Here is a 71801-nt window from a genome sequence, read left to right on the forward strand (position 1 = left end):
CACTCCACCACCCCACTCTCACTCTCCCACTCCACCCCCCCACTCTCACTCTCCCACTCCACCCCCCACTCTCACTCTCCCACTCCACCCCCCACTCTCACTCTCCCACTCCACCCCCCACTCTCACTCTCCCACTCCACCCCCCCACCTCCCACTCCCCCACTCTCACTCTCCCACTCCACCCCCCACTCTCACTCTCCCACTCCACCCCCCACTCTCACTCTCCCACTCCACCCCCACTCTCACTCTCCCACTCCACCCCCACTCTCACTCTCCCACTCCACCCCCCACTCTCACTCTCCCCACCTCCACCCCCCACTCTCACTCTCCCACTCCACCCACCACTCTCACTCTCCCACTCCACCCCCCCACTCTCACCACCCACCCACCCCCACTCTCACCCCACCCACCCACCCCCACTCTCACCCACCACCACCCACCCACCCACCCCCACTCTCACCCACCCACCCACCCACCCCCACTCTCACCCACCCACCCAACCCCACCCCACCCCCACTCTCACCCACCCACCCACCCCCACTCTCACCCACCCACCCCCACTCTCACCCACCCACCACTCACCCACTCACCCAATCACCCAATCACTCAATCATTCAAATACCCAATTACCCACGTACGTATTCACCCACTAGTTCAATTACCCACTCAACTACTCACTCCACCCACTCACCCACTCACCCACTCAAGTATTAACTCGGTCACCTACTCACCCACTAATTCAATGATTCACCGACTCATTCACCTGCTCACCCACCCACTCACCCATCCATTCACCCACCTACTAACTTACCCACCTACTAACTCACCCCACCCACTCATCACCACCCACTCGCCCACTTACTAACTCACCCATCCACTCACCCACCCTCCCACGCACGCACCACTCATTTACCTACTCACCCATCCAACCACTCACTCAAATATCCACTAATTTACCCATTCACTCATCCAACCACTCAATTATCCCCCTCACACACAGACTCATGAACTCACCCAATCACTCATTCAAAAATCCACTCACCCCACGTTTTCATTCCCCGCTCGCTCAATTCCCCACTGACCCACCCAAGCACCAAATCATGTATCCACCTCCCCATTCATTTAATTACCCATTCAACCACTCATTCATTTAAACTAACTCACTGACCCGCCCACTCACTCATCCACCCACCTAATCATTCACCAACCACCAACTTACTCATTAACACATTCACACATCCACCAATCTACACACTGAATTACCCCACTCATCTATCCACCTACCACACCCCCAGCCACCCACTCATTCACACACCGACCCACTCATTCAATTACCCATCCACCCATTCAACCACCTACCATCCACTTACCCAGGTACCAACTCATCCAATTACCCACACACCGATGCACTCATTCATCCAGCACCTACCCACCCAACTTGCCACTCGATTTTGGTGTACCCAGTTGTACTGTTTGGCGGACAGAGGCAGGGGAACTTAAGATACTCGACCATTTTGGGACCTCCTTTGCCAGTACCAAAATATACTAATAGGGATTTTCCCCCTTTTTTCTGGCAACATTTGACTGCAAGTATTGTGGTTAATGTAAACATGATGCCTTGCAAAAGGTGTCAGTTTTGTTGCCAGAAAAAATGGGAAACCCCTATTAGTACTCGACCATTTGTTTCAACTGCTGTGCCAGAAGGTGGAACCAGCAATCTCTCTATTGCCAGTTAATTTTACGAGCCATTGCATCACAGCAGCCCCCTCCAGTATTTAATGTTTAACGAGGGTCTCTCTCTCTCTGCGTGTACATCAGGGGTAATATTTAATGAGGTGGTGTGGACGTCTCGCTGCTTCGTGATGGATGTGATGGCAGTGGGAAAGTGGGGCAATGGAAACAGCGGGGCATTAGGGGCAGAGTAGCACCAGCGCAGTGGAGCAGCGGAGCATAGGGGCATTGAGGCAGTGGGGCAGAGGGGCAGTGGGGCAGAGGGGCAGTGGGGCAGAGGGCATTGGGGCAGCAGGACAGCGGAGCAGCTTGGCAGAGGGGCAGTGGGGCAGTTAGGGGGCGGATGTGTCAGACGAATCGCCTTGATTATCTTTTCCCACCACTGCCTGTACACGTTCTGAAGAAGGGCCATTGCCGGAAACTTCTCTCATGACATCGTTGTCATTGTACCGCCGCACCACACAGCCGGGACACTGCACACGAGCCAAGGCACATTTAACAAACCCTGGCAGCACTCACAAGCAATGCAAAGTTACATTGTTTCCTCATAGGTTCATGTCATGACGTTAATAATAAAAACAACAATGATAAGTAATACTCATTGGATTGATCCTATCTCTGAACAGAGTTAGTCTGTTGGCAGCAGTCATTGTCCAGTCCAGTCCTGGCATCTGCTGCTCAGTTTCCTTCCCCGGCTGCGGTCCCAGTGGCACCGTCTTTCCGGGGAACCGTGTGGTGTGTGTGGTGTGAGTGGTGTGTGTGGTGTGTGTGGTGTGAGTGGTGTGTGTGGTGTGTGTGTGGTGTGTGCGGTGGTGTGCGGTGTGTGTGGTGTGTGTGGTGTGAGTGGTGTGTGTGGTTTGTGTGGTTGTGTGTGGTGTGAGTGGTGTGTGTGGTGTGTGTGGTGTATATGGTGTATATGGTGTGTGTGGTGTGTGTGGTGTGAGTGGTGTGTGTGTGTGTGAGTGGTGTGTGTGGTGTGTGTGAGTGTGTGTGGTGGTGTGAGTGGTGTGTGTGGTGTTTGTGGTGTGTGTGGTGTGTATGGTGTTTGTGGTGTGTGTGGTGTGTGTGTGGTTTGAGTGGGGTGTGTGTGGTGTTTGTGGTGTGTGTGGTGTGAGTGGTGTGTGTGTGTGGTGTTTGTCGTGTGTGTGGTGTGAGTGGTGTGTGTGGGTGTTTGTGGTGTGTGTGGTGTGAGTGGTGTTTGTGGTGTGGTGTGTGTGGTGTGTGTGGTGTGTGTGGTGTGAGTGGTGTGTGTGGTGTGAGTGGTGTGTATCACGGGGTGGGTGGGTAGATGGTGTGGTGCATGTGGTGATAGCGGTCATGGTAAGCACCGCACCACCTCCATCACCCCAACTGTGCGGTCGACCGGTCGCAACAAAACAGCATCATGCTGCGGAGGAGCGCACGGATCGCGTTCGCCACACGAGCCAGGCTCTTTCGTTCCTGCACTACTACCTCCTCCTGCGTGTAGGTGTGTGTACGTGTATAGAGGTGTGTGTAGGTGTTTAGGTGTATAGAGGTGTGTGTGTGTAAGTGTATAGAGGCGTGTGTGTAGGTGTGTGTACGTGTATAGAGGTGTGTGTGTAGGTGTTTAGGTGTATAGAGGTGTGTGTGTAAGTGTATAGAGGTGTGTGTAGGTGTGTGTACGTGTATAGAGGTGTGTGTGTAGGTGTGAGTAAGGGTATAGAGGTGTGTGTGTGGGTGTTTAGGTGTAGAGAGGTGTGTGTTTAAGTGTATAGAGGTGTGTGTGAAAGTGTATAGAGGTGTGTGTGTAGTAAGTGTATAGAGGTGTGTGTGTAGGTGTGTGTACGTGTATAGAGGTGTGTGTGTGTAGGTGTTTAGGTGTATAGAGGTTTGTGTGTAGGTGTTTAGGTGTATAGAGGTGTGTGTAGGTGTTTAGGTGTATAGAGGTGTGTGTAGGTGTAAGTGTATAGAGGTGTGTGTGTAGGTGTGTGTAAGTATATAGAGGTGTGTGTATAGGTGTGTATAGGTGTGTGTAGGTGTGTAGAGGTGTGTGTGTAGGTGTGTGTAAGTGTATAGAGGTGTGTGTCAGTGTGTGTGAGTGTATAGAGGTGTGTGTAGGTGTGTGTGAGTGTATAGAGGTGTGTGTAGGTGTGTGTGAGTGTATACAGGTGTGTATAGAGGTGTGTGTATAGGTGTGTGTAAGTGTCTAGAGGTGTGTGTGTAGGTGTGTGTGAGTGTATAGAAGTGTGTGTGTGTAGGTGTGTGTGAGTGTATAGAGGTGTCTGTGTAGGTGTGTAGGTGTATAGAGGTACTTGTGTGTAGGTGTGTGTAAGTGTATAGAGGTGTGTGTGTAGGTGTGTGTAGGTGTGTAGAGGTGTGTGTAAGTGTATATAGGTGTGTGTATGTGTGTGTGTAAGTGTATAGAGGTGTGTATGTAGGTGTGTAGAGGTGTGTGTATGTGTGTGTAAGTGTATAGAGGTGTGTGTGTGTAAGTGTATATAGGTGTGTGTGAGGTCCTGGGGGAGGGAAAATCTCTCAGCCAGGAAAACATCATGGCACAAAGTGGGGATAACCCTGCTGTGGCTGCGGTGCCTCAAATATTGGAGGAGGTCACCCCCTGTGAGTGGCTGGCTGAGGTGCCATCTATTGAGGAAGTACTGAAGGCGATCCGGAGTCTGAGACCAGGAAAGGCACAGGGCAGAGATGATCTCCCAAGCGAAATGCTGAGGGAGGGTGGCGCTTGTGCATAGACTGCCCTATATGACATCATAACAACAGTCTGGACCGCTGGACGGGTACCACAGGATTGGAAGGATGCCCTGGTGGTCCCCCTCTTTAAGAAGGGGGACCGCACAGACTGTAACAACTACAGAGGCATCTCACTCCTAAGTGTGCCGGGAAAGGTCCTGGCAAGGATTATTCAACATCGCCTTGCTAGGCACGCTGAGGAGAGGCTTGCAGAACCCCAATGCGGTTTCAGGAAAGGGCGGTCCTGTACAGATGCCATATTTTCTGTCCGTCTGCTACAGCAGAGGTATAGGGAATTCCAACAAGACCTTCATCTCTGCTTTATTGACCTGGTCAAGGCCTATGATACCATCAGTAGGCATGGGCTCTGGGTTGTTCTTCGTGCTTTCGGAGTCCCTGACCCTCTGCTCACGATCATTAAGGACCTTCATGATGGTGAGCGGGCCCGGGTAAAACTACGTGGCCGGGAATCAGAGCCTTCCCCTGTACACCTTGGGGTATGACACGGATGTCCTCAGGCTCCCACATTATTTAACATCTATTTCGACTGCGTAGTTCATAGGTGCTTGCTAACAGCACTTGCCCCTACAGTCTGTTAAGGCTATACGGGGATCTTTGTCTTTGTAAGTGTGTAGGTGTGTGTGAGTGTATAGAGGTGTATAGAGGTGTGTGTAGGTGTGTGTAAGTGTATGGAGGTGTTCGGGTGAGTAACCCTGGCAGCGCAACACTGCTGGCGTCTCGTGCTGCCGCCTGTACCGCGCCTTGTCCACCAGAGGGCATCGCCTACCCACGGGTTGTGTGGCGTCAGGGTGAGAAGTGGAGGGTGGGGGGAGGGTGGGGGATGGGGGGAGGGTGGGGGGTGGGGGGGAGGGTGGGGGGTGGGGGGAGGGGTCCGGGGATGGGGGGGGGCTGCTGCTTCAGCGCTCAGCAAGGGGTCGTGCTTGGTGCACCACTGCCAATTCTTTATTGCATCGATCTATCTCATTCTTTGTCTCTGCTTCTATTTCCTTGCGCCCGAGTATGCACCGCTACTTGTGGTACCCTCTCTGTACTCATTGGAGAGCCACGTACAAACCACAAAATCTTCTTGTTTCTTGTGTGAAGCCCTCTCCAATATTTTATTTTATTTCTGCAAAAGGGCTGCTGCCATGACTGTGGGATGGTTGTCACGATTGACTTCAAATGTCGCGGTTCGATCTCCCAGCCTGGCCTTGAAAACATTGACCAGGGTTCTTACAATTCCCTGTTTTGTCCACCCACAGTCCATCGGTGGGTCGCGTGCAGTGGGCTAAATGGCGAGTACTCCCACCTCTTTCAAGACGAATGGTCAGTGTGGAAAAGTTGGCCAAAACATACCCACCGGATCGGCACTCTAGACCTCCCTCTAGTGGGGGTTCTTTCACCAGCAGTTGCATGAGCAAGTAATTGCAGGGCTGCACCATTAACCTCACGTGTACAACAATCATCTGGTTTACGTGCATTTCAGAACTCCTTGATCCAGACCCCAGCATCCCAGTGCTGCAGGCTCAGTGCTCTGCATCGGTGTTACCATTGCGCCGTTGCTCCTCTGCAACCCCGTGCCACCCGTTGCCGCGTGTGACGTCGCTGCGCCCTGTGCACCGCACGTGTCCCCAGCCCCTGCCGCTGCTCCGCCGGGACACCGGCTTGATGCTGACGATGTCTCAGGAGCAGGCCGCCTGCCTCCTGGCCAACGCCTTCTTCTGCACGTTCCCCCGGAGCAACGCCACCGGGACCCGGAGCGAGGACTCTGCCTGCCCCGACATCAACGTCAACAGGTGCAGCATCAGCAGCCCATCACTGTGCATTACACACCGTACACCGTGTGTCATGCAGTACACACACGCAGATGCAATGCTCTCTCTATGTAGAGTATTTCTTGCTGTATATGTAGCGTCGGAAATGCAAAGCACACACCACACTGTATGCTTACCTGTAGTTGCGGGCACGAGTCGACAGGGGGTGCCACCCTGAGTTAGAGAGAGAACCGGGACCGTTGTGAGGCCGAGTTGCCCCCCGACCCCAGGTGAGGGGTTGGGGGGTTATTCCAGAGCCACCTGGAAGGTTCCAGAAAGGGGGCGGTACCGGGGGTGGAGAGTCCCCGAGGTGGGTATAAAAGACGGACCCCAGGATGGCCCGAGGCAGTGCTCTGAAGACGAAGACTGAAGACCGGCTAGGCTAGAACCCTGGGACCCTGGGACCCTGGGACCCTGGGACCCTGGGACCCTGGGACCCTGGGACCCTGGGACCCTGGGACCCGACGTCCTTTTATGGGCCGGGGCCGAGCACGGACCAGTGGTCGAAACCCGCACCTTGGCTGGGTCGGGTCAGCATAGCCTCCCCTAGGCCACCCTTAGTCGGAGGACTCAGAGCCCGTAGCCCCAGTGATAGGGCACGTTAGCCCGGAGGCCATACCTCCCCAAGTAGTGGGAGTAAAAGGGGCTTCTGTTATAAGATTTAAATAAACCGTGTTGCCTCTAAGCAACGTCTCCAGTCTCTGTGGAAACCCACTACATATACACAAGAAATGCTGTTCTACACATAACGGCCATGCCACGTTTCAGTTCAAAGTAACGCTGCAGTACGTGCACAGGCTATGCTCCTTTACACATACTCTGTATTATACAGCACACACTTTCATGGTGCTGTGTTCACGGTATATGATGCGTTACACATAGGCCATGCTGTATTATAAACTCCGTTCAAAGTATCAGTTTATACGTAGCCAATGCCACTGTACAAAGACAAAGATCCCCCTCATAGCCTTAACAGATTTTTGAGGCAAGTGGTGTTAGTGAGGACCTACAGAGGACGGGCACAGTACACAGGGGAGTGGGTAGCCAACACCACGCATTTGTCTCCCTCGTGGTGATGTGTACACACTGTATCAGGTACTCATTTGAGGTTGAGTCGATCAAGGGGAGGCCCAGGACCGGTTCAGATATTTCCCACTGTTATACCGGTAGGAACAACAGGTTCCACACTGCCCACCAGGGATTATTTGTCTGTCGTGCATATGGGGAGGGGAGGGTGGGGGTGGGAGGGGTGGGGCTGGGTGGAGATGGGAGGGTGGGGAGGGGCTGAGGGAGGGGAGGGTGGGGAGGGGCTGGGGGAGGAGGGGAGGGGCTGGGTGGGGAGGGTGGGGCTGGGTGGGGGGTGGGAGGGGTGGGGCTGGGTGGGGAGGGGCTGGTCACCCCGTGGTGCCCTTATAAAACTCAACGTTTAACCTACACACTACACTATACACGACACGATACACTACACGATACACTACACGATACACTACACTTATACAAGTGTAGTGAGTTCTCAGGGAGACAGACGACGTAGTTGAGGCACACTCTTTTATTTAACCAAAAGGCGGTAACATTACTTGAAGGGGTAACGGCCCCTTCACCCGTACTCAATGGGAAACACCCCTAGCACTATCCCCTGACTTCTCCTATTCCCAGTCCTCCGCTATGAGTGCTAGGGGAGGCTATCTGATCCGGCCCTGGTCAAGCACGGATCCCGGCACCCAGCTAACCAGGCCGTGCTCTTACAAGAGCAGCGGTCCTGGAGCTCTTGGGGCCGCGCCACTGGCTTGCCCTGCTCGGCCCTGACAAGGACAGCGAGCCAGGGGTGTTCCAGGGCCTATTCTGCCGGTCTTCAGTCTTCCCTGGTAAGCTTCTCACACACTGGACCCGAGCTCTCTGGCTCCCCGCCTTTTATAAGAATCCTCTCCGAGGGGTGGGGCTATGGGGGATCACAACGCCCCCATGCCCCCCCAGGGTTAACCGATGCGGACGTGGATGTAGACACCCGTGTGTGGGTCCAAACACCCTTGTGTTTGTCCGCCTTTCTTCCCGTAACAACCCCTAAATTTGTATTTAGTGTTGAAAAACTGGCAGGATTTTACGTACTTTGTGCTTATATGCTCAGTTATTTTGTGACTTGCTTACATTTTTACACTTTGCACTCATTTTCTTTTGTTTGTTGTTGTAACTTGCTGACCCTGTGCCTCGACTGCATATCTGTGAAAGAAGAGCTTCATAGCTTATTGGATTCTTCTTCATCCAGTCTAAATAATTTATTCTGATTTTGGAAACCAATGCAGGATAAAACGGGGGGGGGGGGGGTAGAACATACTCCACATTCCACACGGAGAAAGTGGCCCAAGTTTGGGCATCAAACCCAGGTCCCTCTGTGAGTTCCAGCCCTGCCGCCTGCAAACGAACACATGTACAGTTCAAACCCCACGTGTACATTCGGTTATATACGGATGTATTTTTATAATTGGTTTCTGGGTGAGGACAAATAATGAAGCAGCCATATCTTTGCCATGTAGCCTTTCATCCAGTGTGATATCGCAAGACTAATGCACATTTTGTAACCAGACCCACGATGGGCAAAGGTATGCTTTGTTACTGCAGCATCGTTATTAACCTGGTTAATCTATCTCCGCACGATGGTGGGGGGGGGGGGAGTGCGATCTCTGCTGTAGCAGGAAGTTGGAACGGTGTTGTGCGCATCTCTTAACAGAGCGGAGCCGGCGCTGCCCCCATCCTCCGCGCTCGCCCAGGCCTCTAAATGGCTGACGGTTGTTGTGGAGGAAGAGGAGACTCCGGTGGAGGAGCTGGTGGTGCAGGAGGAGGAGACCCTGGTGGAGGAGCTGGTGGTGCAGGAGGAGGAGACCCTGGTGGAGGAGCTGGTGGTGCAGGAGGAGGAGACCCTGGTGGAGGAGCTGGTGGTGCAGGAGGAGGAGACCCTGGTGGAGGAGCTGTTGGTGCAGGAGGAGGAGACCCTGGTGGAGGAGCTGTTGGTGCAGGAGGAGGAGACCCTGGTGGAGGAGCTGGTGGTGCAGGAGGAGGAGACCCTGGTGGAGGAGCTGGTGGTGCAGGAGGAGGAGACCCTGGTTGAGGAGCTGGTGGTGCAGGAAGAGGAGACCCTGGTGGAGGAGCTGTTGGTGCAGGAGGAGGAGACCCTGGTGGAGGAGCTGTTGGTGCAGGAAGAGGAGACCCTGGTAGAGGAGCTGGTGGTGCAGAAGGAGGAGACCCTGATGGAAGAGCTGTTGGTGCAGGAGGAGGAGACCCTGGTGGAGGAGCTGTTGGTGCAGGAGGAGGAGACCCTGGTGGAGGAGCTGGTGGTGCAGGAGGAGGAGACCCTGGTGGAGGAGCTGTTGGTGCAGGAGGAGGAGACCCTGGTGGAGGAACTGTTGGTGCAGGAGGAGGAGACCCTGGTGGAGGAGCTGGTGGTGCAGGAGGAGGATACCCTGGTGGAGGAGCTGGTGGTGCAGGAGGAGGAGACCCTGGTGGAGGAGCTGGTGGTGCAGGAGGAGGAGACCCTGGTGGAGGAGCTGTTGGTGCAGGAGGAGGAGACCCTGGTGGAGGAGCTGTTGGTGCAGGAGGAGGAGACCCTGGTGGAGGAGCTGTTGGTGCAAGAGGAGGATACCCTGGTGGAGGAGCTGTTGGTGCAGGAGGAGGACACTCTGGTGGAGGAGCTGTTGGTGCAGGAGGAGGAGACCCTGGTGGAGGAGCTGTTGGTGCAGGAGGAGGAGACCCTGGTAGAGGAGCTGGTGGTGCAGGAGGAGGAGACCCTGGTGGAGGAGCTGTTGGTGCAGGAGGAGGAGACCCTGGTGGAGGAGCTGGTGGTGCAGGAGGAGGAGACCCTGGTGGAGGAGCTGTTGGTGCAGGAGGAGGAGACCCTGGTGGAGGAGCTGTTGGTGCAGGAGGAGGAGACCCTGGTGGAGGAGCTGGTGGTGCTGGAGGTGAAGACCCTGGTGGAGGAGCTGGTGGTGCAGGAAGAAGAGATGAGGGGGGAGACAGAGGAGGTATGGACGAAGGAGCAGGAGATGGTGGTGCAGGTGGAGGAGACATTGGTGGAGAAGATGGTGGAGAAGGAGATGACAAGGAAAGAGGATCAGGTGATGGTGATGCAGGAGGAGAAGAGGAAGCGAGGGAGTCTGGCCCGCATAGGGGGAACCATCCGTTCACTCCTCCGACGCGTGCTGCTGTGTGGTGGCCGGTCCACCACACAGTAGAGGTGGTGGTGGTGGTCACGGATCGTTGTGAACCATGACCACTATCACCATACCCACCACACACACCCTGCACCCATTCACCCCCCTGTGATACCCACCACCCAACGCACACCACATACACCCTGCACCCACCCACCCCATGATCCCACCCCCACCACATTCCACACAAAGGGTTAGGGGTTTAGAGGGTTAGGGATTTATAAAGTTAAGGGTTTAGAGGTTTTGGGTTATTTCAGGGATAAGGGGTTTAGAGGTTTAGGGATTTCGAGGGTTATAGGGTTTAGGGGTTGAGGGGATTCGAGAGTTAGGGGTTTAGAGGGTTGGGGTTTAGAGGGTTAGGTGTTTAGAGGATTAAGCTATTTGGGGTATAGGGTTTAGAGGGTTAGGGTTTTCAGGGTAAAGGGGTTTAAGGGTAAAGGAGTTTAGAGGGTAAAGGGGTTTAGAGGGTTAGGAGTTTATAGGGTTTTGGGTTTACAGTGAGGGAAAAAAGTATTTGATCCCCTGCTGATTTTGTACGTTTGCCCACTGACAAAGAAATGATCAGTCTATAATTATAATGGTAGGTTTATTTGAACAGTGAAAGACAGAATAACAACAAAATCCAGAAAAACGCACGTCAAAAATGTTATAACTTGATTTGCATTTTAATGAGGGAAATAAGTATTTGACCCCCTCTCAATCAGAAAAATTTCTGGCTCCCAGGTGTCTTTTATACAGGTAACGAGCTGAGATTAGGAGCACACTCTTAAAGGGAGTGCTCCTAATCTCGGCTTGTTACCTGTGTAGTAATTACTCAGGAGGCTTGACGACGGGATCGGAGGCACACTTATTTATTAACACAACTTGTATACAGTTAGCGAGTATACACAGGACCTAAGGGGTAACGTCCCCTTACTCGGCTAACAGGGAGACACAACATCTAAGCCCCGCTAACCTAAGCCCAAGTCCTCCACTAGGGAGCTAGGGGAGGCTACCTGTCCCAGCCCTGGTCAAGCTGGGATCCGACCCCCTGAGTTCCCAGACCTGCTCGTCAGTCTGGGCTCTCGGGGCCACGCCACCGGCTTGCCCTGGTCGGCCCTTATAAGGACAGCGAGCCAGGGGAGCTCCGGGGCCTATTCTAGCTGGTCTTCCGTCTTCGCTGGTTAAAGCTGATACCTCTACCTCGAGCCCTCCGGCTCACCCCCTCTTATAGTCCGCGGCCCCCCCGGGAGGGGCCCGTGGGGGATGCAGGTGCGGACGTCGGTGTGGCCACCTCCTATGTGTACGGCCCTAACCACGCCCCTTGTGTTTGTTTGCCATCCGCTCCCATACACAATTACACCTCTACATCACCCCCCCCTGTACAGCTCGCAGCCGTCCCCGGCTGCAACAAAACCAGAATAAAGGTGCATGCCTCCCCAAAACCGTGTGTGCCTCGCGTAAATTTAACAAGAACGATAACAGTCATAACAACAACAACAACAGGAACAGGTAGAAGAAGAAAGAGAAAAAAATAACCCGGCGCACCCTCCCGAATAAATACCCCATTCCGCAAACCCAACATATATACACGCGCTCCGGATGTCCCTCCCCCACTGTCCGCAAGGGCCCCCCAACGGCCGACCTCACAATAGTCTGCGCGTTTTGGCGCGCGTTCTCGCGGCGGGCCCGTCACAAGGGCTCGACCCGGCACGCTCAGTGGTGGTTGGTGACGGTCCGGGTGCAAGAGAGTCTGGCGTCGCTGCCGAGTGACCCCCGACCCCTCCGGGAGGGGTTGGCGGGCGTGGACCCGTCACTCCTGTTGCACCTGGAGATGGAACAGTTGACGTCATGTTAGGCGAGAGCAGCGACGTCGGGGAGTCGGCGGACCCCTCACACGTTTGGCCATGCGTGTGTGTGTGTGAACCACGGGCCGGCGCAATGAACGGTTTCAACCTTGAGGGGTGCACGTACCACCGACGCCTCCCCCATTTGACGCGAACACATTGCGGCCGTAAGACCTGTACGACCTCCACTGGCCCCCGCCACGGCCGTACCAACTTTGACGAGGTTGCCAGTGGCACCTGGGGACAGTGCAACCATGCCCTGTCCCCTGGTTTCCATTTGAACACATGTACCCGCCCCAGCCGAAGCCTCTCGTTCGCCTTCTGGCGGAGTTCAGAATTTTGCACGGCCGCTTCCCGCGCCTCAGACAATTTGCTGATGTTAAATTTAACGTGTTCGGACAAGGTAGACTTCGCCTGAGGCGCCGAGAGCTTCAGCTGGGTCGTCACAGGGGGGTTAGCCTCGCGGCCATACATTAAAAAGAAAGGGGAAAATCCGGTGGCCGCATGGGGAGCCATCCTGTAGGCCTGCAACACACCGGCTATGCGAAGGTCCCAATCTGTCTGGGATTCGGACACCTGTTGGGACAGCATAGACGTGATGGTCCGATGTAGCCGTTCCACCATCCCGTCAGTTTGAGGGTGATACGGGGAGGTCCGAATTTTTTCCGTACCCAAGAGGTCGCACACCTCGCGGAGGAGTTTTCCCGAAAAATTCTTACCCTGGTCAGTAAGCAGCCGTTCCGGAGCACCTTTGTCGAGGACATAGCCCTGGACAAAGGCCTCCGCGATGGCTGCTGCCGACTGGTTGGCCAGGGGCCAGGCCATAGGCCATCTCGTGAAGTATTCGACCCCTGTCAATAAATACCTATTCCCCCTGGGTGTAGCGGGAAATGGGCCGAGTATGTCTAGCGCAACGAGCTCGTTAACCCGGGAAACCTTTATGGACTGCAGCGGAGGGTTGGACCCCCTAGCTGGTGGCTTTCGCTGCGCGCATTGCGTGCACGACCCCAGGAGATCCCCCACGTCCTTTGCCATGCCTGGCCAGAAGAAATCGAGCTGGAGCGTGGCAAAGGTCTTGTGAACCCCCAAGTGCAGAAGCCGCTCATGAACAGCCCATACCACCTTACCCCTCAATGCTGCAGGCACCACGAGCTGCTGGCGGCGGGTTTTTCCGTCCCAGTGCATTAAAAGACCCTGGAACAACCCCCACGAGTCAATGTTCGCCACCCCCTGCCCAACCCCCCCTGCGCGACGGCGCAGAGCGAGGAGGGAGGTGTCCTCCATTTGGAGGCGTCCCCATTCCGCGACCGACAACCCCAGCAACGAATCCCTCCCTTCTTGCTCGATAGGACCCGAAGCCAAAGGCGCATCGGCGGCGGCCACGAGGACCGAATCGGTGGTGACGTTCGGGGGCCTACAACGCCCCGAACCCAGGAGGCAAGCGCACTCCGAAGTGGGTGGCAACCGTGACAGGGCGTCAGCGTTCGTGTGGCGGACGCCCTTACGATATGTGGTGACAAAGTCGTAGTCCTGGAGAATCTCCAACCATCGAGACAACTGGCCCGATGGTTGTTGAACCCGCAGAGCGTACTGTAGGGCCGCATGATCTGTACGGACGGTGAAACGCCGACCGTACAGATATGGGCGGTACTGCTGAATGAAATAAACAATTGCCAATAATTCCCGACGGGTAACGCAGTACCGTTGTTCCGCTGGAGACAGTACCCGACTACCGTAAGCCACCACATGCTCTACGCCCCCAATGAGTTGGGACAGCACGCCCCCGATGCCCGTGTTACTTGCATCTGTATCGAGCAAGAAGGGTTGTGAGAAGTCGGGGTAATTCAACGGCGGAGCCCCCACCAGGGCATTCCGGAGGGCGTGAAAAGCAGCCTCCTCCTCCAGCCCCCAATGAAACCTGACTCCCTTGGACGTCAAGGCATGCAATGGTTTCGCGATCGTAGCGAAGTCAGCCACAAACCGTCGATAGTACGACGTGAACCCAATGAAACTCCTGACCTCTCCCACCGAGGTGGGAGTCGGCCAGGAGCTGACGCATTCTGTTTTGGCGGGATCAGTGGATATCCCCGAGCGCCCAACAATGTGACCCAAATACCGCACCGATTCGCGGAGCAAATGGCACTTCTGCGGTTTAAATTTTAAATTGGCAGCCCGCATTTTGAGAAAAACAGCACGCAGCCTCTGGAGGTGTTCCTCGAAGGATTTGCTAAAGACGATGACATCGTCCAAGTAAATTAAACACGAATCCCATTGCAAGCCTGCCAAGACCAGTTCCATTAACCGCTGAAAAGTTGCCGGCGCAGAATGTAAGCCCATCGGCAAGCGGTTAAATTGGAAGAGACCTTGCGGTGTCCGAAAAGCAGTTTTAGGTTTTGATTCGTCATCCAGAGGAAGCTGCCAGAATCCAGATAGTAAATCGAGGGTGGAAAAGAATCGCGCCCCCGCCAAGGCATCGAGCGACTCATCCATTCGAGGAAGCGGGTACGCATCTGCCACAGAAATTTTGTTCAATCGCCGAAAGTCGACACAAAACCGCAGTGAGCCGTCGTGTTTTTTCACCAAAACGATCGGTGCGCCCCACGGGCTGTTGGAAGGGGAAATGATATCGGCGGCTAGCATGTCATCAACAGCCGATTTGACATGATCCTTTTCGGGGGGACTGAGCCGAAAGGGATTCTGGCGGATTGGCGCGCTGTCACCCGTGTCAATATGGTGTCGCAGCAATTTAGTACAACCAATATCAAATTTGTGTTTACTAAAAACGTCGTCAAATTCTTTCAGGAGAACTCGCAGCTGCGCACGCTGCGTGTCGGACAGATCCACAGATCCCGCGCAAAGTGCATCCAGCCATCCGTCATCACAGTCCGAATGCGGTCGCGACGGAGGATCGGTGGTTACCTGACCCACGAGTGGTTCCTCATAGGGCGCCGGCGTTGCGTGTGCAAGCACGGTCCCTTGAGGAACCACGGCCGTTCGCGATCCTACATTAAGGACTGCAATGAAGGGGTCCCCATCCCCTTTCACCATGGTCTGAGCCGCTAGCAAATCGGGTCCATTGACCCCGGCCCGAGATGGTCCCAACAAGACCCCCCGATCCGCAACCCCTTTAGCAAACGGCCGACGCAACCTAAGAGGGACGAGCATCTGAGCCCCCGGGGGTACGCGCACAGTTTTTGTCACGAGCGCCTGCACGGTGGCAAACGCCCGACGCTCCGTGGTGGGGGAAGACAAAAATGTAACACGTCGGCCCGATGGGAGCTCGATGCACCCCTGGTCAATCAAGATACGGATGGGCATTTTGGCCAAGAAATCCGTCCCCAACAGGCACGGAACCGCGAGTGAGGAGGAAACCAAAACAGGCCCGGATAATTTAATGTCTCCAATGCAAATTTTGGCGCGGATTTGCCCAATAATGCCCAGCGAGCCCCCGTTAGCAGCATAGCATGGCACGTCAACAGGGAGCAAGGGACGACTTTGAACGGGAAGGATGTTATAAATCAAATCAGATATAATGGTCGCCGATGCCCCTGTGTCAATTAAAATCCGCACCTCTACCCCATCAATATGACCGACCACAACCGATGATCCCGCCGACGCAGCAACGACACGATGGGCGAGCTCCGACCACTGACCCGGTTGGAGCGCTCGCCGCATTTCAGAACAATCGCGCGCGATGGGCGGCGATTTTCGAACCCTGTTCAGTTGAGCGCGTGAGTGTGTGTCGGATGTGTGCATGGGCCAAACGTGTGAGGTGCCACGACTCGCCGTATTTCTCTGCTGGAGCTTGGGTGGAGACGGCGTGGCGTCCTGACGAGGTGTCGCTCCGCGCTGACGGGGAGCCCGGCATCCTGACGCAACGTGGCCTTGCAGGCCACAGTTGTAGCAACGTGTGAGCGCCCCAGATGGCCTGGGCTGCTCCTGGCGGCTCGGTCCATTCCGAGCCTGCGGTGCCGCCGATCTCCATTCCCCCCGCCGCTCCACCCCGCAGACCTCCTCTGATGGGAGGGCGGTGGCCGCCATGGCATGGCCGGCCACCCCCTTGGCAGCCTTGCGACGCAGGGACCGCAAGCCCCCGTGGATGTGGCGCGCGACCAGCAGGGACGACATCTCTCCGTCGTCTTGAGCCAAGACGGCGATGTCCAGCTCATCGGCGAGTAGCAGCAGCTTTTCAGCCACCATGGCGTCCACTCCCTCCTCGTCCATCCGCGGGAAAGCTGCCTTTGCCAGGGCCAGGAGAGCCGTTCGGAAGGCCAGGGGCGATTCGTTGGCGCCCCGATGCCGATCGTGGAACAGCTGCCTGCAGTCCGAAGGCGGCCCATAGACGGCTGACAGCAGCTGCAGCGCCAGGTGCAGCGTGGCGCGCTTTTCCTTAGGCGCCGAGGTGAGGGTAGCCAGGGCGTCGTCGTCCAGCATCGCCGGCAGCGCGCATAGTGCCTCGGCGTCCGTCCAGTTCGCCATCTCTTGATGAGCGATGAACCGCCTTTTGAAGCCACCCCAATCTCCAGCCGCTCCCACGAACTCCTTGAGAGGCGGCAGTCGCTGTTGTAAGGCGACGTCCGTGGCTGCGGATCTCGCTCCCTCGTTCCCAGCCGACGTTACAGTGTGGGCGGGCTGTGAGCATGGCATCGCCGGTCGCTCCGTTGTTGACGCGCTGGCCGGCGTTGATGATGTCACGGCTCGTGCTTGGCCCTCAGCAGTCACCTGACGCAGGCCGGCCCCGCCCTCTGCTCGCACTGTAGTGATGGCGGGAATTTTAACCGCGAGCCGCGTCGGGGTGGCGGGAAATGCCGGCGTGCGTCGGCTGCTGCCGTCTTCCCGCGCAGCCCCTCCAGCTCCCAGCCGCGTGATCTCCTCCAACACGGCGGCCGCGGCGTAGAGCAGCTCCGCCAGGCGGGAGTGAGCCAGCCGAAGTCCCTCGGCCGACGCATCCCCCCCCTCCTGTCGTAGCGGCGCGGGTGTACTCGGCCCCGGCTGCTCCGATCCGACCTCGGCCATCTCTGGTGGTGATTCGGCCGCGGTGTCCTCCCTCTCCGACTCCCTGGTACGTGTCGTCCCTCGTGTGTCCATCTTTGGACGTTTTACTTCTGACACCAGATGTAGTAATTACTCAGGAGGCTTGACGACGGGATCGGAGGCACACTTATTTATTAACACAACTTGTATACAGTTAGCGAGTATACACAGGACCTAAGGGGTAACGTCCCCTTACTCGGCTAACAGGGAGACACAACATCTAAGCCCCGCTAACCTAAGCCCAAGTCCTCCACTAGGGAGCTAGGGGAGGCTACCTGTCCCAGCCCTGGTCAAGCTGGGATCCGACCCCCTGAGTTCCCAGACCTGCTCGTCAGTCTGGGCTCTCGGGGCCACGCCACCGGCTTGCCCTGGTCGGCCCTTATAAGGACAGCGAGCCAGGGGAGCTCCGGGGCCTATTCTAGCTGGTCTTCCGTCTTCGCTGGTTAAAGCTGATACCTCTACCTCGAGCCCTCCGGCTCACCCCCTCTTATAGTCCGCGGCCCCCCCGGGAGGGGCCCGTGGGGGATGCAGGTGCGGACGTCGGTGTGGCCACCTCCTATGTGTACGGCCCTAACCACGCCCCTTGTGTTTGTTTGCCATCCGCTCCCATACACAATTACACCTCTACACCTGTATAAAAGACACCTGTTCACAGAAGAGTTTTAGAAGGTTATGGGTCTAGAGGTTTTGATATTTAGGGGATTAGGGGTTTATAAGGTGAGGGGTTTAGTGGGTTACGGTTTTACAGGTTGAGGGGTTTAGACGGTTTGGGGTTTATATGGTTAAGGGTTTAGGCAGTTAAGAGTGTTGGGGGTTTATGGGTTGCGGTTTTATAGGGTGAGGTGTTTAGACGGTTGGGGTCTTAAGGGGAAAGTCCTTCAGAGGATTTGGTGTTTAGAGGGTTAGAGTTTAGAACGTTTTGAGTTTAGAGGGTTTAGAGAGTTACGTGTTTAGAGGTTTATGGGTTTTAGAGGGTTAGGGGTTTAGAGAGTTACGTGTTTAGAAGTTTTTGTGTTTCGATTGTTGGATGTTGAATGGTTTAGATGGTTAGTAGTTGAGGTTATAAGGGTATGTGTTTAGGGGTTTAGAGGTATCGGGGTTTCAAGGGTTAGTGATTTACAGTGTTAGGGTTTAGTGGTTTGAGAGTTGAGGGTTTAACACTAAGACTTTCACAACTAATATTGTCCATAATAAAGTTTTTTTTTGGTTTAGTCTCCAACACTAAATGGCACTTTTTGTTGATGTGACAAATTTTACTAATTGGCTGTTTCAGGTGGTGGTTGGTTTAATGACACGTTTATATTTACATAATCTAACAAAAAAAACCTTTATGGGTTTAGAGGGTTCCGGGTGTAGTGGATTATGTGTTTAGAGGGTTAGCATTTTAGGGGCATAGGTGTTTTAAGGGTTAGGTGTCTAGAGGGTTCGTTCTTTAGAGGGTTGGGGTTTAAATGTGTTGGGATTAGGTTACAGATTTAGGGTTTTAGAACGTTAGGGGTTTGAGGGTTAGGGTTTTAGAGGTTGAGGATTTAGGAGGTTATGAGTTCAGAGGGTTAGGGGTCTAGAGGGTTAGTTCTTTAGAGGGTAGTGGTTTAGATTGGTTGGTATTTAGAATGTTAAGGATTTAGGGTTTTAGAAGGTTAGGGTTTCAAGGTTTAGAGGGTTAGGGATTCAGAGGGTTTAGAAGTTTTGGTTTTTAATGGCTTAGACGGTTAGGGTTAAAAGAATAAGGGGTTTAGAGAGTGAGGGTTTTGGTGGGTTAGGGTTTTAAGGGTAAAGGGCAGAGGTGTGGACTCGAGTCATGTGACTTGGACTCGAGTCAGACTCGAGTCATGAATTTGATGACTTGCGACTCGACTTGGACTTGCATAACAATGACTTTGTCCCACCTCTGAGATGTGGACTCGAGTCATGTGACTTGGACTCGAGTCAGACTCGAGTCATGAATTTGATGACTTGCGACTCGACTTGGACTTGCATAACAATGACTTTGTCCCACCTCTGGTAAAGGGGTTGAGGGTTAGGGGTATAGGAATTTAGAGGGTTAGGGGTTGAGATGGTTAGTGTTTTGGTGGTTTAGAGTTTAAGCTTTTAGAGGGCGAGGGGTTTAAAGATTAGGGTTGTAAGGGTAAATGGGTTGAGAGGGTTAGCGGTTTAGATGGTTATGGATTTAGATAGTTAGGGGTTTAGAGGGTGTTAATTGTTCGAGGTTTAGTGGTTAAGGTCTCTGTGCGAGTCCAACATGTTTGTATGAGTCTATGGTAAGATAAAAACAGTTCAGTTTAATTTGTATATTTCGAAACAATTTGTTTCCCTTTCCTGTGATGTTTTTGTATTGTATTTTTGTTGTTATTTTCTGACCCACCCGATTGGACGTCTGTGAAAACATCGTTATAGCTCATCAGATTCATCCAGTATAAATAAATATTCAAATTAAAATTCTATTGACATCTGTGCGAATCTATGGATTTCTGTGAGTTTTTGGGCCTTTGAGTGTATGGATCTCTGTGTGAGGCTATGGGTCTCTGTGCATGTCTATCGGTCTCTGTGAGTATGGGGTCGCTGTGTGAGTCTGAGTGTCTGTAGTAATGTATGAGTCTCTGTTGGAGTCTATGGGTTTCTGGGTATGGTTGTTTGTGCGAGTCTTACATGCACAAATTTAACTTAAAAAGGCCATTGAGGGTTGCGGAATCCAAGTTGAATATTAAGTTCCCTGCAGTGCAAGCCAGCTCTCTAGTCGTGTCATCAAACAGCCCCTTTAACTCTTTATAATAATAAAATAAACTTACTCCAGGAGATCCACACTGAGTCACAGTCAGGTCCTGAATTGTTTTTTTACATTTTCGACGAATGAATGATGAGTTCTTACACAAGTGGAGGGGGGGGGAATTCGAGAGACTTGCACCGTTGTTTCAACTGCCATAGAAACAAACTGGTGACCTTAGGATCATCGCAAATCCAGTGTGCTAACCATTACACTGTGGCAAATCACCCACACGCTCACTCACCGAGCTACATGCTCACCTGTACACACATTCACTCAGGACCGTAGCTCACAACACTTCTCTTTCTGCTTCTTCTCTTTTACTGACCCCATGCATAAAACATCAAGGTGCCTTACAATGGGGGGGGGGGGGGGGGTAAGAAGTGGCTAAGTTAAAATTCGAGATGCTTTCTTAAAAGATAAATATTTTTAGGGGGGACCTGAAGGCCAAAACTGAACTAGACTCCCTGACCAACTTTGACAGAGAATTCCAAAGTCCAATGGCCACTGAAGCAAAATCCCGGTCGCCCATGGACCACTTTGAGCTTTCTTCTCGCGACACAGAGATCTAAATCAGCGATTCTGATGATGCAATTTACATGAAAGTGACGCTTCACAGTGGACGTTACAATTCCCGCTGATGGCATTACTACTATAATAGCCCAGAAATGTGTGTAATGCACGTGACGTCACTCCACATACCCCCTTCCCCGTCATTAATAATAAAATAATCATGAGCGGGTGGATTTTTACACTCACGCGGAAGGCCGAGTGGAAAGATAGTTTTTTTCGCAAAGTTGCTTCAAATATGACGTTTCTTTACAGAAAGTAAAAAATAAATATACGCAGCAGTGCTAAATCCGTACGTGACGTCACTGCAAAAGAGACACCCCCCCCCTCATTCATAATCATGAGCGGGTGGATTTTTACATTCCCGCAGGTTGATTGGAAATAATTTGTTTTACGCAAATTAACTTTAAATTTGACGTTTCTTTATTGAAATGTAATCAAATCAATATTTCTACGCAGCAACAAAGTGTATTTGGTGTCTTTATTTATTTCTTCAGCACTTGAAACAAAAGGTAAGTCTAATTTTTGCTTCTAAATTATTATAAAAGTAGGCTATAGCCCGTCCAAGGACGGGTGTATTGCAGTTAATCTGAAATATTCAATCGAAAATAAAGACCCGCTCATGATTATTAATGAGGGGGTGGGGCCAGGGTCCACATGAGTGACGTCATCATTCCATGATTATTGATGAAGGGGGGGAGCTCCATGTGGAGTGACGGAATCCGCTCATGATTATTGATCAGGGGGGGGAACTCCATGTGGAATGACATCATCCACTCTTGATTATTAATGAGGGGATAGGTGGCGTGGTCCACATCAGTGACGTCATCCGCTCATGATTATTAATTAGGGAGTTTGTGTCCCGCGCGTGACGTCACTCCACTTGCCGCACCCCCGTCATTAAGGTAGAGCAGAATTATTATTTGTTGCAAATTCGCTTTAAGTTTCACGTTTCTTTATTTAAAATGAATCTAATAAATAATTATACGCGGCAACAAATTGGATTTGGGGTCTATATTTATTCCTAAGATAAGTCTAATTTATGCTTCTACATTTTGGTTAAATAGACATTTCTCGGTGATTTTCCAGATACTGTATTGCAATCCAATTTATTTGCACCCCAGCAACCGAAAGCAGAAAATAATAAAGTATCAGAGCAGTGAATTAGAACAAATTGAAGGTCAGTTATATACAGTGCTACAGTGAAATGCAGTGAAGTGTTTTATGACATAATTTCGTGCAAGATTCACTGCCATTCAATTAACACAAGATACAATTATACTCTGCTAATTTTTTTCGTAAATATTACAGCTTCCGTCCTAGGATGGGCAAAGAAGCTAGTTTGATAAGAGTAGGCCAATGTGTGTTGCTGTCACGGTTCAAATTTTCCAAATTCACAAATGACCGACAAATTCCTCAATTGGCATTCCACAAAGCAACATCACAACATGTAGCTACTGCAGACTACTGTATGTGCTGTACTGCGCCTTCGTGATAGCCTTGCGCTGTAAGCCTTGCGATTTTACACCTCCCCCTTTTATATCGTTTAGAAAACACGTTGTCACTTCATTATCAACACCACCGCTACCCGACTAGCGTTGCCTCAACCCACACTCATGTCGCTGACAGCATCGTCTGCCCTTTCTCGTAACCGTTGCCTCTCAACCTTCACCTCCACCTAACCCTGTACACAAACTACTTTGCATTGCGCATAAAGAAATGTTCTGTACTGTGGAGTACAATATAGTAATTACGCATATTTTAGTGATTTTATTTTCATAATGTACTGCTAATAATGTTTTAACGTTTACTGCCGAAACTAGTATTGAGTGTAGTATTTTTAGTAATTGAATGTAATGTTGCGAATACGTCTAGGATGAAGATGCACGCATTAACACGGCTTCAGCATTGTTTAGTCCTCGTGGCAAAATTGCGTTGATTTACGTCGTTTCGGTATTCGTTGCCGCACATTTAAGGAAAGCATCCCCGACATAAACCGGGGTATTACTGTCAACTAAATTATTATTATTCAAGACTTACCACCTCACGTGTAGGTCGTCGCGATCGCATGCTAGAAGCTTGCACATTTGCCTGTTTCTCATTACGAACGTGTCCCAAGGCCTTGTTCAGATCACCTTGAGTGTGGGCCAAGGCAACTGCGTGCACGGACAGTGACCCACACTCGGCGCGGAGACGTGCCACCACCCCACGCACCTCGCGGCTGTACAGGTACATGTGGCGCACACTCACATTCACCTCCACCTGTCAGGAGGACAGAAACAAGAGTTAGGGACAAGGACATTTTTATTATTGTTACACTTCCTGACCCAGAAAATCCTAAGTCTCAAGAATATTTTTAACGAAGGGTCATGCCATTTTTTTGGCAGCAGGAGGGGATGATGATTGCATCTGTCATCCGAATTCAGTAATTTTGCAAGTAATTTCCAGCATTGGGATAGATGAGCAATACATGTTCAATTGGAAGGGGTTTTTTATTTTATGGGAGGAAATCCATGTGTAGTGAGTCCAACTGAGTTGCAGAAGTTCTTCTTCAGAGGCAACACAGTGCATCGCACGCCGTGCTCTGCTAGAGCCGGCATCACTCTGCAACACACACGATGCTGTCCGGCACCATACAGTGACATCCCCAATGTCACTCACTACACATGTGTAGAGTAGTATGACGACATGACATCATGAGCGCTGTGAGGCGCAATGACGTCATGTCACGGGAAATACTTAAGGGGGACCCCGTGGCGAAAGCGGGGTCGTTGTGGGAGCCCGGGATGGTGAGCGTCTTAAGAAGGTCTCTCCTGCTCGTGACCGGACGGTGTTGGCTGATCCCCCGTCCGGGTTCTACGAGTAGGAGAGCCGAAGATACAGCCAGGGGTAGGGCTCAGAGAAGTCTGCAAGAGCCGGTTAAGATTACGTGGGGTGCTGCTCTCCTCGGTCGGGTGGTGTTGGATAAGCCCCCATCCCAACTCGAGTGAGAGGCCAAGAGATAGCCCAGGCTAGGAATAGATAGAGCCTGACGTCCGCGTCAAGGACTGAGTGTAGGGACACCTACCTCTGGTGTGTTTTGCTACCTCTGTGTTAATAAACTGGCGCAAGCCCTTACTAAGAGTTCAGTCTACGAGTCGTCCATGTACAGCAGGTGGAGAACATACACACTCCTCAATTAAGCCCACAAATCAACTATGCATCATAACGCTGGCCGTGGAAACCTAAGTTTATGAATAAAATAATTGACGTGGCTCAGCGGTAGTGCATTTGCCACTTGTTGCAGAGGTTTGCGGTTCTATTCCGACAGGCCGTCCTGGTTAATACTAAGATGTACGAGCCGTAAAATAAACGCCATCGGCTTCACAGGGGACATCGAATATCCCGTTTAACACGTAGGCTTTCACGACGAATATCATCCATAAGAGGTTTGTTTTGTTAGATCGTGTAAATATATGTGTCGTTAAAATCCACCACCACCCGACACAGCCAACTAGTAAGGGTTGTAATGTAAACAGAACATGCCAATTTGTCACTAGTACAGCACACTGGTGTGTTGGAGAGCCAAGCCACAACACTTACAATCTGAGTACGATGTTTTGCCAGTATTACAACTAGCTTCATCAGGCGACAGACAGATTTGTGGAGAAGTCCACCTGTTTTGTTCCTTATATAGAGGCGTAGATGTGGTGACCACACTTCACGCTCTTGCGCAAAGTGGAGGGGGGGCGATTAATGAGTCAACGTACATTATGCATGTGCATTATACGAGCCCTTTAATCTTGTCCTTCCAGTCCATTGTGTGTATTAAAATAGCCGTATCAATGACAATACTATATTCTATTAAAAAAAATAAAAAATATATTTTGAAACAATCTTTTTTATATGTTATGTTTCGGCTTGGGTCTAATTGTCAACGCTCAACTTACGTAGACTGTAATTGACCACGGTCCCTTACATTATGGCAAGCCTCGGGGCCACTTCCTGGAGTTGTGAAGTTCTGCCATTACTCATACGGTACATTTCATTAAAGCGTGTTTAAAAAAAAGTATTTTAAAATATTACTTATTCAAAAGAAGTTTTAGCATCTGTATTATTAGTGCTGTTACCAATACCTCAATGAAGCCCTCATATATTGCTCATACATGTGCAATAATACAGGTTGACGACAAGCGACTGTGTTCATTCAGATGCTGTCTTTCCGACAGACCTGTTCTTCACCTGAGGACGGCTGCTTGCGTTGTGGCCGAAACGTCGTGAAAATTGTATTTTATTATGTTTTATTTTTATTATTTTATTATTTCCCTTCTACGTGACTTTACCGAAAGAACCAAGAAGAAGCGACTGTGTCTCCGTCTGTTTATTTCTTCGTTATATGGACAGCTCGCGTTCCGCTCTCTCGGACGTTCCGCGGCGCGTCGCGTGAGCTGGCGTCCCGCTTCCCCGCTCCCGCGCACCGCTGGCAGACGGCGCGCTGGGAGCCGTCTCCGCGTCGCCACGTGGCCGATGGCTCACGGAGACCCGCGACGTGGTCCAGCTTCCAGCTCTCACCAACTGACCTCGAGCCCCTTCCGGCTCTCCATTATATCCCCTTCCCGCGTCACCCAGACTCTGCCCTTCACCACACCCCTTAAGAACTTTCCAGATAATACCACCCCCTAGCGCCCGCGGGCTCCACCCTTGAACCCTTTACCCGATGGCTCGTGTCGCCTGGATGGCTTAGGGGCTGGGGCGGCGAAGCCCCAGCCTACGCTCGCATTACACATGTAAGAATTAAAGCTGTTGGGAATGCATCCCCATATATACAATTGTCTAATGAACTCCTTTATGCGCCGATTTGATTAGTGGCCACTTCTCCAGCATACACATTTTGAGCGCTAAGCGAGGTCTGCCTGTACAATAATTTTCACTATTATTATTCAAGCACACAAATACCTCTCTAGACGTGGGCAGCATGGCTCGACCTCAGGTCTTGCTCCGTGAATTGCCGGCATTCTCGCAGACGCCCCATGCCTCACTGCATGCAGCTAAAGACATGGCTGTACTCTCCAATTGCTGTCAAATGAGAAGAGAGTTTAAGACACCATGAAGCACTTTTCTTGACACTGCAACACCACCACACCATCTTGACTAGTTTTACCGTGTCAATGACCACATATGCCAATGCAATTTATATACAGTGAGGGAAAAAAGTATTTGATCCCCTGCTGATTTTGTACGTTTGCCCACTGACAAAGAAATGATCAGTCTATAATTTTAATGGTAGGTTTATTTGAACAGTGAAAGACAGAATAACAACAAAATCCAGAAAAACGCACGTCAAAAATGTTATAACTTGATTTGCATTTTAATGAGGGAAATAAGTATTTGACCCCCTCTCAATCAGAAAGATTTCTGGCTCCCAGGTGTCTTTTATACAGGTAACGAGCTGAGATTAGGAGCACACTCTTAAAGGGAGTGCTCCTAATCTCGGCTTGTTACCTGTATAAAAGACACCTGTTCACAGAAGAGTTTTAGAAGGTTATGGGTTTAGAGGTTTTGATATTTATGGGATTAGGGGTTTATAAGGTGAGGGGTTTAGTGGGTTACGGTTTTACAGGTTCAGGGGTTTAGACGGTTTGGGGTTTATAAGGTTAAGGGTTTAGGCAGTTAAGAGTGTTGGGGGTTTATGGGTTGCGGTTTTATAGGGTGAGGTGTTTAAACGGTTGGGGTCTTAAGGGGAAAGTCCTTCAGAGGATTTGGTGTTTAGAGGGTTAGAGTTTAGAACGTTTTCAGTTTAGAGGGTTTAGAGAGCTACGTGTATAGAGGTTTATGGGTTTTAGAGGGTTAGGGGTTTAGAGAGTTACGTGTTTAGAGGTTTTTGTGTTTCGATTGTTGGATGTTGAATGGTTTAGATGGTTAGTAGTTGAGGTTATAAGGGTATGTGTTTAGGGGTTTAGAGGTATCGGGGTTTCAAGGGTTAGTGATTTACAGTGTTAGGGGTTTAGTGGTTTGAGAGTTGAGGGTTTAACACGTAGACTTTCACAACTAATATTGTCCATAATAAAGTTTTTTTTTGGTTTAGTCTCCAACACTAAATGGCACTTTTTGTTGATGTGACAAATTTTACTAATTGGCTGTTTCAGGTGGTGGTTGGTTTAACGACACGTTTATATTTACATAATCTAACAAAAAAAACCTTTATGGGTTTAGAGGGTTCCGGGTGTAGTGGATTATGTGTTTAGAGGGTTAGCATTTTAGGGGCATAGGTGTTTTAAGGGTTAGGTGTCTAGAGGGTTCGTTCTTTAGAGGGTTGGGGTTTAAATGTGTTGGGATTAGGTTACAGATTTAGGGTTTTAGAACGTTAGGGGTTTGAGGGTTAGGGTTTTAGAGGTTGAGGATTTAGGAGGTTATGAGTTCAGAGGGTTAGGGGTCTAGAGGGTTAGTTCTTTAGAGGGTAGTGGTTTAGATTGTTTGGTATTTAGAATGTTAAGGATTTAGGGTTTTAGAAGGTTAGGGTTTCAAGGTTTAGAGGGTTAGGGATTCAGAGGGTTTAGAAGTTTTGGTTTTTAATGGCTTAGACGATTAGGGTTAAAAGAATAAGGGGTTTAGAGAGTGAGGGTTTTGGTGGGTTAGGGTTTTAAGGGTAAAGGGGTTGAGGGTTAGGGGTGTTGTATGTGTCGGGTTATGAAATTTTGATGAAAATAATAAAAATTAATAATTTTCCGAAAAATGCGCAAATCGCATTAATTATGTGAATGTGTGTATTAACATGCATAAATTATGATAATGTGTGTAATTATATGCATAAATTATGATAATCGCGGAGATAATCGTAGTAATTTATGCGGATGCTTGCGATTATGTTACTGTGAGCAGTTATGATAATTAGGCTTAGCTTCGTTTATCCATTGTTATATCAATCAGGATAATACGATTATCATCGATTAAACGTTTACCGATTATCTTAGTGTGTGTTATGATATTTTAGGTCTCCAGTTTCAGATCTCATCACAGGATACAGTTATCAAGAATAAGATAGTTTTGCATGGATTTGGAAAGAAGCACTCGAACAGTTGGTGTTAGGCAATTTTAATTCTAAACAAGCACATGACACTCTCTTATGCGAAAGCAGGTATACGTCAATAAATTCATGGGCAAGATTATGCAATTAACGAAAATGAATGACTAAAAATACTTCTTCATTGGCGAAATTATGCAGTTAACGAAAATGAATGACTGAAACATTTCTTATTCATGTAACTCGACGGCAGCAACTGCTTTGCACGATCAGTTGATATTGAACGCACCACCTCGAAATAGCAACCCTTTTTGAAACGCAAAGATAATTTTTTTAAAAGTCTTATTCGTGTGCGTGCTGTGTGTGCGTTGTCCCCTTGTAATATTAATTAATTCTTAGAGCCGGGAGTTGTGTCGTTAGCTTGTGTGGTGTGGGAGGATACGAACAGCGGCCAGAAGTTTTCTCTGGGTTGGGCGTGGCCGCCGCTCTGCTCCTGCTGCTCCCTCGCTCTCTCTCCACTGCTGGACGACGAGTTGGCACGATGCTGTCCTTGAAGATGCTCGGTCGCTCGGTGTCGCTCGTTGTCGCTCGGTGGCGCACGGTGGCGCACGGTGGCGCTCGGTGTCACTCGGAAGACTTTGACTCTCTTTCTCCACTGCGGGATGACGAGTCGGTTTTGGTTGATGCTGGTTGATCTGGGTGTGTATTAGACACACGGCGCATTCCACAGCGCTGTCCTCCTCCTCACAGCCGTTTGACCAGGCTTTCTCCACTGCTTCGCGCTCTCTGCTTTGCTCGCTTGGCGATCTCCGCCTTTCCTGCGGGTTGTTCGCTGGTCGTCACTCTGACGAGGAGCGATGCTTCGTTCGTAGCAGAGTGGACGTTGGCGTCTTTGTTGGCTTCACTCGCAGCTCGGCGACTCAGGGTAGCGATTCTTCTCAGGTGGTGTAGACCTCGGCTTGTAGCTGCACGTCGCTACCCCGCGAACCTCGTCATTCTGGATGACGAAAACTTCTTCGTTGTCGGCCTTGAGATGAGGTGGGGCCCAGGGCCTCTGACGAGATGTGGTGGGGGCCGAAGCCCTTGACGATCTGAGTTGAATGGATTTTTCCCCGGTTTATATTGGGAAAATCCACTCAGTCTTCCCGAGTTGTTTGAAGGCCGTCATATATCTTCCTGTGGGTTGAACACATCTGCGTCCGTGTGTTTCGTGTGTCGTGTGCGTGTTTATTAGTAAAGACACAGCTGTGTGACCATTCTGGAAGGAGGGGTGGGGAATGTTATTTGCTTGCGTGTGCAAATCTTGCTGTCCGTGCTGCGGGGAGACAAAGACGGCCGTGTTTAACTCAACGTGAGCACCCTCTCCTCTCTCCGCGTCTCTTGCGAGAGAAAACAAACAATGTCAGCACAAACCCCCCCCCCCTTGTGACCTTTTTGCTCCCTCCTTGCTTGCCAGACCCCGCTGGAAGACAAAGGTGGCTGAGGAGATGTTTGTAATACATTTATGTGGTCCTGTGTGTTACATTTATTCTTGAATTATATTTTATGAGTTCCTTCGGTCTTAGTATCGTGGTTATCATTCGTCTATGTTTAATGAATATTCGTAATGATCCTCGTCACATTATTATTTTGGGGCTTCGCCAAGTTTAGTTCTCCAGAGATTGGTGTTTTATTCTGAGTTATATTTTAATGTCCTGAGGTTAAGTATAACTATTTTTCCACTTAAGATTTCTGGAATTCGTACTCTTTAGTTTTTAGGAAGGTCGTGTAGGTAGGAAACATATACTAATAATACAAATATTATTGTTTGTTGGTTAACCATCTTTGTCAAGTTTCTACTTTTCGGTAAGGAAAACGTTAAGAAAACGTGAAGTCTCAACCGCTATTTACTCTGCACCTTATCTGTACATCTCCAGATGTCTTTGGGAGGTTAGTCCATACATCTTTTTGTCCATCTGGATGTCTATGACCTCTCTGTGACTGACTTCTTACCAGTTTAATGGCCGTTTCACAGATTCCTGGTGTGCTTGTAGTGGGTTGTTTTCATTATTTAATTTTAAAAAAGTATATATAGATATAATAAAAAAATAAAAATAAAAATTATGTATTATTCTTAATATTAATAACGGAAAACAGGGCATAGATACAACAATCCGCCCTTTTAAAAATTATCAGTGGTTGATTCGGCCACTGGCGAATTTTTAAACAAAGTAAATGCCCTGTTTTTTTTCGTTATAAATCCATCAGCCGCCCTCACTCTCGGCGGTTATTTCTCACAACGCGCGCGTATGTATCACAATTTTAACATGGTTACATTTGAAATAAGCAAAGAAATCAAACAAAACGTTAAACATCAACACCACAAGTTACATTGATTCTCAACCATCATAACTACGGCGGATATTAATTTTTTTTTTGTTAACATTTGGCACCCAAAACATTTGAATTAAGCAAAGAAAATAACAACACGTTAAACATCGATATCACCAGTTACATGGTTCTCATACATCATAACTCCGACGAATATTCATTTTTGTTTTTGCTTAACATGGTTACATTTGAATTAAGCAAAGAAAATAACAACACGTTAAACATCGATATCCCCAATTACATAGGTTCTCATATATCATAACTCCGACGAATATTCATTTTTGTTTTTGTTAAATCCTGGGAAACGCTAGGTAGCGGTTTCGAACGCATTTATGCGTTACCTTCCTCATGTTGCCTGGTTTACCACTTATCACTTTGATAATTCGATCACGGTTTTCGGGTTCGTTTTTGTAGTTTCCTCTCTCACTCTCTCGCGTCGTGGGAGTGTGTGGTGAAAAATTGTGCTGCACATAATCAGAATTCGCGCACACAACCCACTTTGACACTTGGTTCGTGGCACTCGCTCTCTCTGCGATTACATGCACATTTGCCGAGTCAGTGTGTCGATTTAATTCCGTGCCTCGTAATGTTGCCCTTTTGGTTTGTACGAGTGGGTTGGATTTCAACACCATTCCCGATACGTCATGGACATTCGTCTCCATTTCAGCACTCCGATCCACATTAATTTTTGTTTCATTTGGATATTTTCCATTCAGAGGCTCACGCCTGTACTTCCCAGGGTGGGTCTCTGTGTTCCCTCTCCCTGCACTATTATCGCTCTCTTTTGCGACGCGTGGCACTGTTTTTCCTGTGCGTTCTCTCTGTCTCTGCTGTCTGTTATCTACTGTCCGATCACGCTTCAATTCCGCCCTGTCCTTGTATTTGATCCGCGCGTAATTTACAAGAGCACTGTCCGCGTTTCTTACCGCATCGTATGCATTTGATGTTTCCCGGTTGTGGTGGTATTTGCCCGCCCTGTCACTTGCAGCCTGCTTGTATTTCCCAATGAGGCCAGGGTTTAACAAAACTTCAGCGTGCGTGGCGCGTATGGGCTGCTCGCTCTCAATCACTGTGGGTGGTTCATCACGTATTTGGACCGCATTCTGTGTTATTCCTCTATTCCCTCCTGGTATAGCCGGTGGAGGAATTGGTCGGAATTAGACCGATTGTGTTTGACCTCCCATCCTGCGATTCTCGTACATTTTTGGCCCAGTGTTACTCCCATTTGGGTGCCAATTTTATCCTGGATCGTTACTTTGCCATTTTTGTGGGTAATTTTGACCTTGCGTATGTCGGGGCATGGGGTGTTGATATGATTCTGCCCTTGGCCTCCACATTCTGCGATTCTCCTGAATATTCGGCTTTGTGCCGCTCTCATTCTCGTGCCAACCTCTCTCTGGTTTATTTTGCCCCAGGTGCGTGCGTGTTTGCTCCTCCCTGCATTGTGGGACTGCTCGTTGAATTTTATTTCTCTCTGAGAGGCTGGGTTCCTTATCCCTCTCCCTGTGTTCTGGATCCGAATTATGATTCTTAGCTCTGTATAACCATGCCATGTACGCCTTGCTCTCTATGCGGCGTAAGGATGCGGTTTCTGGATTCAAAACCATTCTCACCCTTTCTGTAATCTCTGGGCTCAAGGATTCAAAAAACATAATTTTGAACATTTTATCTCCTTCGTGGTATTGATTCACATCGCCTGCGTAATACGCTCTTTTAAATTGTACGAGGTAGTCACGTGGATCTTGGTCCAGGCCCTGGGTCATCGATTTTACAGCATAAAACCCTTCAGTGAGTGTCGAATATTCTCCAAACTTCCGAATCACTGCCAGGCTCAGTTGTTTAAAATCATTTCTAACCTTGTGTGGTAGTGAATTTACCCATGGTATAGATTCTTTATGTAAGCTTCGTTTCAACAAACTCGCTGTTTCATCCCGTCTCATCAGCCCTCTAATCATTGCCTCCTCTTCTACTGTTGCGATATGTGTGTGTATATCCATAGTCTGATTGTGTGTGTCAAAATCGAGAATTCTGACTAGAGCCTTGTCCATCAATTTAAGGGTTTTACTGTTGAATAAGTATTCCGAAAGTTGATCGCCGTCAGCGTCATCATAAAACAAGTTATCATCAGGCAATCTGTCACTTTGGTCTGTGCTGTGTCGCTCTTGTTGCCATTTCCCTTCAATTTTTGCCTCTGCCCTTAGTGGAGCATGTCCAGTCGACTTTACTTTAACATTTTGCCTCCCTCTATCTGTGAAGTTGTCAGTCTCACATGTTTTTGTTTGCATATGCATCTCTCCCTCCCTTCTCTCGAATTGTGAGGGTTTCCCTTTGTCAAGGATTTTTTGTTCGATATCCATAATTTTTTTTCGATCAGTCCCTGGACTCTGTCCACGTACCCAAGAGTGTGATTTACTGTTACTTCCATATTTATTCTGTGGATCAACGTCTGTGAGTTTCGCTGGTGTCGCGAGCACTGATTTCTTCTCCCTTACGATGGTGTGAGGACATTTTTCCTCGTTTATTAGAGACGATTTCTCTCCTGTTTCCTTTCCGAATTTTTCTTCATTCCACAATCCCTGTCTGTATGCCTGTGTGAAAAGGAATGAGTCCTGTCCTGCCTTCTCTGCAGCTTTTGCATCGTGTTCGCCTTCGTTACATTTTATCCAGTCAATTAGTTTCCCCCGAGGTGTGTTCGTGTTATCGATACAGCTCCCTTCCCATATGTCTCTCTGACTGTACTGCTTTGTAACAGATCGGTTGGTACGTTTTAATACGAGCTCCCAGTATTCCGTAATCCCTTAAAAAATTATTCTTAATCCTATCATCTCAAGTGGCAGGAGTTACTTTGACCTTTCCTTTCAGAGTGCATATAAAACAATTATCTCACAGAGTGTGGTCAGTTTGACTCGAGCTATTCTGTAATTTTCCGATTCAGTGTGCGTACCTCTAACACCATTTATCACAGGATGCAATTGGTTCGATACAATATTATCTTAATTCCACTCTTTGTTTCAACCTGCTATTCTGGGTTTTAACCTCAGAGGGCGTTTTTTTTTGTTTTACGCCCGTTTACAATCACAATGCAATGTTTGGTCACGATATTCTGGTTAACACGAAGTGATTCATTCCTTCATCCATGCAAAACACTGTCTGCGAGAGATCCCGGACGAGCCACCCATTATTTTGTATGTGTCGGGTTATGAAATTTTGATGAAAATAATAAAAAATAATAATTTTCCGAAAAATGCGCAAATCGCATTAATTATGTGAATGTGTGTATTAACATGCATACATTATGATAATGTGTGTAATTATATGCATAAATTATGATAATCGCGGAGATAATCGTAGTAATTTATGCGGATGCTTGCGATTATGTTACTGTGAGCAGTTATGATAATTAGGCTTAGCTTCGTTTATCCATTGTTATATCAATCAGGATAATACGATTATCATCGATTAAACGTTTACCGATTATCTTAGTGTGTGTTATAATATTTTAGGTCTCCAGTTTCAGATCTCATCACAGGATACAGTTATCAAGAATAAGATAGTTTTGCATGGATTTGGAAAGAAGCACTCGAACAGTTGGTGTTAAGCAATTTTAATTCTAAACAAGCACATGACACTCTCTTATGCGAAAGCAGGTATACGTCAATAAATTCATGGGCAAGATTATGCAATTAACGAAAATGAATGACTAAAAATACTTCTTCATTGGCGAAATTATGCAGTTAACGAAAATGAATGACTGAAACATTTCTTATTCATGTAACTCGACGGCAGCAACTGCTTTGCACGATCAGTTGATATTGAACGCACCACCTCGAAATGGCAACCCTTTTTGAAACGCAAAGATAATTTTTTTAAAAGTCTTATTCGTGTGCGTGCTGTGTGTGCGTTGTCCCCTTGTAATATTAATTAATTCTTAGAGCCGGGAGTTGTGTCGTTAGCTTGTGTGGTGTGGGAGGATACGAACAGCGGCCAGAAGTTTTCTCTGGGTTGGGCGTGGCCGCCGCTCTGCTCCTGCTGCTCCCTCGCTCTCTCTCCACTGCTGGACGACGAGTTGGCACGATGCTGTCCTTGAAGATGCTCGGTCGCTCGGTGTCGCTCGTTGTCGCTCGGTGGCGCTCGGTGGCGCTCGGTGGCGCACGGTGGCGCACGGTGGCGCTCGGTGTCGCTCGGTGTCGCTCGGAAGACTTTGACGCTCTTTCTCCACTGCGGGATGACGAGTCGGTTTTGGTTGATGCTGGTTGATCTGGGTGTGTATTAGACACACGGCGCATTCCACAGCGCTGTCCTCCTCCTCACAGCCGTTTGACCAGGCTTTCTCCACTGCTTCGCGCTCTCTGCTTTGCTCGCTTGGCGATCTCCGCCTTTCCTGCGGGTTGTTCGCTGGTCGTCACTCTGACGAGGAGCGATGCTTCATTCGTAGCAGGGTGGACGTTGGCGTCTTTGTTGGCTTCACTCGCAGCTCGGCGACTCAGGGTAGCGATTCTTCTCAGGTGGTGCAGACCTCGGCTTGTAGCTGCACGTCGCTACCCCGCGAACCTCGTCATTCTGGATGACGAAAACTTCTTCGTTGTCGGCCTTGAGATGAGGTGGGGCCCAGGGCCTCTGACGAGATGTGGTGGGGGCCGAAGCCCTTGACGATCTGAGTTGAATGGATTTTTCCCCGGTTTATATTGGGAAAATCCACTCAGTCTTCCCGAGTTGTTTGAAGGCCGTCATATATCTTCCTGTGGGTTGAACACATCTGCGTCCGTGTGTTTCGTGTGTCGTGTGCGTGTTTATTAGTAAAGACACAGCTGTGTGACCATTCTGGAAGGAGGGGTGGGGAATGTTATTTGCTTGCGTGTGCAAATCTTGCTGTCCGTGCTGCGGGGAGACAAAGACGGCCGTGTTTAACTCAACGTGAGCACCCTCTCCTCTCTCCGTCAACGTACATCATGCATGTGCATTATACGAGCCCTTTAATCTTGTCCTTCCAGTCCATTGTGTGTATTAAAATAGCCGTATCAATGACAATACTATATTCTATCAAAAAAAATAAAAAATATATTTTTAAACAATCTTTTTTTATATGTTATGTTTCGGCTTGGGTCTAATTGTCAACGCTCAACTTACGTAGGCTGTAATTGACCACGGTCCCTTACATTATGGCAAGCCTCGGGGCCACTTCCTGGAGTTGTGGAGTTCTGCCATTCCTCATACGGTACATTTCATTAAAGCGTGTTTAAAAAAAAGTATTTTAAAATATTACTTATCCAAAAGAAGTTTTAGCATCTGTATTATTAGTGCTGTTACCAATACCTCAATGAAGCCCTCATATATTGCTCATACATGTGCAATAATACAGGTCGACGACAAGCGACTGTGTTCATTCAGACGCTGTCTTTCCGACAGACCTGTTCTTCACCTGAGGACGGCTGCTTGCGTTGTGGCCGAAACGTCGTGAGAATTGTATTTTATTATGTTTTATTTTTATTATTTTATTACTTCCCATCTACGTGACTTTACCGAAAAAACCAAGAAGATGAATCCCTGCAGTCACGAAAGCTTTAAATCGAAAAATAGACTTACTCCAGGAGATCCACACTGAGTCACAGTCAGGTCCTGAATTGTTTTTTTACATTTTCGACGAATGAATGATGAGTTCTTACACAAGTGGAGGGGGGGGGGAATTCGAGAGACTTGCACCGTTGTTTCAACTGCCATAGAAACAAACTGGTGACCTTAGGATCATCGCAAATCCAGTGTGCTAACCATTACACTGTGGCAAATCACCCACACGCTCACTCACCGAGCTACACGCTCACACCTGTACACACATTCACTCACGACCGCAGCTCACAACACTCCTCTTTCTGCTTCTTCACTTTTACTGACCCCATGCATAAAACATCAAGGTGCCTTACAATGGGGGGGGGGGGTAAGAAGTGGCTAAGTTAAAATTCGAGATGCTTTCTTAAAAGATAAAGATTTTTAGGGGGGACCTGAAGGCCCAAACTGAACTAGACTCCCTGACCAACTTTGACAGAGAGTTCCAAAGTCCAATGGCCACCGAAGCAAAATCCCGGTCGCCCATGGACCACTTTGAGCTTTCTTCTCGCGACACAGAGATCTAAATCAGCGATTCTGATGATGCAATTTACATGAAAGTGATGCTTCACAGTGGACGTTACAATTCCCGCTGATGGCATTACTACTATAATAGCCCAGAAATGTGTGTAATGCACGTGACGTCACTCCACATACCCCCTCCCCCGTCATTAATAATAAAATAATCATGAGCGGGTGGATTTTTACACTCACGCGGAAGGCCGAGTGGAAAGATAGTTTTTTCGCAAAGTTGCTTCAAATATGACGTTTCTTTACAGAAAGTAAAAAATAAATATACGCAGCAGTGCTAAATCCGTACGTGACGTCACTGCAAAAGAGACACCCCCCCCTCATTCATAATCATGAGCGGGTGGATTTTTACATTCCCGCAGGTTGATTGGAAATAATTTGTTTTACGCAAATTAACTTTAAATTTGACGTTTCTTTATTGAAATGTAATCAAATCAATATTTCTACGCAGCAACAAAGTGTATTTGGTGTCTTTATTTATTTCTTCAGCACTTGAAACAAAAGGTAAGTCTAATTTTTGCTTCTAAATTATTATAAAAGTAGCCTATAGCCCGTCCAAGGACGGGTGTATTGCAGTTAATCTGAAATATTCAATCGAAAATAAAGACCCGCTCATGATTATTAATGAGGGGGTGGGGCCAGGGTCCACATGAGTGACGTCATCATTCCATGATTATTGATGAAGGGGGGGAGCTCCATGTGGAGTGACGGAATTCGCTCATGATTATTGATCAGGGGGGGGAACTCCATGTGGAATGACATCATCCACTCTTGATTATTAATGAGGGGGTGGGTGGCGTGGTCCACATCAGTGACGTCATCCGCTCATGATTATTAATTAGGGAGTTTGTGTCCCGCGCGTGACGTCACACCACATGCCGCACCCCCGTCATTAAGGTAGAGCAGAATTATTATTTGTTGCAAATTCGCTTTAAGTTTCACGTTTCTTTATTTAAAATGAATCTAATAAATAATTCTACGCGGCAACAAATTGGATTTGGGGTCTATATTTATTCCTAAGATAAGTCTAATTTATGCTTCTACATTTTGGTTAAATAGACATTTCTCGGTGATTTTCCAGATACTGTATTGCAATCCAATTTATTTGCACCCCAGCAACCGAAAGCAGAAAATAATAAAGTATCAGAGCAGTGAATTAGAACAAATTGAAGGTCAGTTATATACAGTGCTACAGTGAAATGCAGTGAAGTGTTTTATGACATAATTTCGTGCAAGATTAACTGCCATTCAATTAACACAAGATACAATTATACTCTGCTAATTTTTTTCGTAAATATTACAGCTTCCGTCCTAGGATGGGCAAAGAAGCTAGTTTGATAAGAGTAGGCCAATGTGTGTTGCTGTCACGGTTCAAAGAAAGAACCAAGAAGAAGCGACTGTGTCTCCGTCTGTTTATTTCTTCGTTATATGGACAGCTCGCGTTCCGCTCTCTCGGACGTTCCGCGGCGCGTCGCGTGAGCTGGCGTCCCGCTCTCACGCCATTCTCTCGCTCTCGGCGCGTCGCGTGAGCTGGCGTCCCGCTTCCCCGCTCCCGCGCACCGCTGGCAGACGGCGCGCTGGGAGCCGTCTCCGCGTCGCCACGTGGCCGATGGCTCACGGAGACCCGCGACGTGGTCCAGCTTCCAGCTCTCACCAACTGACCTCGAGCCCCTTCCGGCTCTCCATTATATCCCCTTCCCGCGTCACCCAGACTCTGCCCTTCACCACACCCCTTAAGAACTTTCCAGATAATACCACCCCCTAGCGCCCGCGGGCTCCACCCTTGAACCCTTTACCCGATGGCTCGTGTCGCCTGGATGGCTTAGGGGCTGGGGCGGCGAAGCCCCAGCCTACGCTCGCATTACACATGTAAGAATTAAAGCTGTTGGGAATGCATCCCCATATATACAATTGTCTAATGAACTCCTTTATGCACCGATTTGATTAGTGGCCACTTCTCCAGCATACACATTTTGAGCGCTAAGCGAGGTCTACCTGTACAATAATTTTCACTATTATTATTCAAGCACACAAATACCTCTCTAGACGTGGGCAGCATGGCTCGACCTCTGGTCTTGCTCCGTGAATTGCCGGCATTCTCGCAGACGCCCCATGCCTCACTGCATGCAGCTAAAGACATGGCTGTACTCTCCAATGGCTGTCAAATGAGAAGAGAGTTTAAGACACCATGAAGCACTTTTCTTGACACTGCAACACCACCACACCATCTTGACTAGTTTTACCGTGTCAATGACCACATATGCCAATGCAATTTATATACAGTGAGGGAAAAAAGTATTTGATCCCCTGCTGATTTTGTACGTTTGCCCACTGACAAAGAAATGATCAGTCTATAATTATAATGGTAGGTTTATTTGAACAGTGAAAGACAGAATAACAACAAAATCCAGAAAAACGCACGTCAAAAATGTTATAACTTGATTTGCATTTTAATGAGGGAAATAAGTATTTGACCCCCTCTCAATCAGAAAGATTTCTGGCTCCCAGGTGTCTTTTATACAGGTAACGAGCTGAGATTAGGAGCACACTCTTAAAGGGAGTGCTCCTAATCTCGGCTTGTTACCTGTATAAAAGACACCTGTTCACAGAAGAGTTTTAGAAGGTTATGGGTCTAGAGGTTTTGATATTTAGGGGATTAGGGGTTTATAAGGTGAGGGGTTTAGTGGGTTACGGTTTTGCAGGTTGAGGGGTTTAGACGGTTTGGGGTTTATAAGGTTAAGGGTTTAGGCAGTTAAGAGTGTTGGGGGTTTATGGGTTGCGGTTTTATAGGGTGAGGTGTTTAGACGGTTGGGGTCTTAAGGGGAAAGTCCTTCAGAGGATTTGGTGTTTAGAGGGTTAGAGTTTAGAACGTTTTGAGTTTAGAGGGTTTAGAGAGTTACGTGTTTAGAGGTTTATGGGTTTTAGAGGGTTAGGGGTTTAGAGAGTTACGTGTTTAGAGGTTTTTGTGTTTCGATTGTTGGATGTTGAATGGTTTAGATGGTTAGTAGTTGAGGTTATAAGGGTATGTGTTTAGGGGTTTAGAGGTATCAGGGTTTCAAGGGTTAGTGATTTACAGTGTTAGGGGTTTAGTGGTTTGAGAGTTGAGGGTTTAACACGTAGACTTTCACAACTAATATTGTCCATAATAAAGTTTTTTTTTGGTTTAGTCTCCAACACTAAATGGCACTTTTTGTTGATGTGACAAATTTTACTAATTGGCTGTTTCAGGTGGTGGTTGGTTTAACGACACGTTTATATTTACATAATCTAACAAAAAAAACCTGTATGGGTTTAGAGGGTTCCGGGTGTAGTGGATTATGTGTTTAGAGGGTTAGTATTTTAGGGGCATATGTGTTTTAAGGGTTAGGTGTCTAGAGGGTTCGTTCTTTAGGGGCTTGGGGTTTAAATGTGTTGAGATTAGGTTACAGATTTAGGGTTTTAGAACGTTAGGGGTTTGAGGGTTAGGGTTTTAGAGGTTGAGGATTTAGGAGGTTATGAGTTCAGAGGGTTAGGGGTCTAGAGGGTTAGTTCTTTAGAGGGTATTGGTTTAGATTGGTTGGTATTTAGAATGTTAAGGATTTAGGGTTTTAGAAGGTTAGGGTTTCAAGGTTTAGAGGGTTAGGGATTCAGAGGGTTTAGAAGTTTTGGTTTTTAATGGCTTAGACGGTTAGGGTTAAAAGAATAAGGGGTTTAGAGAGTGAGGGTTTTGGTGGGTTAGGGTTTTAAGGGTAAAGGGGTTGAGGGTTAGGGGTATAGGAATTTAGAGGGTTAGGGGTTGAGATGGTTAGTGTTTTGGTGGTTTAGAGTTTAAGCTTTAGAGGGCGAGGGGTTTAAAGATTAGGGTTGTAAGGGTAAATGGGTTGAGAGGGTTAGCGGTTTAGATGGTTATGGATTTAGATAGTTAGGGGTTTAGAGGGTTTTAATTGTTCGAGGTTTAGTGGTTAAGGTCTCTGTGCGAGTCCAACATGTTTGTATGAGTCAATGGTAAGATAAAAAGAGTTCAGTTTAATTTGTATATTTCGAAACAATTTGTTTACCTTTCCTGTGATGTTTTTGTATTGTATTTTTGTTGTTATTTTCTGACCCACCCGATTGGACGTCTGTGAAAACATCGTTATAGCTCATCAGATTCATCCAGTATAAATGAATATTCGAATTAAAATTCTATTGACATCTGTGCGAATCTATGGATTTCTGTGAGTTTTTGGGCCTTTGAGTGTATGGATCTCTGTGTGAGGCTATGGGTCTCTGTGCATGTCTATCGGTCTCTGTGAGTATGGGGTCGCTGTGTGAGTCTGAGTGTCTGTAGTAATGTATGAGTCTCTGTTGGAGTCTATGGGTTTCTGGGTATGGTTGTTTGTGCGAGTCTTACATGCACAAATTTAACTTAAAAAGGCCATTGAGGGTTGCGGAATCCAAGTTGAATATTAAGTTCCCTGCAGTGCAAGCCAGCTCTTTAATCGTGTCATCAAACAGCCCCTTTAATTCTTTATAATAATAAAATAGACTTACTCCAGGAGATCCACACTGAGTCACAGTCAGGTCCTGAATTGTTTTTTTACATTTTCGACGAATGAATGATGAGTTCTTACACAAGTGGAGGGGGGGGGGGAATTCGAGAGACTTGCACCGTTGTTTCAACTGCCATAGAAACAAACTGGTGACCTTAGGATCATCGCAAATCCAGTGTGCTAACCATTACACTGTGGCAAATCACCCACACGCTCACTCACCGAGCTACACGCTCACCTGTACACACATTCACTCAGGACCGCAGCTCACAACACTTCTCTTTCTGCTTCTTCTCTTTTACTGACCCCATGCATAAAACATCAAGGTGCCTTGCAATGGGGGGGGGGGGGGGGGGGTAAGAAGTGGCTAAGTTAAAATTCGAGATGCTTTCTTAAAAGATAAATATTTTAGGGGGGACCTGAAGGCCCAAACTGAACTAGACTCCCTGACCAACTTTGACAGAGAGTTCCAAAGTCCAATGGCCACCGAAGCAAAATCCCAGTCGCCCATGGACCACTTTGAGCTTTCTTCTCGCGACACAGAGATCTAAATCAGCGATTCTGATGATGCAATTTACATGAAAGTGACGCTTCACAGTGGACGTTACAATTCCCGCTGATGGCATTACTACTATAATAGCCCAGAAATGTGTGTAATGCACGTGACGTCACTCCACATACCCCCTCCCCCGTCATTAATAATAAAATAATCATGAGCGGGTGGATTTTTACACTCACGCGGAAGGCCGAGTGGAAAGATAGTTTTTTCGCAAAGTTGCTTCAAATATGACGTTTCTTTACATAAAGTAAAAAATAAATATACGCAGCAGTGCTAAATCCGTACGTGACGTCACTGCAAAAGAGACACCCCCCCCTCATTCATAATCATGAGCGGGTGGATTTTTACATTCCCGCAGGTTGATTGGAAATAATTTGTTTTACGCAAATTAACTTTAAATTTGACGTTTCTTTATTGAAATGTAATCAAATCAATATTTCTACGCAGCAACAAAGTGTATTTGGTGTCTTTATTTATTTCTTCAGCACTTGAAACAAAAGGTAAGTCTAATTTTTGCTTCTAAATTATTATAAAAGTAGGCTATAGCCCGTCCAAGGACGGGTGTATTGCAGTTAATCTGAAATATTCAATCGGAAATAAAGACCCGCTCATGATTATTAATGAGGGGGTGGGGCCAGGGTCCACATGAGTGACGTCATCATGCCATGATTATTGATGAAGGGGGGGAGCTCCATGTGGAGTGACGGAATCCGCTCATGATTATTGATCAGGGGGGGGAACTCCATGTGGAATGACATCATCCACTCTTGATTATTAATGAGGGGGTGGGTGGCGTGGTCCACATCAGTGACGTCATCCACTCATGATTATTAATTAGGGAGTTTGTGTCCCGCGCGTGACGTGTGATGTTTTTGTATTGTATTTTTGTTGTTATTTTCTGACCCACCCGATTGGACGTCTGTGAAAACAGATCGTTATAGCTTATCAGATTCATCCAGTATAAATAAATATTCGAATTAAAATTCTATTGACATCTGTGCGAATCTATGGATTTCTGTGAGTTTTTGGGCCTTTGAGTGTATGGATCTCTGTGTGAGGCTATGGGTCTCTGTGCATGTCTATCGGTCTCTGTGAGTATGGGGTCGCTGTGTGAGTCTGAGTGTCTGTAGTAATGTATGAGTCTCTGTTGGAGTCTATGGGTTTCTGGGTATGGTTGTTTGTGCGAGTCTTACATGCACAAATTTAACTTAAAAAGGCCATTGAGGGTTGCGGAATACAAGTTGAATATTAAGTTCCCTGCAGTGCAAGCCAGCTCTCTAGTCGTGTCATCAAACAGCCCCTTTAACTCTTTATAATAATAAAATAGACTTACTCCAGGAGATCCACACTGAGTCACAGTCAGGTCCTGAATTGTTTTTTTACATTTTCGACGAATGAATGATGAGTTCTTACACAAGTGGAGGGGGGGGGGGAATTGGAGAGACTTGCACCGTTGTTTCAACTGCCACAGAAACAAACTGGTGACCTTAGGATCATCGCAAATCCAGTGTGCTAACCATTACACTGTGGCAAATCACCCACACGCTCACTCACCGAGCTACACGCGCACCTGTACACACATTCACTCAGGACCGCAGCTCACAACACTTCTCTTTCTGCTTCTTCTCTTTTACTGACCCCATGCATAAAACATCAAGGTGCCTTACAATGGGGGGGGGGGAGGTAAGAAGTGGCTAAGTTAAAATTCGAGATGCTTTCTTAAAAGATAAATATTTTTAGGGGGGACCTGAAGGCCCAAACTGAACTAGACTCCCTGACCAACTTTGACAGAGAGTTCCAAAGTCCAATGGCCACCGAAGCAAAATCCCGGTCGCCCATGGACCACTTTGAGCTTTCTTCTCGCGACACAGAGATCTAAATCAGCGATTCTGATGATGCAATTTACATGAAAGTGACGCTTCACAGTGGACGTTACAATTCCCGCTGATGGCATTACTACTATAATAGCCCAGAAATGTGTGTAATGCACGTGACGTCACTCCACATACCCCCTTCCCCGTCATTAATAATAAAATAATCATGAGCGGGTGGATTTTTACACTCACGCGGAAGGCCGAGTGGAAAGATAGTTTTTTCGCAAAGTTGCTTCAAATATGACGTTTTTTTACAGAAAGTAAAAAATAAATATACGCAGCAGTGCTAAATCCGTACGTGACGTCACTGCAAAAGAGACACCCCCCCCTCATTCATAATCATGAGCGGGTGGATTTTTACATTCCCGCAGGTTGATTGGAAATAATTTGTTTTACGCAAATTAACTTTAAATTTGACGTTTCTTTATTGAAATGTAATCAAATCAATATTTCTACGCAGCAACAAAGTGTATTTGGTGTCTTTATTTATTTCTTCAGCACTTGAAACAAAAGGTAAGTCTAATTTTTGCTTCTAAATTATTATAAAAGTAGCCTATATCCCGTCCAAGGACGGGTGTATTGCAGTTAATCTGAAATATTCAATCGAAAATAAAGACCCGCTCATGATTATTAATGAGGGGGTGGGGCCAGGGTCCACATGAGTGATGTCATCATGCCATGATTATTGATGAAGGGGGGGAGCTCCATGTGGAGTGACGGAATTCGCTCATGATTATTGATCAGGGGGGGGAACTCCATGTGGAATGACATCATCCACTCTTGATTATTAATGAGGGGGTGGGTGGCGTGGTCCACATCAGTGACGTCATCCGCTCATGATTATTAATTAGGGAGTTTGTGTCCCGCGCGTGACGTCACTCCACATGCCGCACCCCCGTCATTAAGGTAGAGCAGAATTATTATTTGTTGCAAATTCGCTTTAAGTTTCACGTTTCTTTATTTAAAATGAATCTAATAAATAATTCTACGCGGCAACAAATTGGATTTGGGGTCTATATTTATTCCTAAGATAAGTCTAATTTATGCTTCTACATTTTGGTTAAATAGACATTTCTCGGTGATTTTCCAGATACTGTATTGCAATCCAATTTATTTGCACCCCAGCAACCGAAAGCAGAAAATAATAAAGTATCAGAGCAGTGAATTAGAACAAATTGAAGGTCAGTTATATACAGTGCTACAGTGAAATGCAGTGAAGTGTTTTATGACATAATTTCGTGCAAGATTAACTGCCATTCAATTAACACAAGATACAATTATACTCTGCTAATTTTTTTCGTAAATATTACAGCTTCCGTCCTAGGATGGGCAAAGAAGCTAGTTTGTGTTGCTGTCACGGTTCAAATTTTCCAAATTCACAAATGACCGACAAATTCCTCAATTGGCATTCCACAAAGCAACATCACAACATGTAGCTACTGCAGACTACTGTATGTGCTGTACTGCGCCTTCGTGATAGCCTTGCGCTGTAAGCCTTGCGATTGTACACCTCCCCCTTTAATATCGTTTAGAAAACACGTTGTCACTTCATTATCAACACCACCGCTACCCGACTAGCGCTGCCTCAACCCACACTCATGTCGCTGACAGCATCGTCTGCCCTTTCTCGTAACCGTCACCTCTCAACCTTCACCTCCACCTAACCCTGTACACAAACTACTTTGCATCGCGCATAAAGAAATGTTCTGTACTGTGGAGTACAATATGGTAATTACGCATGATATTTTAGTGATTTTATTTTCATAATGTACTGCTAATAATGTTTTAACGTTTACTGCCGAAACTAGTATTGAGTGTAGTATTTTTAGTAATTGAATGTAATGTTGCGGATACGTCTAGGATGAAGATGCACGCATTAACACGGCTTCAGCATTGTTTAGTCCTCGTGGCAAAATTGCGTTGATTTACGTCGTTTCGGTATTCGTTGTCGCACATTTAAGGAAAGCATCCCCGACATAAACCGGGGTATTACTGTCAACTAAATTATTATTATTCAAGACTTACCACCTCACGTGTAGGTTGTCGCGATCGCATGCTAGAAGCTTGCACATTTGCCTGTTTCTCATTACGAACGTGTCCCAAGGCCTTGTTCAAATCACCTTGAGTGTGGGCCAAGGCAACTGCGTGCACGGACAGTGACCCACACTCGGCGCGGAGACGTGCCACCACCCCACGCACCTCGCGGCTGTACAGGTATATGTGGCGCACACTCACATTCACCTCCACCTGTCAGGAGGACAGAAACAAAAGTTAGGGACAAGGACATTTTTATTATTGTTACACTTCCTGTCAGGAGGACAGAAACAAGAGTTAGGGACAAGGACATTTTTATTATTGTTACACTTCCTGACCCAGGACACTTCCTGACCCAGGACAGAAACAAGAGTTAGGGACAAGGACATTTTTATTATTGTTACACTTCCTGACCCAGAAAATCCTAAGTCTCAAGAATATTTTTAACGAGGGTCATGCCATTTTTTTGGCAGCAGGAGGGGATGATGATTGCATGTGTCATCCGAATTCAGTAATTTTGCAAGTAATTTCCAGCATTGGGATAGATGAGCAATACATGTTCAATTGGAAGGGGTTTTTTATTTTATGGGAGGAAATCCATGTGTAGTGAGTCCAACTGAGTTGCAGAAATTCTTCTTCAGAGGCAACACAGTGCATCGCACGCCGTGCTCTGCTAGAGCCGGCATCACTCTGCAACACACACGATGCTGTCCGGCACCATACAGTGACATCCCCAATGTCACTCACTACACATGTGTAGAGTAGTATGACGACATGACATCATGAGCGCTGTGAGGCGCAATGACGTCATGTCACGGGAAATACTTAAGGGGGACCCCGTGGCGAAAGCGGGGTCGTTGTGGGAGCCCGGGATGGTGAGCGTCTTAAGAAGGTCTCTCCTGCTCGTGACCGGACGGTGTTGGCTGATCCCCCGTCCGGGTTCTACGAGTAGGAGAGCCGAAGATACAGCCAGGGGTAGGGCTCAGAGAAGTCTGCAAGAGCCGGTTAAGATTACGTGGGGTGCTGCTCTCCTCGGTCGGGTGGTGTTGGATAAGCCCCCATCCCAACTCGAGTGAGAGGCCAAGAGATAGCCCAGGCTAGGAATAGATAGAGCCTGACGTCCGCGTCAAGGACTGAGTGTAGGGACACCTACCTCTGGTGTGTTTTGTTACCTCTGTGTTAATAAACTGGCGCAAGCCCTTACTAAGAGTTCAGTCTACGAGTCGTCCATGTACAGCAGGTGGAGAACATACACACTCCTCAATTAAGCCCACAAATCAACTATGCATCATAACGCTGGCCGTGGAAACCCAAGTTTATGAATAAAATAATTGACGTGGCTCAGCGGTAGTGCATTTGCCACTTGTTGCAGAGGTTTGCGGTTCTATTCCGACAGGCCGTCATGGTTAATACTAAGATGTACGAGCCGTAAAATAAACGCCATCGGCTTCACAGGGGACATCGAATATCCCGTTTAACACGTAGGCTTTCACGACGAATATCATCCATAACAGGTTTGTTTTGTTAGATCGTGTAAATATATGTGTCGTTAAAATCCACCACCACCCGACACAGCCAACTAGTAAGGGTTGTAATGTAAACAGAACATGCCAATTTGTCACTAGTACAGCACACTGGTGTGTTGGAGAGCCAAGCCACAACATTTACAATCTGAGTACGATGTTTTGCCAGTATTACAACTAGCTTCATCAGGCGACAGACAGATTTGTGGAGAAGTCCACCTGTTTTGTTCCTTATATAGAGGCGTAGATGTGGTGACCACACTTCACGCTCTTGCGTAAAGTGGAGGGGGGGCGATTAATGAGTCAACGTACATTATGCATGTGCATTATACGAGCCCTTTAATCTTGTCCTTCCAGTCCATTGTGTGTATTAAAATAGCCGTATCAATGACAATACTATATTCTATCAAAAAAAATAAAAAATATATTTTGAAACAATCTTTTTTCATATGTTATGTTTCGGCTTGGGTCTAATTGTCAACGCTCAACTTACGTAGGCTGTAATTGACCACGGTCCCTTACATTATGGCAAGCCTCGGGGCCACTTCCTGGAGTTGTGGAGTTCTGCCATTCCTCATACGGTACATTTCATTAAAGCGTGTTTAAAAAAAAGTATTTTAAAATATTACTTATCCAAAAGAAGTTTTAGCATCTGTATTATTAGTGCTGTTACCAATACCTCAATGAAGCCCTCATATATTGCTCATACATGTGCAATAATACAGGTCGACGACAAGCGACTGTGTTCATTCAGACGCTGTCTTTCCGACAGACCTGTTCTTCACCTGAGGACGGCTGCTTGCGTTGTGGCCGAAACGTCGTGAAAATTGTATTTTATTATGTTTTATTTTTATTATTTTATTATTTCCCTTCTACGTGACTTTACCGAAAGAACCAAGAAGAAGCGACTGTGTCTCCGTCTGTTTATTTCTTCGTTATATGGACAGCTCGCGTTCCGCTCTCTCGGACGTTCCGCGGCGCGTCGCGTGAGCTGGCGTCCCGCTCTCACGCCATTCTCTCGCTCTCGGCGCGTCGCGTGAGCTGGCGTCCCGCTTCCCCGCTCCCGCGCACCGCTGGCAGATGGCGCGCTGGGAGCCGTCTACGCGTCGCCACGTGGCCGATGGCTCACGGAGACCCGCGACGTGGTCCAGCTTCCAGCTCTCACCAACTGACCTCGAGCCCCTTCCGGCTCTCCATTATATCCCCTTCCCACGTCACCCAGACTCTGCCCTTCACCACACCCCTTAAGAACTTTCCAGATAATATCACCCCCTAGCGCCCGCGGGCTCCACCCTTGAACCCTTTACCCGATGGCTCGTGTCGCCTTGATGGCTTAGGGGCTGGGGCGGCGAAGCCCCCAGCCCTAAGCCTTCGCTCGCATTACACATGTAAGAATTAAAGCTGTTGGGAATGCATCCCCATATATACAATTGTCTAATGAACTCCTTTATGCGCCGATTTGATTAGTGGCCACTTCTCCAGCATACACATTTTGAGCGCTAAGCGAGGTCTGCCTGTACAATAATTTTCACTATTATTATTCAAGCACACAAATACCTCTCTAGACGTGGGCAGCATGGCTCGACCTCTGGTCTTGCTCCGTGAATTGCCGGCATTCTCGCAGACGCCCCATGCCTCACTGCATGCAGCTAAAGACGTGGCTGTACTCTCCAATTGCTGTCAAATGAGAAGAGAGTTTAAGACACCATGAAGCACTTTTCTTGACACTGGAACATCACCACACCATCTTGACTAGTTTTACCGTGTCAATGACCACATATGCCAATGCAATTTATATACAGTGAGGGAACAAAGTATTTGATCCCCTGCTGATTTTGTACGTTTGCCCACTGACAAAGAAATGATCAGTCTATAATTTTAATGGTAGGTTTATTTGAACAGTGAAAGACAGAATAACAACAACAAAATCCAGAAAAAACGCATGTCAAAAATGTTATAAATTGATTTGCATTTCAATGAGGGAAATAAGTATTTGACCCCCTCTCAATCAGAAAGATTTCTGGATCCCAGGTGTCTTTTATATAGGTAACAAGCTGAGATTAGGAGCACACTCTTAAAGGGAGTGCTCCTAATCTGAGCTTGTTACCTGTATAAAAGACACCTGTTCACAGAACCAATCAATCAATCAGATTCCAAACTCTCCACCATGGCCAAGACCAAAGAGCTCTCCAAGAATGTCAGGGACAAGATTGTAGACCTACACAAGGCTGGAATGGGCTACAAGTCCATCGCCAAGCAGCTTGGTGAGAAGGTGACAACAGTTGGTGCGATTATTCGCAAATGTAAGAAACACAAAAGAACTGTCAATCTCCCTCGGCCTGGGGCTCCATGCAAGTACTCACCTCGTGGAGTTGCAATGATCATGAGAACGGTGAGGAATCCGCCCAGAAATACACGGGAGAATCTTGTCAATGATCTCAAGGCAACTGGGACCATAGACACCAAGAAAACAGTTGGTAACACAGTACGCCGTAAAGGACTGAAATCCTGCAGCGCCCGCAAGATCCCTCTGCTCAAGAAAGCACATATACATGCCCGTCTGAAGTTTGTCAATGATTCAGAGGACAACTGGGTGAAAGTGTTGTAGTCAGATGAGACCAAAATGGAGCTCTTTGGCATCAACTCAACTCCCGTGTTTGGAGGAGGAGGAATGCTGCCTATGACCCCAAGAACACCATCCCCAACGTCAAACATGGAGGTGGAAACATTATGCTTTGGGGGTGTTTTTCTGCTAAGGGGACAGGACAACTTCACCGCATCAAAGGGACGATGGACGGGGCCATGTACCGTCAAATCTTGGGTGAGAACCTCCTTCCCTCAGCCAGGGCATTGAAAATGGGTCGTGGATGGGTATTCGAGCATGACAATGACCCAAAACACACGGCCAAGGTAACAAAGGAGTGGCTCAAGAAGAAGCACATTCAGGTCCTGGAGTGGCCTAGTCAGTCTCCAGACCTTAATCCAATAGAAAATCTGTGGAGGGAGCTGAAGGTTCGAGTTGCCAAACGTCAGCCTCGAAACCTTAATGACTTGGAGAAGATCTGCAAAGAGGAGGTGGGACAAAATCCCTCTTGAGATGTGTGCAAACCTGGTGGTCAACTACAAGAAACGTCTGACCACTGTGATTGCCAACAAGGGTTTTGCCACCAAGTACTAAGTCATGTTTTTCAGAGGGGTCAAATACTTATTTCCCTCATTGAAATGCAAATCAATTTATAACATTTTTGACATGCGTTTTTTCTGGATTTTGTTGTTGTTATTCTGTCTCTCACTGTTCAAATAAACCTACCATAAAAATTATAGACTGATCATTTCTTTGTCAGTGGGCAAACGTACAAAATCAGCAGGGGATCAAATACTTTTTTCCCTCACTGTATGTAAAACTGCTCAATTATTTACAACTAGCCTTTAGCCCGTCCAAGGACGGGTGTATTGCAGTTAATCTGAAACTTGCAAGTGAAAAGCAGACCGCGACGTGATATTCATTGCATCAATGCGTGTGCAATCTGTAAGGGCGCAGTGACACAGACCTATTTCATTTTAAGGTTATAATCCCTTGTTCATCATGACGTCCTTTTTACTTTGATGTCTCAATAGCATTACGGAGATTGCTTGACTTGAGGGTTTTGCCTTTGTAGTGAGGTTTGTAAGTTAACGCTGAGGAGGGGGGAGGAGGGACCTCGGCCCCCCATGTGGAGTGACGTCAGCCGCTAATTATTATGAATGGGGGGAGGTGTCCATTTGGAGGACGTCACCTTATGATTATTAATTAGGGGGGCTGTTCGATGTGGAGTGACGTCACCTGCTCATGATTATTAATTAGGGGGGTGCGTGCTCCATGTGGAGTGATGTCATCTGCTCATGATTATTAATGAGGGGGGCTGTTCGATGTGGAGTGACATCACTTACGCATGACTACACTATGTGTAACACAATTTTTGTTCCTGGGTAGTAAGTGTTATTTTTTAATTGCTTCTGCCTAAAAAGTATAGAAAATGGCTATTATTCCCCACAAACTTTGGTTTTGTGACCAGGACAGTGATATTTAGAAATGTACCTATTTTCAATGAGAAAACGGGCGAATTTGTGTCTTTTCGTTCACATAAAGTCAGAAAAAACATATGAATCGAAATTAACATGTATTTATACTAAAGTAATATAAAAATTATTACAAAAGATTTAGAAGTGAGTAGTTTTTGAAGATTTACAATTATACTGTAAATTACTTTCATGAATCAGCCCCCAAATGTAGCCTCCCATCATGTTCTCATTATACTGTCCTTGGTAGCGGCGTTCAAAGTCCAGTATATCCTGGTGGAAGCGCTCGCCCATTTCCTCCGAGTGCGCTGCCATATTCTCCTTGAATTTATCAAGATGAGCATAAAGGAAATGGACTTTGAGGGACATCCTACAGCCCATTGTGCCATCGTTCTTCACCAGAGTCTCAACCAGCTCCACATAGTTTTCGGCCTTGTGATTTCCCAGGAAGCCCCGAACGACTGCGACAAAGCTGTTCCAAGCCGCTTTCTCCTTACTTGTGAGCTTCTTGGGGAATTCATTGCACTCCAGGATCTTCTTTATCTGTGATTCGACGAAAACACCAGCTTTCACCTTTGCCTCAGACAGCTTCGGGAAGTACAGTGGAACCTCGGTATACAACCGCTTTGGAATACGTCGAATTTGGTATACGTCGTATACGTCGTATACGTCGTATACGTATAAAAAATATATCTTGGGATACGACGTCTTGCTTGGGATACGACGCCTTTGCTAAAACTTGTGTGGGTCGGGATGAGTCACCGCGTACAGTACCCGCGTATGCCCCGTTCACGACTGAAACAAAGCGAGAGTGGTGGGGTAGCGGGGGGAGGCGGGGGACGTGGGGGGGAGGGGCGGGGTGGCGTGGCGTGGGGGAGAGGGGCGGGGGATGTGGGGAAAAGGGGCAGGGTAGCGTGGTGGAGAGGGGCGGGGGACGTAGAGGAGAGGTGCGGGGGACGTGGAGGGCTGCCCCCATGGAGGGCCCCAGGTCGAGGCGCGTGCTACTTGCGGGGTTGAGACACGCCACGTGGCCAGCGCAGCTGCCAGCAGCGCGTGGCTTCTGTAAGCATTTTCGTAATTAGTGTCTAAATTATTTTATACAACCCCATTAATGTATAATATGCCATATAAAATATAATTTATTTTCCTCTGGAACGGATTATTTCCTTTCCCTTTATTTCTTATGGGAAAAAATCGTTTGGTATACGTCATTTTCGGTATAAGTCCTACCTTCTGGAACGAATTAACGACGTATACCGAGGTTCCACTGTAGTCTTGAAGGTACTTGAAGGCTGCCGACTCCTTATCTACAGCTCTGACAAATTGTTCCATAAGGCCCACTTTGATGTGCCGTGGTGGCATCAGCACCTTCCGGGGGTCCACCAGTGGCTCCCACTTGACGTTGTTCCTCCCCACAGAGAACTCGGTCCGCTGTGGTCAGTCCCACCTGTGGTAGTGCACCTTGGTGTCCCTGTTGTCCCAAAGGCAAAAATAGCAGGGAAACTTGGTAAAACCGCCTTGGAGACCTTTCAGGAATGCCACCATTTTTAAGTTTACGATGACCTCCCTGCCATACTCATCATACTTCAAGGCATCCAGCAAGGTCTTGATGCTGTTGTAATCCTCTTTGAGGTGCACCGAGCGAGCCAGGGGAAGAGACGGGTACTTATTACCATTACGGAGCAGCACGGCTTTGAGGCTCCTGGATGAGCTGTCAATGAAGAGGCGCCACTCATTCTGGTTACAGGCGATTCCGATTGCCTCGAACAGACTGGTCACATTGTGGCAGAAGCAGAGCCCATCTTGACGGGTGAAGAAGCTGCAAAAAGGTTGGTGACGCTTCCTCTGATCTGCGACTTGCACACTTGCATTCAACCAGTTTCACTGCTTGAGCCGAGACATCAAAAGCTCAGCATTGGACTTGGTGAGACCAAGATCTCTGATCAAGTCGTTGAGGTCTTTTTGGTTTCTCTCCTCGGCTCCACCTCTGAAAATGTCATCTGGATCTACATCTTCCTCGCTCTCTGACTTGCATTGAAAATTGTAAAACATTTTAAAATAAAAAAGTTTTACAATTTTTTATATTTTATAATATAAAATTCCGAGCAACAATTGTCCATCTTACATTCCATAGTTTTTTTGCATTGCTGGCAGGTGAAATGAGGTGCCCAGGGTTTGTCTTGATCCCCGACAGGCATGCCGAAATATCGTAAATATGCCTTGTGGGCCTCACACATCTTAGCAGATGCTTCAACAGGTACTTTTTCGCTCTTGTATTGATAAATTGGCCGCAGACATAGCAAAATGCGTCTGCCGGATGCTTGCAGCCGCTTAATGCCATCTCAGAAAAATGCAGATATATATCCACTTCGGCAGCTGGAACTAAACTGAACTGGTGGGCTTAAGGCCCCTGTATTTATACTAGTATTTATATTACTGGAAAGTTCTAGAATGTTCTCGAAGTTACTCCAAGTTTACTCCGCACTGAATCTATCTGGAATGCTCAATGAAAATAGGTACATTTAAAAATATCACTGTCCTGGTCACAAAAGCGAAGTTTTTGGGGGGAATAGCCATTTTCTGTACTTTTGAGGCATACGCAATTAGAAAATAATACTTACGACCCAGGGACAATTTTTCTTACAGTGTTATTAGTAAGGGGCAGGGGGAGTACTCCATATTGAGTGAAGTTACCCGTTTTGGATTATTAATGAGGGGAAATGGCGGAGCCAGGATTTTCAGGTAGGGGTGGCAACTCCTCCAGCAATGAAAAATGATAGTTGTTAGTAAGTAAGGACTTGTCCCTTGCTTTTTATTCGACGCGTGTGCGGCGATGTGTGCAGCCATCAATCGAGGGTCGAATTCGAACTGTGTGTGATCGGCATCGCGCTCACTTAAGATATGCCTTCAGGGAAGTCGTGTACTGTATACGCAACTGCGCACAATTCTGTGAGTCACTTATAATTGCTTTGACGTTACTTATTGCCAATTATGGACTCAGACTATTGTCATATCATCTCATAGAGTCCCTGGCACATAATAGTATGCTATACAGTGGCAGTGGGGGTCGCAAAATGCCGATTTATTACTAATAAACCCCAATGATCCGATCGAAATTAGGGATTTAGATCGGATCATTGGGGGGGCACGTGCCACCCCACCCCCCACTAGCTCCGCCAGTGAGGAGGGGTGGGGGGTCCATTTGGAGGACGTCACCTGCTCATGAATATTAATGAGGCGGGCTGGTCGATGTGGAGTGAGGTCACGAGCGTTAAGGACAGACATTCCTGGGTGGTTATTTACAATAGTTATTTTGGTTAGACTACATAACAAACTAGCCAAGATTATGTCATAAGACTCTCCAAAAAGGTGAATTGTCATGTCCACAAGCATTTAACGTGCTAATTATTGTTGTTTGAGCTCATTGGTACATCAGTACACTTGGTTAATATAAAAAATAAAATTACGTAGAGGGACAGATATTTGAAGGAGACATTGCTTATTTATTATTACTGTACTTATATTCTGCACAACGATGCTACAAATAATTTTGTCTGGCATGCATAACATTCTCCACATGTAGAGCCACTTATAAAGTGCTATATAGTGCTATATTAGTAGTAATGTACATGTGGAGTATGATAATTAGCTGTACACATATACAATATTATATAGTATACTAAATAAAATAATTAATACTGTATCGTCATTGTGAAAAATGTAAGTCCAATAATAATCCAATAATCCGCGTTCCTGTGGGGGATCAAATCGTGGGTCCTGTAACCTGCGGTACAACGTGGAGAGTCGTTAAACAATCCCCGTGAAAACATGTTTACGCTGACGTATGCTATGGATTATGGGATGAATTAACTGCACAGTTGCATTCATTACATGAAATAAAATCACTGATTTTTTTATTACGCGTTTTCTAACACCCAAATGGTGCAACATCTTCCATGTGCATAATAGAGGTTTTTTGGGTTAGATCACGTAAATACAGAAATGTGTCGTTAAACCCGCCACCACCCGACACAGCAAAGTAGTAAGGGTTGTCACGTAAACAGAACATGCCAATACGTCACGAGTACATCACACCAGTTTGTTGGAGAGCCAAGCCACAACGTTGACAATCTGAGTACGACGTTTCCCAAAAACCTCTATTATGAATTATATTGGTCGCGAAAGCCTACGTGTTAAATGTTTCATGTGGGTCTATATTAGAAGATGTCCTTGCATTACATCGTATTGGCGGTACACCGCTGGTGCGCGGTACAGTATCATAACAAAAAATTTGGAATACATTTTTATTTTCCCGCAATTCACAACCCCGGTCAGAAAATATTGCGTCTGTGCGTCAAAATCAATCGGAAGACCAATGTTATGAGCAGCTGAACACAAAGCTTCAGTCTGTTGCCATATAGCAGCACCCAGAGGTGTGGACTCGAGTCATGTGACTTGGACTCGAGTCAGACTCGAGTCATGAATTTGATGACTTGCGACTCGACTTGGACTTGCATAACAATGACTTTGTCCCACCTCTGAGATGTGGACTCGAGTCATGTGACTTGGACTCGAGTCAGACTCGAGTCATGAATTTGATGACTTGCGACTCGACTTGGACTTGCATAACAATGACTTTGTCCCACCTCTGGCAGCACCCAGTCTGATTGCGATTGACTGGCTCCGTGTTCCAAAGGCAAGATTTGACTCCTCGTGCCCTAGACTTGGTCGGACGGTTCTTCGAATAATTTCCGGAATCATTGCTCGTCGGACGGTGGTATTAAAATATTATAGGACTCAGGGTGTCATCACATGTTCGAATGGGGAAAGTAGCCACTGAATCTAAGTGCACCTTGTGATGGAGAGTTCTGCAGCTCACTCAAGGGGCAACAGCGACATCGTCAGACTGCTTCATGAGGACCACCGTTATCTTAATTTGGAGCTTTCGTGACTGCAGGAATTACTCTTTGGTTCTTTCGGTAAAGTCACGTATAAAGATAAAATAATAAATTAAATACTAGCATACGACGTTTCTCTAACCCCTCCCTCTCTCCGCCCCCTCTGTCTATTTAAGGCCTCGCCACAGAGACGATCGTCAAATAGTCCCCATAATCTGTATGGTGTGGGAAAGCACTCATTCAGCTGTGGATTGATCAAAGGGCTGCACGTGTACACGTGGGAAAATCATCATGATCACCATAACAATGCAATACCAATACCAACAGCATGACTATTGTTGTCATTACAATGACATCATTATCATCTCCCCCATTGTCGGCATCCTCATAACCTCCTCCAACAATCAACATCATCATAGTCATCACCGCCATTATCATCGTGATCATGAACGTCATAATCATTATTGTGCCTATCATAATCATGTAAATCATGAACGATTGTCACCATTACCAACACCATCATCATCATAACTACCCCAAACAACAACCACCATCATCAACATCATTACCCCTACCAAAATAAATACAATCATCACTCACAATGCTATCACTACCATCAACATCATCATTACTAACGTAACTTTATCTGTGAAACATCCTGTTGTATTTAAAACAGGTATTCCTAGAATATAAAAAAATCACACAACCGGTTTCATTAAGCTATAATATTCTGACATTCATGTTGATTCCAATGACTGCTACGGTATATGGGCATTTCAGTCGGGCAGAATGTAACAAAGACAAAAGATCCCTGCATAGCCTCAACAGACCGCAGGGGCAAGTGCTGTTATTGAACACCTATGAACGCCAACACGGCATAAAATGGGGTGTTTTGGACACATTTATCTAGTGATATTACACACCACACCAGGAACTCATTTCACTTTGAGTATATATGGGGGGCGGGGGAGTTCAGCACCGGTGGAAATATTTGCCACCAATGTTGGCCGTGAGCGGGAATCAGGTCAACGGATTTGTCGCGCAGTGCAAAATCCGCCATACTTCTACACAGACGCCGCCCAGATCGTAGAAACAATCGCCAAGTCGCACGCTACCGCGTCCACCACCACAGCCAACAGTGGACACGCGCCCACCACGCGCACGATCGCCCATCGCCCTGTGCCATGACATCATCGGTAGTCGGTTGGTGTCTCTCCCCCCTGGCCTGGACTCGAACAACCCGAGTGTGCGCAGTCAGCGGAGCCATCCTTCACGCGAGACGTTTCAACCGATCTCGCGTCTACCCACGTGGACATTAAAGAAGTCCCCGTGGCTCTTTGTGATAAAAGCGGCAGACAACCCCAGTGACCCGGTACAAAACAAACAAAAACATCCCACTACGGGTCAATAAGTGTTCGTGCCTTCGCCATATTCTCCCGCACGTGGCTGGTTCACGAAGCGACTTCACCGCACCATGCCGACCGGCCAGCCCGGCTCGGCGTGCCTGTAAATGAGAGCGATGGATCTCCGATGGTGGACCCAGCAGGGATAATGCTAAATCATAAAAGGGATAATAAGATCCACCTTTAAGCCATATAGCCTTCTGGCTGGTGGGGGGGGGGTATTCTAGGCGAGCAACCCTGAAGGCTGGCAGAATGTTTATTGGGTTGCTGTTGCAAAAACAATGTCTTTCTAATGTTGACACACCCGACTGTATAAAGTATACATTTTTGGCCGAGTTTACCTAGGGCAGCTAAGTGAACGTAGATTCTGACGAGGCAGGGTGCAGAGCATGAGCCTGAGAAGCATTCACAGAGGATGGAAGCCTACTTTCTGTACTGCCTCCAACAATTACTTTCCTCTCTGTGCCTATGTGTTTTTCTCTCTCTATGTATCTTGGTTATATCTGTCTGCTTATATGTCTGTCTATAGTTTTCTGGTTAGATTTTTGTTGCTATTTCATTTATACCTGATAATTGTTTTTTTACCCTTCTATCTGGCAACAAAACTGACACCTTTTTACAAGGAGTCATGTTTGCATAGACCGCAATACCTGCAGTCATAATACAAACAAAAGACATAACTCTGATAATGTGCACTGTCCTTGAAGTTGATAAAAAAAAAAGGTGTCAGTTTTGTTGCCAGAAGGGTAAAAAACCAATTATCATATTTTTACTGGCAAATGAGAACCTCATTTATACCTGTATGTTATTATTTAATTTATTATTTTATCTTTATACGTGACTTTACCGAAAGAACCAAAGAGTGACCACCGTTATGTTATGCTGTACCGGTGTTGTATTTATGATACTTGATATCCAAGTAAATACATGCTAAATACTTCCTAACAGATCGCGTGAGCACAGCTAGTCTATACTGATACAAACCCAAAAGACGACATTGCTGGATTACGGAAGCAAATCGCGAATCACAAATCCCCGAATTACAGGGATTTGTAGATTACCACATCGCGAATTATTGGATTTCTGCTGTAACAAAAGACATTACACGCCTCCTGCACATATATATGTCCCTCTACGTACAAAACAACTATGTATATCGGCCTTTTGGGAGCGCATCTCAGACAGCATGGGTTCAACGCAAGCAAACTCTGGACCGGTTTTGACATTCAGTGTCTCCATCAGCAGTCCGATTTGGAAGAAACCACAGCTGAAACTTTCTAAATGGTTAGTAGCAATTTCCACTGTCGACGAGTGCTCATTTGCGTGTCGCGTATTTACAGGTGTCGAGGTTGACCCGACTCGAACAGAGCGTCCATTCGCCAATCAACATCTGGTAGCACGCAAAAAAGATCCTCCATGTCGCCTTAACAGACTGTCGGGGCAAGTGCTGGTAGCGAGCAGCACCCACGAAGGCCACACGAGGGGGCGGCCAACACCACGCGCGACCGCGTTTGTCTCCCAGTGGCGATGTTTCTACACACCGTACCAGGTTCTTACATTGAAACCGAGTCGACCTAGGAGAGGCCCAGGACCGCTAACCACGACGCTACCCCTTCCCACGCACACACAATTCTGGCTCTGACTGATGCGGGACGCTCACTGCCCGTGGTGTTCTCGTGTCGCACCGCGTGTGGACGCGCTGGCGAGATGGTAGCTACGTCGCTTGGTATACAGGAGGTCGTCGGTTCTATCCCAACCCCGACTTCGGCTGTATATTTTGAGTTTGCGTGTCTCTCTCTCCCCCCGTGTTCGCGTGGATTTTTTTCCGGGTTTTCCCCTCCACATTAAGAATCAACGCGCGTTTGGCTGCTATAAATTTACACGCGATGATACGCCACTTCCGTTGAGGTATAATGTGGTAGTCAGGTCGATTCTGAAAAAGAGCTATAATACAGCTCAGTGTGGAGCCTTAGCTGGTAAAATATAAAAAATACTGAATATAGTTTTGAATAGTTTTAGTTGACTGTTACCTGCACCGCTGTCTCCACTCGCCCCGCGTCTCTCCGGCAACCAACCGCGCGGCGACGTCACGCATCGAGTCCCGATCAATGGGCGAGCGCCGACTCACACAGCGCCTTGCCACACCCCCACCCCAGCAGGTTGTGCGCACTACTTTTGTAACATTGAATGCGACTTTGGAGTTAACGTAAATTGTAATTCGATATGACTCAACTGAATATTTTCAAACTCTGAGAACGTCCTTTAAAAACATTTGAGCGTATGACAAGATCACTTCATTTTTTGTCCCGGAGGCGGAAAACAACCGCTTGCACGCCATCTCGGCGTGATGACGCGAGTGGGGAGACATCGATTAACAACACTTGAATCGATTCGAAGCCGACGACAATTGATTTCCAAGAGAGCTGCCGTTCGCCACTCAGTGGTGGTGACGTCACCACAGCGCTTGTGCCAGGCTAGGTGCATCTTACGGCTACATGTACTCATCTTCTTGGTTCTTTCGGTAAAGTCACGTAGAATGGAAATAAAACATAATAATTCTCACGACGTTTTGGCCACAACGCAAGCAGCTGTCCTCAAATGAAGAACAGGTCTGTCATTTCCCATAAATATGCTAAATTCCTCTTGATATCTTCTTGGTTCTTTCGGTAAAGTCACGTAGAAAGGAAGTAATAAAATAATAAAAATAAAACATAATAAAATAATTCTCACGACGTTTCGGCCACAACGCAAGCAGCCGTCCTCAGGTGAAAACCAGGTCTGTCGAGGCGACAGCGTCTGAATGAAACAGCACACGTGCTTGGAGACTATATATAAGCTGGATTGGAAGGGGGGGAAAGGGCGCCTTGACAAAATAATATGCATATCAAGAGGAATTTAGCATATTTATGGGAAATGCAGGTATGTGATTAGTATTACTTATGCCCTGCATTATGCAGGATTAGCAGCATCAAAGGGAGGGGATATGGGAAATGCAGGTATGTGATTAGTACTACTTATGCCCATGCATTATGCAGGATTAGCAGCATCAAAGGGAGGGGATCTGGGAAATGCAGGAATGTGATTAGTACTACTTATGCCCGTGCATTATGCAGGATTAGCAGCATCAAAGGGAGGGGAAGAAGTGTTAATAGTATGTAGCTGCAGTAACTAAAACCACCACGTAAACAACGAAAGTATAAACTACATAGTATCATCAGTATGCTAAATATACTCTACAATAAGCTGAGTTACTAACAGTAAGTAATACATTACAATTCTACATCGTTAAAAATATATAATATGCTTCCATCTAAACTTTATTCTCTTACATCACACGAGTCTACACCGTAGTATATACTGCCATAGACAAACCCAACATTAAATTATATACTGTATTGCTATAAACTATATACATTGTAATATTACACTATGTATTATTCTACCCACCCTAATGTATATCATACTGCTGTATATTCACTATACAATTACGATACTATATATTGCTTTGTACATTGTATTAAGCATATACATTTTTCTATTTGTTATTATACACTGTATCATTGACCGTCGTGTGAAAGACCCTAAGAGAAAGCAACGAAATATGTAAATGGGAGAGTAGGGGGAGGGAAACTTGCAGCGGAGCAAAGAATCCATTCCCTGCGGAGAATACAATGCCAGTGAGTGGAACGCGGTCTGAAAGTCACCGTAAACGTGAACACAATCAGTTAAGATCCGAAATGGTTTATTACGTCCTTCCAATGATTGCTAAGCCAGAATCCATCTTCTCGGTTGAAATTGTCTCTGTTTGTATATGTGATCGCCTCATGAACGAATCTCTCATGGTAACCAGATGGCTTGCAGAGAACCTCTGTCTTGGAGAAGTCAATATCATGTGAGCCCACTGAATTGTAACAGTGATCTGCCACGGCTGAGGTGTTTGTCCTACCGTGTTTTAAGTTTGCTTTATGTTCACGGATGCGGTCCGAGACATGTCGTTTGGTTTCTCCAATGTAACTGCTACCACAGAGGCAACTTAGTTTGTAGCCGCCAGGGTACTGTATGTCTGGAACCACATCTTTTACAGACAGGACCAAAAAATTCCTCTTGATATGCTAATTATTTTGTCAAGGCGCTCTCCCCCCCTCCATCCCAGCTTAAAAAAGACGCTCCAAGCCTGGGGTTGTCATTCAGACTCTGTCTCCTTGACAGAACTGTTCTTCACCTGAGGAACGGCTGCCTGCATTGTGGCCGAAACGTCGTGAGAATTATTTTATTATGTTTTATTTTTATTATTTTATTATTTCCATTCTACGTGACTTTACCGAAAGAACCAAGAAGATGAATCCCTGCAGTCACAAAAGCTTTAAATCGAAAGGCTACATGTACTGTTTAACTTCTTTCGCACCATACGTAGCTAATCCGTTTTCAAACTGTTTATTTAAAGTGAATAGCTCCCAGGGGTTTCCTAATATCGGAAGAGCGTTCTATAGACAGTCACAGAAACGCATCTGAAAGCGATGCAGTGACCGTCTTTTTTCGATGGCTCGCTGGCAGGAGGTAATGGGACAGACCCAGCAGGTGCCATGGGCTGACTGAGATGACTGGCAGAGGCACCAGCTTTGCCAACTTTCTGCCATTTATTCGCCCGGCGCTCCACTTGCTGTTGTGAGCGTTGCTCCTCTGCCATCCGCTGTTGATGGAGACTGCCTCCAAACGCCCAGTAGCGTCCTTCACGAGCCTCCTCTATAAAGGCCGATCCTGACACTTTTGGTACCGGTCATCAACAATTCCACTCAAGTCATGTGTAGTGTTGTATATATTGACGAATAAACTTCGAGGCAACACAATATTTATTGTCTTTTCTCAACACGGTCCCTAACACACAAGGGGTATAACAGTCCCCTTACCCGATTCCTGGGGAAGTATGGCCTCCGGACTCTGCGGGACCTAACACTGGTAACCCGTAACCTATCGTCCTCCGGCTGGGACCTAAGGGAGGCTATCTGACCCGACCTTCTCACTGAGCTCCGGCCCTTAGAAGGACATCGGAGCTTAGGGTCCAGGGTCCTCTCTGCCAGGGACCTATTCTCCCCTGACCACTGGCCTCACTGAGCTCCGGCCCTTAGAAGGACATCGGAGCTTGGTGTCCAGTGTCCTCTTCTCCAGCCCGGGCTTCAGTCTTCGGCGTGTAGATAACTGAGCCAGAGCTCTGAGTGCTGTGGCTTATATACTCGTCCGTGGCTTGCACCGCCTGAGCCACGCCTTCCTTCTGGAACACTCTGGACCATCCTGGAAGATGACATTATTCCCCCGGTCCCCCCCACCCGGGGGCCTAGGGAATGTGTGCCAGGATCCGTTCACTGGGATCCGCCATTGGCCCCTCTCTGGCACCATGGACATGTGCTCTCGCGAGGTACTGCTTCTGCCCCCGATCGACCTTAAGGGGAACTACTGACTTGCCAAATGGTGAGTGACAATCACCTCTACATCACCCCCCCCCCCCTTCAGAGACCACAGCCGTCCCTGGCTGTAATAATTGAATGAACATTCAAAAAAACATGACTGCAAGAACGCATGTGCCTCGCAAAAAACACAACAAGAAGATGCCGACATAAATACCCCCCCAACAAGGACACACCATATATACATATTAACACGAGAACACCGAGCAAACACGCATAACGCGGTAACAACAAGCCAACGGCCAATGAAAGAAAACCGAATTGTAACAGGATCTCCGTGCTATGGAAGGTAAGTACCCCCCACAGACACGCAGCAAAACGCGGCACAAGGCATCAATCAACCAGACCGCGTATGTGTGAGGGAACGAACGAGGTCCTCATGAAAACACCCGAGATTTAGCGCGAGTGCGTGTTGCTGGCCCGTCGTAGGGGACGGGCGGTTTCCTTGGCGGTACAGGCGGGCCGGGTGAGGCGACAAGCGGGCCGGGTGAGTCAGCAGGCATGCCTGGGGGGGCCGTGAGGACTCAGCGTCCACAGCGGGCAACTGTGCCCTGCACAGCCCCATTACTCCCACGTCTCCTGCAGGAAGGATGACACGTCTGCGCTGAGGGTTAGGCACCAACGAGGCATCACTCGGCTCGTCGGATGCGTCGCACGCTCGGCCCCCATGATGTGTGTGACGTGGGAACGCGCGGCGCAACGAAATGCTTCAACCGGGAGGGGTGGACAAACCAACGACGCTTTCCCCATCGGATTTTAATGCAGTGGGGCGGAACCTCAACAATTTCGACGGGGCCCCGCCATGGTTTAAGAAGTGTGGTTGACGTGGACACTGGCACCTGGGGGCAATCAAACCAGGCTTTGTCCCCCGCCGTCCACTCGTCTCTCCTCACCCATCGCCTCACCCATCTCCTCACCCATCGCCTCACCCATCTCCTCACCCATCGCCTCACCCATCTCCTCACCCATCGCCTCACCCATCTCCTCACCCATCGCCTCACCCATCTCCTCACCCATCGCCTCACCCATCTCCTCACCCATCGCCTCACCCATCTCCTCACCCATCTCCTCACCCATCTCCTCACCAATCGCCTCACCCATCGCCTCACCCATCGCCTCACCCATCTCCTCACCCATCTCCTCACCCATCTCCTCACCCATCTCCTCACCCATCTCCTCACCCATCTCCTCACCCATCTCCTCACCCATCTTTTCACCCATCTCCTCACCCATCTCCTCACCCATCGCCTCACCCATCGCCTCACCCATCGCCTCACCCATCGCCTCACCCATCTCCTCACCCATCTCCTCACCCATCTCCTCACCCATCTCCTCACCCATCGCCTCACCCATCTCCTCACCCATCTCCTCACCCATCGCCTCACCCATCGACTCACCCATCGCCTCACCCATCGCCTCACCCATCTCCTCACCCATCGCCTCACCCATCGCCTCACCCATCGCCTCACCCATCGCCTCACCCATCGCCTCACCCATCGCCTCACCCATCTCCTCACCCATCTCCTCACCCATCTCCTCACCCATCGCCTCACCCATCGCCTCACCCATCGCCTCACCCATCTCCTCATCCATCTCCTCACCCATCGCCTCACCCATCTCCTCACCCATCTCCTCACCATCGCCTCACCCATCTCACCCATCTCCTCACCCATCTCCTCACCATCGCCTCACCCATCTCCTCACCCATCTCCTCACCCATCTCCTCACCATCGCCTCACCCATCTCCTCACCCATCTCCTCACCATCGCCTCACCCATCTCCTCACCCATCTCCTCACCATCGCCTCACCTGTCCCGTGACCTCATCCTGCAACTCGCCTGGCACAGAAGGCACCGTGGTGACGTCACCATCGCTTAGCGACGAAGGGAGGGGAGGAGGTGAACGGGGGCAAGGGGGTGACGTCACCATCGCTTAGCGACGAAGGGAGGGGAGGGGGTGAACGGGGGCAAGGGGGTGACGTCACACGTCTCTAAAAGCGCGGGAAACCCCCCCCCCCCCAGCGATGGCGGCTGTCTCCGAGTCGTCCTCGTGGTCGCCACCGCCCGCGTGGAGGCCCAAGCGCCGCCTCGGCGATGCCGCCCTCGGGCACCACGGGGGCCCCGCGGACCGCCATCGACATCAGTAAGGTTGGAATCTGTGCATCTCGTTCCTCACCATCCTCACAACCTCATCAACCTCTCCCCATCACCTCACCTCGTCCCCCTCCTCACCCATCGCCTCACCCATCTCCTCACCCATCTCCTCACCCATCGCCTCACCCATCTCACCATTGCCTCACCCATCGCCTCACCCATCTCCTCACCCATCTCCTCACCATCGCCTCACCCATCGCCTCACCCATCTCCTCACCCATCGCCTCACCCATCGCCTCGCCCATCGCCTCGCCCATCGCCTCGCCCATCTCCTCGCCCATCGCCTCGCCCATCTCCTCGCCCATCTCCTCGCCCATCTCCTCGCCCATCGCCTCGCCCATCGCCTCGCCCATCTCCTCGCCCATCTCCTCGCCCATCGCCTCGCCCATCGCCTCGCCCATCTCCTCGCCCATCTCCTCGCCCATCTCCTCGCCCATCTCCTCGCCCATCGCCTCGCCCATCGCCTCGCCCATCGCCTCGCCCATCTCCTCGCCCATCTCCTCGCCCATCGCCTCGCCCATCTCCTCGCCCATCTCCTCGCCCATCTCCTCGCCCATCTCCTCGCCCATCTCCTCGCCCATCTCCTCGCCCATCTCCTCGCCCATCTCCTCGCCCATCTCCTCGCCCATCTCCTCGCCCATCTCCTCGCCCATCTCCTCGCCCATCTCCTCGCCCATCTCCTCGCCCATCGCCTCGCCCATCGCCTCGCCCATCGCCTCGCCCATCGCCTCGCCCATCGCCTCGCCCATCGCCTCGCCCATCTCCTCGCCCGCCTCCTCCTCGCCCATCTCCCTCGCCCATCTCCTCGCCCATCTCCTCGCCCATCTCCTCGCCCATCTCCTCGCCCATCGCCTCGCCCATCGCCTCGCCCATCGCCTCGCCCATGTCCTCGCCCATGTCCTCGCCCATGTCCTCTCCCATGTCCTCGCCCATGTCCTCGCCCATGTCCTCGCCCATGTCCTCGCCCATGTCCTCGCCCATGTCCTCGCCCATGTCCTCGCCCATGTCCTCGCCCATGTCCTCGCCCATGTCCTCGCCCATGTCCTCGCCCATGTCCTCGCCCATGTCCTCGCCCATGTCCTCGCCCATGTCCTCGCCCATGTCCTCGCCCATGTCCTCGCCCATGTCCTCGCCCATCGCCTCGCCCATCGCCTCGCCCATCGCCTCGCCCATCGCCTCGCCCATCGCCTCGCCCATCTCCTCGCCCATCTCCTCGCCCATCTCCTCGCCCATCTCCTCGCCCATCTCCTCGCCCATCTCCTCGCCCATCTCCTCGCCCATCTCCTCGCCCATCGCCTCGCCCATCGCCTCGCCCATCGCCTCGCCCATCGCCTCGCCCATCGCCTCGCCCATACGCCTCGCCCATCGCCTCGCCCATCGCCTCGCCCATCGCCTCGCCCATCGCCTCGCCCATCGCCTCGCCCATCGCCTCGCCCATCGCCTCGCCCATCGCCTCGCCCATCGCCTCGCCCATCGCCTCGCCCATCGCCTCGCCCATCGCCTCGCCCATCGCCTCGCCCATCGCCTCGCCCATCGCCTCGCCCATCTCCTCGCCCATCTCCTCGCCCATCGCCTCGCCCATCGCCTCGCCCATCTCCTCGCCCATCTCCTCGCCCATCTCCTCGCCCATCTCCTCGCCCATCGCCTCGCCCATCTCCTCGCCCATCTCCTCGCCCATCGCCTCGCCCATCTCCTCGCCCATCGCCTCGCCCACCTCCTCGCCCACCGCCTCGCCCACCTCCTCGCCCACCTCCTCGCCCACCTCCCTCGCCCACCTCCTCGCCCCACCGCCTCGCCCACCGCCTCGCCCACCGCCTCGCCCACCTCCTCGCCCACCGCCTCGCCCACCGCCTCGCCCACCGCCTCGCCCACCGCCTCGCCCACCGCCTCGCCCACCGCCTCCACCGCCTCGCCACCGCCTCGCCCACCGCCTCGCCCACCTCCTCGCCCACCTCCTCGCCCACCTCCTCGCCCACCTCCTCGCCCACCTCCTCGCCCACCTCCTCGCCCACCTCCTCGCCCCACCGCCTCGCCCACCGCCTCGCCCACCTCCTAGCCCATCTCCTCGCCCATCGCCTCGCCCATCGCCTCGCCCATCGCCTCGCCCATCGCCTCGCCCATCGCCTCGCCCATCGCCTCGCCCATCGCCTCGCCCATCGCCTCGCCCATCGCCCATCTCCTCGCCCATCTCCTCGCCCATCTCCTCGCCCATCTCCTCGCCCATCGCCTCGCCCATCGCCTCCCCCATCGCCTCGCCCATCTCCTCGCCCATCTCCTCGCCCATCTCCTCGCCCATCTCCTCGCCCATCTCCTCGCCCATCTCCTCGCCCATCTCCTCGCCCATCTCCTCGCCCATCGCCTCGCCCATCGCCTCGCCCATCGCCTCGCCCATCGCCTCGCCCATCGCCTCGCCCATCGCCTCGCCCATCGCCTCGCCCATCGCCTCGCCCATCGCCTCGCCCATCGCCTCGCCCATCGCCTCGCCCATCGCCTCGCCATCTCCTCGCCCATCTCCTCGCCCATCTCCTCGCCCATCTCCTCGCCCATCTCCTCGCCCATCTCCTCGCCCATCTCCTCGCCCATCTCCTCGCCCATCTCCTCGCCCATCTCCTCGCCCATCTCCTCGCCCATCGCCTCGCCCATCGCCTCGCCCATCGCCTCGCCCATCGCCTCGCCCATCGCCTCGCCCATCTCCTCGCCCATCTCCTCGCCCATCTCCCTCGCCCATCTCCTCGCCCATCTCCTCGCCCATCTCCTCGCCCATCTCCTCGCCCATCTCCTCGCCCATCTCCTCGCCCATCTCCTCGCCCATCTCCTCGCCCATCTCCTCGCCCATCTCCTCGCCCATCTCCTCGCCCATCTCCTCGCCCATCTCCTCGCCCATCTCCTCGCCCATCTCCTCGCCCATCTCCTCGCCCATCTCCTCGCCCATCTCCTCGCCCATCTCCTCGCCCATCTCCTCGCCCATCTCCTCGCCCATCTCCTCGCCCATCTCCTCGCCCATCTCCTCGCCCATCTCCTCGCCCATCTCCTCGCCCATCTCCTCGCCCATCTCCTCGCCCATCGCCTCGCCCATCGCCTCGCCCATCTCCTCGCCCATCTCCTCGCCCATCTCCTCGCCCATCTCCTCGCCCATCTCCTCGCCCATCTCCTCGCCCATCGCCTCGCCCATCGCCTCGCCCATCGCCTCGCCCATCGCCTCGCCCATCGCCTCGCCCATACGCCTCGCCCATCTCCTCGCCCATCTCCTCGCCCATCTCCTCGCCCATCTCCTCGCTCATCTCCTCGCCCATCGCCTCGCCCATCGCCTCGCCCATCGCCTCGCCCATCGCCTCGCCCATCGCCTCGCCCATCGCCTCGCCCATCGCCTCGCCCATCGCCTCGCCCATCGCCTCGCCCATCTCCTCGCCCATCTCCTCGCCCATCGCCTCGCCCATCGCCTCGCCCATCGCCTCGCCCATCGCCTCGCCCATCGCCTCGCCCATCGCCTCGCCCATCGCCTCGCCCATCGCCTCGCCCATCTCCTCGCCCATCTCCTCGCCCATCTCCTCGCCCATCTCCTCGCCCATCTCCTCGCCCATCTCCTCGCCCATCTCCTCGCCCATCTCCTCGCCCATCTCCTCGCCCATCTCCTCGCCCATCTCCTCGCCCATCTCCTCGCCCATCTCCTCGCCCATCTCCTCGCCCATCTCCTCGCCCATCTCCTCGCCCATCTCCTCGCCCATCTCCTCGCCCATCTCCTCGCCCATCTCCTCGCCCATCGCCTCGCCCATCGCCTCGCCCATCGCCTCGCCCATCGCCTCGCCCATCGCCTCGCCATCGCCTCGCCCATCGCCTCGCCCATCTCCTCGCCCATCTCCTCGCCCATCTCCTCGCCCATCTCCTCGCCCATCTCCTCGCCCATCTCCTCGCCCATCTCCTCGCCCATCTCCTCGCCCATCTCCTCGCCCATCGCCTCGCCCATCGCCTCCCCCATCGCCTCGCCCATCTCCTCGCCCATCTCCTCGCCCATCGCCTCGCCCATCGCCTCGCCCATCGCCTCGCCCATCGCCTCGCCCATCGCCTCGCCCATCGCCTCGCCCATCGCCTCGCCCATCGCCTCGCCCATCGCCTCGCCCATCGCCTCGCCCATCGCCTCGCCCATCGCCTCGCCCATCGCCTCGCCCATCGCCTCGCCCATCTCCTCGCCCATCTCCTCGCCCATCTCCTCGCCCATCTCCTCGCCCATCTCCTCGCCCATCTCCTCGCCCATCTCCTCGCCCATCTCCTCGCCCATCTCCTCGCCCATCTCCTCGCCCATCTCCTCGCCCATCTCCTCGCCCATCTCCTCGCCCATCTCCTCGCCCATCTCCTCGCCCATCTCCTCGCCCATCTCCTCGCCCATCTCCTCGCCCATCGCCTCGCCCCATCGCCTCGCCCATCGCCTCGCCCATCGCCTCGCCCATCTCCTCGCCCATCTCCTCGCCCATCTCCTCGCCCATCTCCTCGCCCATCTCCTCGCCCCCATCTCCTCGCCCATCTCCCTCGCCCATCTCCCTCGCCCATCTCCTCGCCCATCTCCTCGCCCATCGCCTCGCCCATCGCCTCGCCCATCGCCTCGCCCATCGCCTCGCCCATCGCCTCGCCCATCGCCTCGCCCATCGCCTCGCCCATCGCCCTCGCCCATCGCCTCGCCCATCGCCTCGCCCATCGCCTCGCCCATCTCCTCGCCCATCTCCTCGCCCATCTCCTCGCCCATCTCCTCGCCCATCTCCTCGCCCATCTCCTCGCCCATCTCCTCGCCCATCTCCTCGCCCATCTCCTCGCCCATCTCCTCGCCCATCGCCTCGCCCATCGCCTCGCCCATCGCCTCGCCCATCGCCTCGCCCATCGCCTCGCCCATCGCCTCGCCCATCGCCTCGCCCATCGCCTCGCCCATCGCCTCGCCCATCTCCTCGCCCATCTCCTCGCCCATCTCCTCGCCCATCTCCTCGCCCATCTCCTCGCCCATCTCCTCGCCCATCTCCTCGCCCATCTCCTCGCCCATCTCCTCGCCCATCTCCTCGCCCATCTCCTCGCCCATCTCCTCGCCCATCTCCTCGCCCATCTCCTCGCCCATCTCCTCGCCCATCTCCTCGCCCATCTCCTCGCCCATCTCCTCGCCCATCTCCTCGCCCATCTCCTCGCCCATCTCCTCGCCCATCTCCTCGCCCATCTCCTCGCCCATCTCCTCGCCCATCTCCTCGCCCATCTCCTCGCCCATCTCCTCGCCCATCGCCTCGCCATCGCCTCGCCCATCGCCTCGCCCATCGCCTCGCCCATCGCCTCGCCCATCGCCTCGCCCATCGCCTCGCCCATCGCCTCGCCCATCGCCTCGCCCATCGCCTCGCCCATCGCCTCGCCCCATCGCCTCGCCCATCGCCTCGCCCATCGGCCTCGCCCATCGCCTCGCCCATCGCCTCGCCCATCGCCTCGCCCATCGCCTCGCCCATCGCCTCGCCCATCGCCTCGCCCATCGCCTCGCCCATCGCCTCGCCCATCGCCTCGCCCATCGCCTCGCCCATCGCCTCGCCCATCGCCTCGCCCATCGCCTCGCCCATCGCCTCGCCCATCGCCTCGCCCATCGCCTCGCCCATCGCCCTCGCCCATCGCCTCGCCCATCTCGCCTCGCCCATCGCCTCGCCCATCGCCTCGCCCATCGCCTCGCCCATCGCCTCGCCCATCGCCTCGCCCATCGCCTCGCCCATCGCCTCGCCCATCGCCTCGCCCATCTCCTCGCCCATCTCCTCGCCCATCTCCTCGCCCATCTCCTCGCCCATCTCCTCGCCCATCTCCTCGCCCATCTCCTCGCCCATCTCCTCGCCCATCTCCTCGCCCATCTCCTCGCCCATCTCCTCGCCCATCTCCTCGCCCATCTCCTCGCCCCATCTCCTCGCCCATCTCCTCGCCCATCTCCTCGCCATCTCCTCGCCCATCTCCTCGCCCATCTCCTCGCCCATCTCCTCGCCCATCTCCTCGCCCATCTCCTCGCCCATCTCCTCGCCCATCTCCTCGCCCATCTCCTCGCCCATCTCCTCGCCCCGCCCATCTCCTCGCCCATCTCCTCGCCCATCTCCTCGCCCATCTCCTCGCCCATCTCCTCGCCCATCTCCTCGCCCATCTCCTCGCCCATCTCCTCGCCCATCTCCTCGCCCATCTCCTCGCCCATCTCCTCGCCCATCTCCTCGCCCATCTCCTCGCCCATCTCCTCGCCCATCTCCTCGCCCATCTCCTCGCCCATCTCCTCGCCCATCTCCTCGCCCATCTCCTCGCCCATCTCCTCGCCCATCTCCTCGCCCATCTCCTCGCCCATCTCCTCGCCCATCTCCTCGCCCATCTCCTCGCCCATCTCCTCGCCCATCTCCTCGCCCATCTCCTCGCCCATCTCCTCGCCCATCTCCTCGCCCATCTCCTCGCCCATCTCCTCGCCCATCTCCTCGCCCATCTCCTCGCCCATCTCCTCGCCCATCTCCTCGCCCATCTCCTCGCCCATCTCCTCGCCCATCTCCTCGCCCATCTCCTCGCCCATCTCCTCGCCCATCTCCTCGCCCATCTCCTCGCCCATCTCCTCGCCCATCTCCCTCGCCCATCTCCTCGCCCATCTCCTCGCCCATCTCCTCGCCCATCTCCTCGCCCATCTCCTCGCCCATCTCCTCGCCCATCTCCTCGCCCATCTCCTCGCCCATCTCCTCGCCCATCGCCCATCTCCTCGCCCATCTCCTCGCCCATCGCCCTCGCCTCGCCCATCGCCTCGCCCATCGCCTCGCCCATCGCCTCGCCCATCGCCTCGCCCATCGCCCGCCCATCGCCTCGCCCATCGCCTCGCCCATCGCCTCGCCCATCTCCTCGCCCATCTCCTCGCCCATCTCCTCGCCCATCTCCTCGCCCATCTCCTCGCCCATCTCCTCGCCCATCTCCTCGCCCATCTCCTCGCCCATCTCCTCGCCCATCTCCTCGCCCATCTCCTCGCCCATCTCCTCGCCCATCTCCTCGCCCATCTCCTCGCCCATCTCCTCGCCCATCTCCTCGCCCATCTCCTCGCCATCTCCTCGCCCATCGCCTCGCCCATCTCCTCGCCCATCTCCTCGCCCATCGCCTCGCCCACCTCCTCGCCCACCTCCTCGCCCACCGCCTCGCCCACCGCCTCGCCCACCG

The 71801-nt window shown here is 50.0% G+C and overlaps 1 protein-coding gene and 1 long non-coding RNA gene across 7 annotated transcripts; both read right to left on the minus strand.

The window, feature by feature from the left end:
- Positions 1–5311: 5311 nt before the first annotated feature.
- LOC144955677 (uncharacterized) lies at positions 5312–38301 on the minus strand. 5 transcript variants are annotated; one of them, XM_078885835.1, is made up of 5 exons: positions 28097–32302; positions 25586–25705; positions 22786–22912; positions 6392–6515; positions 5312–6212 (listed from the first exon to the last, which is right to left on the minus strand). In XM_078885835.1, exons 2-5 carry the CDS (start codon positions 25604–25606, stop codon positions 5912–5914), a joined length of 573 nt encoding a protein of 190 aa, XP_078741961.1. In that variant the 5' UTR covers positions 25607–25705; positions 28097–32302; the 3' UTR covers positions 5312–5911. The 5 variants fall into 5 exon arrangements, 2 of the variants coding, with proteins under 2 accessions (XP_078741961.1, XP_078741960.1); XR_013641768.1 differs by lacking the exons at positions 25586–25705; positions 28097–32302 and adding an exon at positions 38191–38301 and having other exon boundaries at positions 22691–22912; XM_078885834.1 differs by lacking the exons at positions 25586–25705; positions 28097–32302 and adding an exon at positions 38191–38301.
- Positions 38302–42104: 3803 nt separating this feature from the next.
- On the minus strand, positions 42105–59163 carry LOC144955678 (uncharacterized). 2 transcript variants are annotated; one of them, XR_013641772.1, is made up of 4 exons: positions 59044–59163; positions 48211–48330; positions 45217–45343; positions 42105–42141 (listed from the first exon to the last, which is right to left on the minus strand). It is a non-coding gene; the product is annotated as an uncharacterized LOC144955678 (long non-coding RNA). The 2 variants fall into 2 exon arrangements; XR_013641771.1 differs by lacking the exon at positions 42105–42141 and having other exon boundaries at positions 44847–45343; positions 59044–59158.
- Between the last annotated feature and the right edge of the window lie 12638 nt (positions 59164–71801).

This window comes from Lampetra fluviatilis, unplaced genomic scaffold, assembly GCF_964198595.1.
Source record: "Lampetra fluviatilis unplaced genomic scaffold, kcLamFluv1.1 SCAFFOLD_487, whole genome shotgun sequence".
Lineage (NCBI taxonomy): Eukaryota > Metazoa > Chordata > Hyperoartia > Petromyzontiformes > Petromyzontidae > Lampetra > Lampetra fluviatilis.

Coding starts and splice junctions, on each gene's coding strand:
- LOC144955677 (XM_078885834.1), bottom strand. CDS start 38,292: ATGTCTTTAGCTGCATGCAGTGAGGCATGGGGCGTCTGCGAGAATGCC. Junction 22,913..38,190: donor TGCTGCCCACGTCTAGAGAG/GTATTTGTGTGC, acceptor TCCTCCTGACAG/GTGGAGGTGAATGTGAGTGT. Junction 6,516..22,785: donor TGCCTTGGCCCACACTCAAG/GTGATCTGAACA, acceptor GGAACCTTCCAG/GTGGCTCTGGAATAACCCCC.